The following is a 71,399-nucleotide window of genomic DNA, read 5'->3' on the forward strand; positions in this document are numbered from 1 at the left end:
TGTGAAAGAAACAGGTGATGGTCAGTAATCTTCTACCACTGATGTGGCTGGAACTGCCTCAGTGCTTAGCGCTTAGTGGGGATTTTATATGCCATTAGATGGGAGGAAAAACACAAAGAAAAAGAAAGAAGTCAAGTGGTTTTAGCAGGTCAGAGCTAAAATGGTCTCTGATGATCACCCTATGTCCCCATTTTATAGATAAGAAAGTGGAGTCCCCGAGGGGTCAAGGAGCTTGCCCTCAGGTCACCCAGTTGGTGTGCTCCTCCAAATCCTCCCATCCTATTCTATTGAGTCAGCCCATCTCTTTGGCCTCAGGTTCCTCATCTGTCAAATGTGTGTCCTGCCCCAGACCTTCTGTTTCTGCTGGGTTGGGTAAGGATCAAAGTTGGTTACATCCCTCCCTTGCTGAAAAACCTTATGTGGCTCCCCGTTGCCCTCAAATAAAGACATATGTCCCTGACATTACCCACACATCCTGTGTGATCTGGCCCCAACTTCCACCCGCTCTCCTCCTAGCATCAGATCGTATCCTGCCCCTCCTCCATCTCTGCCCTCCAGTTCCCTTGCCTCCTGGCAGTTCTACTACTCACCCTCCTTCCCACCACAGGACCTTTGTATAACCCTCTGCCAGATGGTCACTAAGCATCTGGATGCTAGAGCCAGAGCATCTACTTCAAATCCCAGGTCTGCCACTTCCCTGCTGGGTGACCTTGAGAAAGTGACTTCCTCACTCTGGGCCTCTCTCAGTTTCCTCATCTGCAAAATGGAACTGCCAAGGATAAAACGTGCCACATGGGGTTGTTGTTAATGATTAAATGAGTTACAATGTGTGCATAATAGGCACTTGGTCTCCTGGCAGTGGGAAATCTCCCTTGCTGCTTGGCCAAGATTATTTCATCTCGTGTGTGTTCATTTGACTGTGACGTCTGTCACTCTGCTAGAATGTAATCTCCAGGAGGGCAGGGTCAAGTCAGTCTTACAGCGTCATTCCCAACGCCAGGCACAGTGCCTGGTCCCTAACAGGAGCTCTAGAAAGACTGTAGATCTTGGCGAACTATGGCATGACTCTGCAACTGCATCCGTGGAAATCTGGTTGCTCCAGGTTGCATGTGTCCAACAAGCCCCAGCCACATTACCCCTGCCCCAGTCTCTTTCAAGAAAGACGATTATCTCGGTAAGGATTGTTCTGCCTCATGCCTGGGTCCCCAGGCATCCAGCTGCGGCCTCGGTCTGCCAGGCCAGTCATTTAGCATGATTGCAGCTTGTCTAATTAGATCCACCGAGATGAAAACAGAGCAGCGGCTCCTCCCATGTGCTCTCAATTAACTCAGGAGCACCCCAGCCACCGTGGCTGCCCCGCCTCCAGGTCTTCCTCATCTGGGTCGGCTGCCTTGGGGAGCAGGCGAATGCAATTATTTCCTGGCCGTGTGGCTGGAGGGAGTTGGGTGACCCAGGCCAGCCCGTCCCCTGGGCCTCTACAGGCAGAGAGAGCCCTTGGAGGAAGGGGACACGAGAAAATGGACACAAGGCCAAAGTCCCCAATTCCAACCTCTCCTTTGCTTATGCTTTCATTTATAAAAATGATTACACCCAGGTATTTAATTGATTATCCCTCTGTGGCTGTTGAAGGCAGGATCCTCTGTCCACCTTGCCATACCTTTCCAGCCATTCACCCTTCCAAGCTGACCACCTTTACCTGGTCATGCTGTCTGTACTGTTATTGAGCTGATGCTATAATGGGATGCAAACTGTAGGGCCTGTTGATGGGGAGGCAGGGGAAAGGAGTATAATTTCCATGTAGGAGGGATGTGAACCACTGGAGATCAGAGGGCAAACTGGGCTACCCATTCTCTAAGATCGCTCTTGTTCAGTCCTCTCCTGCGCTAGATAGGTCTGACCTGTGCCCGAACCAGGATATTGCAGAAATGACAATGTGTGAGTTCTAACGTAGGTCATTTTAAAAACTGCAGTTTCCACCATGTTCTCACCTGGATCATTCTTGGGGGAAGGCAGGCTACTCTGTGGCAAGGGTCTTGAAGCAATTCTGTGGAGAAGTACTGATGGCAAGGAGCTGAGATCTTCTGCCAACTGCTAGCACCAACTTGCCAGTGACATGAGTGAACCGTTTTGGAACTAAATCCTCCTGCCCCACTCAAGCCTTCAGATGACTACCAGCCCCAGCTGACATTATGACTTCAACCTCATGAGGGACCCCAATCCAGAACCACCCAGCTAAACTGCTCCTAAATTTCCAGCCCCCCCCGAAGCTGTGAGATAATAAATGTTTATCATCATTTTTAAAAGATTTTATTTATTTATTTGAGAGTGAGAAAGCATAAGGGGGGGCAGAGGAAGAGTGAGACAAGCAGACTCCCCACTGAGCAGGGAGTCTGACACGGGGCTCAGTCTCAGGACCCTGAGATCATGACCTGAGCCAAAGTCAGACACTTAACTGACTGAGCCACCCAATGGTTATCATCATTTTAAGGCTGTTTTGGGATAATTTATGGAGTAGCAATAGAGAACTAATGCAAATTTCCCAAAGCATGTAATTCATTTCTTGGAACAAACTGAGGGTTAATAAAATAAATACCTGATGTTATTATTATTATTTTTTAAATATTTTATTTATTTATTTGACACATACACAGAGAGATCACAAGTAGGCAGAGAGGCAGGCAGAGAGAGGGAGAAGCAGACTCCCAGCTGAGCAGAGAGCCCAACGTGGGGCTCGATCCCAGGACCCTGAGACCATGACCTGAGCCAAAGGCAGAGGCTTAACCCACTGAGCCACCCACGTGCCCCCTGATGTTATTATTAATAGAAAGGACTTTGCCCTTTCTATTAACACCCACAAGACTTAGCATCCTCCTCTTGCACATTACTATAAGCATCAAGAAGAAACAGGTATCATCTGCAACATTCTGCCTGGAAATCTCCTTATCTAGATCACTCACTACATACTTTATCCCATTTCCATGTTACCCCAGGGGAAGGTGTTATACTAAACTCTCTACTACTGTGTAACAAATATCCCCCTCCCTCTGGTTTATCATTTATTGACCCAGGCACTCACCCAACATCAAATCATTAACTTAACCAATATGTGTATATGTAAGATACATGGTTACAGTAATAACACAATTTTAAGACCTTGAGACACTTGCATAATTATGATGCTTACATTTTATCTGAATCTTATCTTGTTCCCTTCCCTTCTGGAACCCTAGGAAATAGGTCTTATTATTCCATTTTTCTTGTAAGGAAACTGAAGCTTGGAATCAGTTGTGTAGGGTCTCACAGCTGACAAGTGGGGGAGGTAGAATTTGAATCCAGCTCTGTTTAATTCCAGAGCTCCAGTGAATGGGTGTTCCCATTATAAGTCCCTTTTCTGGGATTTAATTTTCATTGCCTTTGTCAAAATCTGAAGTTATGTCCATTTCTTCCTGGAGATTTACTAGGAATCAAGCTTTGGCTTTCCTCTATGGATATATACATATTTTTTTCAGGCAGTGGTGAATACAGATTTGCATTTAGGAGAGGGCAGATGGCTAGGATTACTTTTTCATATGGGGCTTTCAGAACTTCTCAGAAGACCTCAATATCCCCCAGTGCTCTACTCACTAAATAGGAAAGTTGGAGTGTCCCCTTGGGAGGGTAGAACCGTAAGTTCTTAAAGCATTGGAATCATTGACTTTTGAAGGACACTGGGGGAAGAGACAAAGATCCAGGCAGGAAAACTAAATTATGGGGTCACAAATCCCCAGGAAATTGTTATTTTTTCCCTCCTTCCCCACACTCTACCATCTAACTAAGTCATAAGGTGCTTTCAAAAGCTTACTAACACCTTAGGATTTAGGGCAAGCTATATGCTTAAGGGTGGGCAGACCTTGTTCCCTGGATGTTACAGAATGTGTGCATCTCCTTGTTCTTGACCTTGGGCTAGAAATATGGGGACCTTCATAAGCTGTAGAAACACTGCTAGTTTTTGGAAAAGAAGAGGGGGAATGAAAGCCTGAAGGGTAGCCCAACAGATACGGGTCTCACCCTTAGCTGCAAATTTGAGCTGGACCTGCTCTCTCAGCTGTCCATAGTGGAGAAAGCCTGAGGCTTATGTCTGTGAGTTTTAAGAGAGAGGGATGGGTGGGGGAGCCTCTCATTAGAAACTTAGGTTTTCTCCAAGGATTTAGTTTAAAATACAACTTGCTTGCCAAGACTGAATGGTCAGATCCTCAGATCCTTGTCTTCTGCTCATCTCTCATCACCTACTATGCCCCTCAACTCACACTGCTCCAGCCACACTGGCCTCCTTACAATTTCTCAAACATGACAGGCTCTTTCTAACATCTGAGCTATTGGATTCTCTGTTTCCTCTCCCTGGAATGCACTTCTCCACACAGCCCTACAGGTGGTTCCTTCTCATCCTTCAGATGTCTGTTTGGGTGTTACCTCCTCAGAGTAGCCCTTCCCAACCACCTTGTTCAAAGTGATACGTGTTCTCCCATTATCTTTTCTTTCCCATGATAACTTTAAGGATCTTAGCAACTTTAAGGATCTGTTAGCAACTTTCGAATGCACAGTACAGTTTTATTAACTATTGTCACTATGCTGTACATCACAACCCCATGACTATTTCATAACTGAAAGTTTGTACATTTTGACCCCCTGAATTCACTCATTTCTCCTACCCCCCATCTCTGGCAATCACCAATCTATTTTCTGTATCTATGAGCTTATTTTCTTATTTGTTAAGATTTTACTTATTTCACACAGAGACACAGCAAGAGAGGGAACACAAGCAGGAGGAGTGGGAGAGGCAGAGGGAGAAGCAGGCTTCCCACCGAGCAGGGATCCCCATGTGGCGCTTGATCCCAGGACCCTAGGATCACGACCTGATCTGAAGGCAGACACTTAATGACTGAGCCACCCAGGCACCCTGTTTTTTTGTTTTGTTTTTAGGTATCATATATAAGTGAGACCACACAGTGTTTGTCATTCTCTGTAACTTAGTATTATACCCTCACTTAGTAGTATAACCTCAAGGTCCATTATGTTGTTGCAAATGACAAGATTTTATTCTTTTTAATGGCTGAATAATTATTAATTTTACTTAAACATATAAAATTTTCTTATCCACATTTTATTATCTATTCATCCACTGATGGACACTTGGTTGTTTCCATGTCTTGGCTTTTGTAAATAATGCTGCAGTGAACATGGGGGTGTATATATCTTTTCAAGTTAGTGTTTTCACTGTCTTCGATGAGCACTGAGCACTGAGCAGAAGTGTAATTGCTGGGTTATATGGTAGCTCTCTTTAATTCTTTTGAGAAACCTCCAGACTGTTTTCCACAGTGGCTAAACTAGGTTGCATTCCCACCAACAATGTAAGAGGTTCCCTTGTCTAATGCGCATGTTCTCCCATTATCTTTTGATCACATCCCCCTGTTTTATTATTTTTTTTCATGGCAATCATTACAGTCTTTATTTTTTTTACTTATTTTACTTGCTTACCTTTTTTCTTTTTCTTTTCTTTTTTTTTTTAAACCACTTACTACGTCCTACGAGAAGACAGAAGAGGGCTCTTTCAGTCCTGTTTGAGGCAGTTTCAGGACTGGAGCTATGAGAGTAGTCTCACAGATGTACATGGATGTACTTAGTTCAGGGGTTCTCAGGTAAGGATGATTTTGTCCCCTTGTGGACATCAGACAATAGCTGGAGATACTTTTTTTTCTCATAACTTGGGGGGGGGGTGGGTGGTAGAACCCAGAGATGCTTCTAAACACCCTACATTGCATAGGACGGCTATCCACAATTATCTGGCCCAAAACAACAATAGTGCCAAGGTTGGGAAACTTTGAGTTAGACTACAGTGTGAATATTACTAATATATATATCTTGGTCTTCACGGAGATACAAGTGACTTTTCCCCAGAGCAGCTGTGCTGCTTGATGCTGTCCATGGTGCTGACGTGGACTTAATGCTCCTAGCCCGGTCCCTATAGCTTGTCCAAATCCCAGACTTTCTTGATCCCATTTTGATCCCTGTTCCTGCTTTTGCCTCAGATTGTTGTACTGAGCATTATACAACATCAGAAAGGGAAGATCAAACTGAGGCCCAGAGCTCAGGTTTGCCATTGTTATAAAAGATGACCTTTCGACAGAACATCATTTACCTGCAGCTTATGAAGTGCGGGTGTCATTTACCTGGGGGCTCTCCCTGCCCAGAAAAACAGAGCCAGTGACGTTTTGCCATTTGAGGATTGTTAATGGAGTTGCCCCTGATTGAGAAGCTCTATGATGCATCTTGTCCTTAATCATGCTGACACTAGGGAAAAAAAGGACTTAGAAGATTTGCTCCTGCAGCGCTCAGGGCAGCTAGGGTGGGCAGGCCCTCGCTGGGTGCCCTGGGGTTAGACAGCCTGTCTGCCAGGGAGTTAATTGATTCTTTAGGTTAACACTGTTTTGTGTGCACAGACAAATCTGGGCATCCATTCTGCTTAGTGTGATGTCGGAGAGTTTCCTGTGAGTTCTGAAGTCCCTGGCTCTCGCTTCTGACTTCACAGAACACTGCTCTGTGAAGCCACTGATTTCTCTGTGAAACCATTGGTTCAGAAAAATGAATTCCAGGAGGCTATTTTATTGGTGGTGGTCTTCACTGAAGGCATTATTTTAAATCTATCTTGGAGGGGGCACCTGGGTGGCTAAGTCAATTGAATGTCCAACTCCTGATTTCAGTGCTGGTTATGCTCTCAGGGCTGGGAGACTGAGCTTCATGTCAGGCTCTGCACAGGGAGTATGGAGTCTGCTTAAGATTCTCTCTCTCCTTCCAACCCTCTCCCATCTCCTGTTTGTGGTCTCTGAAAAAAAAAATCCATCTGAAGGAAACTGTCACCTGGAGTGTCCTTCTACTGAGGGCCTACTAAGTATCAGTGTTAATTGCCTCTGATCTTAGCTCTGCAAGGGAACATTATTTACCCCATTTTAAAATGAAGAAACTGGGTCTCAGAGAGGCCAAGAGAATCATATAAGGTTACGCTGCCAGGAAATGGCAAGGCTATTATTTTAACTCCATTTTTCTTGTTTTTCATCCAGATTTTTATTGTTCTCAAAGTGGGGTTCCCAGAGCAGCAGCAGCAACATCACTAGGAAATGCACATTTTCAGGTGCTTCCCTACACTTACTGAATCAGAAATTCTGAGGTGGACCTGGCAGTCTGTGTTTTACAAAGCCTTCCATGTGATTTTGGTGTTTATTCAAGTTTGAGAACCTCTGATCTAGAGCTTCCTTCCTTCCTGCTACTCCTCATCAGAACTTTCTGCTAGGGACATGAGGAACTAGGAATGAGGAATAATCTGGTATTTCCTGAGGTGGGAATGTTTGATCATTCTGGACCCTTTCTTCCCAGGAGATCACTAGGTTAGCCTTAGAGCCATTGAGCTTCCTTGGTTTCCCCAAAGTGATTAGCTTCTTCTTTTTTAATTTAATTTAATTTTTTTAAAAAGATTTTATTTTTGGGGACGCCTGGGTAGCTCAGTGGGTTAAAGCCTTTGCCTTCAGCTCATGTCATGGTCCTGGGGTCCTGGGTCCGAGCCCCACATCGGGCTCTCTGCTCAGCGGGAAGCCTGCTTCCTTCTCTCTCTCTGCCTTCTTGTGATCCTCTGTCTGTCAAATAGATAAATAAAGTCTTTTAAAAAAAGATTTTATTTATTTTCTTGACAGACAGAGGATCACAAGTAGGCAGAGAGGCAGGCAGAGAGAGAGAAGGAAGCAGGCTCCCCACTGAGCAGAGAGCCTGATGTGGGGCTCGGACCCAGGACCCCGGGACCATGACCTGAGCTGAAGGCAGAGGCTTTAACCCACTGAGCCACCCAGGCGCCCCTAGCTGCTTCTTCTTCTTCTTTTTTTTTTTTTTTTAAGATTTACTTAATTTGGGGCACCTGTGTGGCTCAGTCAGTTAAGTGTCTGCCTTCCTCTCACATCATGATCTCCAGGTCCTGGGATTGAGTCCCACTTCAGGCTTCCTGCTCAGTGGGGAGTCTGCTTCTCCCTCTGCTGCTACCCCCTTGTCATGATCTCTCTCTCTCTCTCAGATAAATAAAATATTTTTAAAAAGATTTCTTTAACTACTTATTTTAGAGAGAAAGAGAGGATGAGTTGGGGGAGGAGCAGAAGGAGAGGGACAAACAGACTCCTCACTGGGCACAGAGCCTGGCACAGGACTCAGTCCCATGACCGAGATCATGACCCGACCTGAAATCAAGAGTCGGGTGCTTAACTTTCTGGGCCACCCAGGCGCCCAGAGGTGATTAGCCTCTGAACAAAAGAAGCCCATGTCTGAGCTCCCCAGTGCCTGGGAACTTACTTGTCTGACTTGCCCTCTGCTGGGACTTATTAGACTTAATATCTAATAAGTAGCTGATGGGTGGAGGAGGAATAGACCAGTCCCGGGGGCTCAGAGGGCTGGAGCCACAGGATATTTGCCCCTGATCAAAATGGCTTCTGACTTGGAAATGCTGAGAGTGTCACCTAGTACATCTCACGGTCCTGTGACATACCGCCGGGATGGGCGAGCATCCCTGGTCCTTGCAATGTTGCATAAATCAAGGAGTTTCCCACCATTTTCTGCCTCCAAAGAGCCCAGAGGCTTGGTGGTGGCAGCTCACCCCTTCCTGGGAGGGGAGGTCACCCTTTCCTAGGGTGGGGAGGAGATTGCTGGGCAGACATTCCTGTTTCTCAGGCCAGCTCTTTATCTTCCAAGATCTTTTGCAAACATGATGGTTGCAGACAGGAACTTGTAGGAGTGATGGTGATGGCAGCCCTTATGCAGGTACCTGGCCCTGGGCTAAGGGCCTTCCCTGTATTTCCTCATGGGATCCTCAGCACCATCTTATAAGGCTGGGATTATAGTCCCCAATTTATAGATGGGGAAACTGAGGCTCAGAGAAGTCAGCATGTCCAAGGTTCTACGGCTGGTAAGTGGCAGTTGAAGGCCACTCTCTGTCACCAAAGTTTGCTCTTGATCCCTAAGTAATCGATTATTTCATCCTGTTTCACAGCCAAGGGCTGCGAAAGGACCCTGCTACAATCACACAACTGGGGAGTGGCAGGTGGGGGATTTGAATCCAGGTCATTCTTTTGAAAGGAAAGTCTGTGTTTGGGGTCTGTTTGGCCTATTAGATGTGGGACTCAGTCTCAACAGCTTCATAAAGAGGTCTGAGGACAGAGCAGTGTCCTTTTTTTTTTTTTTTAAGACGTTATTTATTTATTTGGAAAAGAGAGAGAGAAAGCATGTGCCGAGGGTTGGGGTGGCAGAGGGAGAGAAAGAATCTTAAGCAGGCTCCATGCCCAGTGCAGAGCCCAACGTGGGGCTTGATCTCTTGACCCTAGGATCATGACCTGAGCTGAAATCCAGAGTCAGATGCTGAACCCACTGAGCCACCCAGGTGTCCCCTGAGCAGTGTCTTTCAGGTAAATATGTATGGCCTTGGGCAAGCCACTTTACCTGTCTGTGCCTCAGTCTCCCAATCTATGATTCCACAGTGCCATCAACCCCATGTGTTTGCTGTTATTCTCAAACCAGATAAAGACCCTGAGAGACATTTTAATAATAACAGTAGCAGAGGCTGTGTTTTCCTGAGCACTTGCTGTAGGCCAGGGATCTGCCATCTCCTCTCATCCTCATCCTATGAGACAGGCGCTTTGATTCCTTGGGATGAGCTCTGGGCCTCAGTTCTTTCATCTGTATGATGGGTGCGATGTCCTAAGTACTACATAGGATGTTTGAGTATTAAATTAGTTATTATATGTAAGTGATCGGAACAGGACCTGGAAGAAAGTAAGTACTGTGTGAGTGTCCTATCACCTTGACATCTTGTAGCCAGGGAAACTGGGGCCCAGAGAAGCGAATGTCTTGCTCAAGACCACACAGCTGAGAAGTGGCTCCCCCAGATCTTAAGCCTTGAGACTCTAGTGTCTGCTCTTTGTCCTCACTGTTTAGAGGCCCCCCCCCAACTTGGCGGCACCCCTGCTTTGGGTCCATTTGGGTCCATTGTCCTGCCCTAGCTCTATGACTTTGGCCCGTTCTCTCTGGATCCACAGAAGTACCATGCCCATTCTCTGAGCCTCCAGGGGCCTGAAAATAAACTGCAGAGCCTGAGAAATAAAAAATTAGCTTCACGCTCCCAGTGTCCAGAGGCTGTGGCGGGTGTTGAATTATTCAGGCTGTTTGGGTGTGAGCTGTTAGTTTTCTGCTGTTCTTGCCTTGACGGCCACCCTGACAGATTGATGGATGGGCCAGTAAAACACTCAGAGGCCAGAAGGAAAATTCTTAATCATAAGTCACTGACGGGAGTGAGTGTTTTTTCTGCACTGGCAGCTCCAAAGGCTCAGCCTGGTCCGAGCACTCCCTCACCTTCCCCTAATGAGGCCGGAGACCCCAGCTGCAGGATCTCCTTGGCAAACTGCTAAGGGCTTGAAGCAGAACTTTTCAGAATGGAGCTCCTCATTCATCTTATTTTATATTTTTAGAAGATATGTGTTTTACATAAAAGGCACAAAATCTTGAGTGTATGAGTTTTTACCTTTGTGAGCATGGTGTTATACGAAACCTTCATATTCTAAGTTTTCCCCCTCATCTCCCTTTCCAGCTGCTACCATCTCTGCTTCCAGATGATGCCTATCCCAACCTCCAGCACCATAGATTAGTTATGTCTCCCCCAGAGTTTCCCATCAATGGAATCCTCTAGTTGGTATCTGACTTCTTCCAGGAGCCTTCTTAATTTTTTTGAGATTTATCCGTGTTGTCACATATATTAATACTTTGTTCATTTTTATGGTTGAGTAGTATTCCATCGAATATGAATATGCCACCATTTCTTTATCCATTCCCCTGCTGATGGACATTTGGGATGTCTCCAGTCTCTGTCCAGTATAAACAGCCACTACATACGTTTGCGTACCAGTCTTCACGTGGAAGTGTTTTTATATTTCTTGGGTACATACCTAGGAGAGCGATGGCTGTGCCTTAGACAAAGTGCTTGTCTAGTTTGATGAGAAATAGACCGATATTTTCGCCAACTGGTTGTACCATTTTCACAGTTCCCAGCAGGAGTGGCTAAGAGTTCCAGTTGTCCCATGTCCTCACCAACACTTGGTATTATCAGCCTGTTCTGCTTTAGCCATTCTGGTGGGTGGAAAGTGTTGTCTCATCATGGTTTATTGGTGTGTGACTAATCCTACTGGGCATCTTTCACGTGCTCTTGGGTCCATTGTCCATCCTCCTTTGCTCTATCTTTTCCATTCCACCTGCAGCCCGTGCAACTCTGCTTCTCTGCGTGAGATTTCCTCCCAGACCTGGGACCTTGCAGGTGCAGTCTCGAGGTGTGAGAGAGTCAATACCCCAGGGGCTTCCCTCAAGCAAGGGAGATGGAATTGAATAGATAAATGACATAGCTTCTTTCGTAGTTTATATCCCTGCCCCATCTCACTTTCCCACTCCCTCCCTCACTCCCTCCCCCACTTGTTTTCTGGAACCACCTCCCAAGTAAACTGCATACACCAGTCTTTGTTTCAGAGTCCACCTTGAGGGTAGCGCAAACTAATACAGGAGACACCCCAGAGATTGGCAAGAGCAGGAAGCTGCTACCTCCCCCAGGGCTGGAAAAACACAGGGAGGGTATGTTATTATTGGCACCCAGGACCTGGGGGCACCTGACAGACATTGGAATTACAGTGGGCTTCTCCAGGGGAAACTGATGCCCCCAAGGGGTCCAACACTTTCAGACTTATACCGAAGTCAGAGGACAGGGAGAAAGGCCCTGACTTCTCGCTTTCCCCACATCTGCAAATCTCCTGCCAAAGCTCTGGTTGGTAGAATCCAGACAGAATCCAACTGACCCAGGAGCCTGGGAAACATAGCCCCTGAGACACATAGCTAAGGCAGGGAAGGAAGAGGCACTGTTGTGAGGGCAGACAGGCCCAGTGGGGAACAAGACAGCAGGAGGTTCTTCCCAGGTGCTTAAAGGTGACCCACCCTCCTCCTCCAGTGGGCAAACAGACCAGATCTGGGAACTTCCCTCTCTGCTTCTGTTCCCCCCATCCCACCTCCCAGAGGCTCTGCGGGATGCTCTGTCTCTCAGTCACTTGGATCCTGAGCGTGACAGCTGCTCCTTTGTGCCCAGGCACAGAGCATAGCCCTGAGCCCCTTCTTCCTGGGCCTCTTTGAGCTTTTGCTTTCCCCACAGTGGTGGGATGTGTAGATACCTGTTGTCTGCCAGATTAAAACCCACCCAGGTGGAAAATGGCAGGTAGAATGCCAAGCAAAAGGATTCCTTCCCACTGCAGCAGGAAGGCAGCCCTTTGAGTCAGTGCCAGAGATGCCAGGTGTCTCTGGCTGGCAAGCCCCCTCCTGACAGATGGAATTTACAGACCTCTGTGCCCTGCAAGGGAACAGTTAGACGTAGGATCCAGAGATCCAGACTGCGGCCTGCATGCTCATTTCAGTCCATCCACTAACAGGTCAGATGACCTTGGACAAATTGTATCCACGTCCCCAGCCTTTGCTTTGCCATCTGTAAAATGGGATCCTGACACTATTTTTAATGTTTTTTATAGAGTGTTGACTAGATTCATGTATGAAGAAAGAACCTGTTAACAGGACAAAGGTAAAGAACTTAGAGATTTGGCCCTTATATGTTCTCCTGCTCAGAACAGGTAATAATGAGGTGGACCAGAAAGTCTGATTTGTCTTTAGGACAGTCCCCTGGGGGGCATACTCTGAGGTGGTCCCCAGTGATTATCGACCCATTAAGTAGGTACTTAACAAATGTTTGTTAAATGCAGGATGACATCGACACCAGCCTCTTAGCACTTTTTCAATCAGATCTAAATTAATATTTGGTAGTCAAAACTCTTATGTCCTGTACTATCCCTTACCTAATCTCCTCTCCCGCCACTCCCCAAGATGCAGCTTCCACCATCCTGATGTCTGTCTGCTTGCTATCCTGCTGGGCAGTGGCTTGGCCAGCTGCTTGTGTTCCACCATCCACTCTGAGTTCTGTGACCAGTTCCGCCACACCCTCGACTTCTTCAGGTCTTGCCCAGGCCAACTCATGCCTCTGATCCACTTTATCCCATCTTTGGTGCCTGATCACTGGGCAGGATTTGGCTAAGTGGAAGGATTGAAGGGAGCATTCTAGAAAGGGGGCCCAGCATGATTGAGAGCCCAGGGGTGGGGCTAAGTCAGACCTAAACAGAGAGCGGGGAGAAGATGAACCTGATTTAGGGTAGGCTGGGGCAGGTTTCCGAACCTGTTCTGGGCTGGGCAATGCCCTCAGCTCATTGCACACAGTCTCGTTTAAGCTGCTCCTGTAGCTCTGGCAGTATCGTCATAGTAGCTAAGATCCTCGGCTCTGGAGTCAGCCAGCCTGGGCTCAGATCATAGCTCCTCCAAGTTCTGGGGAGTGACCTCTGGAGAACTTAATCTTGTGCCTCAGTGTCTCCAGAGGGGAAAAAAAGGTGATATAGTCCCTACTCACGGGGTTCTTAAACAAACTAGGAGTTAACAATATGTGGGATGTACTTAGGATAGAGCCTGCCACATAGTCGTTGCTCTATGAATGTTAGTTATCGGGTCTCTAGACTTGAGATCTGCAATATGACAGCCAACTAGCCACGTGGTGCTACTTAAATGTAAATGAACTCAAATCCAGCAAAACCCAGAATTTAGTTCTTCATCCCATTAACCACATTTCAAGTGCTCAGTAGCCAGGATTTTGGAGAGTGCAGGTGTGAAACATCTCCATCATTGAAAAGTTCCACTTGGGCTGCTGGAGAGGGATGCATAAGAAACTGTTAAGGGTGCTTAAGTCTGGGGAGGGGAACGTGGAAGATGGTGATGACAGGGGTTCAAGAAAGACTTTCCTCCTCTGTACATTTGGGACGTTTTTAAAAATCATGAGCAGGGACGCCTGGGTGGCTCAGTGGGTTAAGCCTCTGCCTTCGGCTCAAGTCATGATCTCAGAGTCCTGGGATCAAGCCTTGCATTGAGCTTTCTGCTTAGCAGGGAGCCTGCATCCCCCACTCTCTCTGCCTGCCTCTCTGCCTACTTGTGATCTCTCTCTGTCTGTCAAATAAATAAATAAAATATTTTTTAAAAATAAAAAAATAAAATCATGAGCATTTATGACTTAGCAGAACATGAAAACAAGCATGCCTTGCTTGACATTTTTATAGAGGAGAAACTGAGGCTCTGAGAAAGTCCAAGGTCATAGTGCTGGAAAGTGGAGGTGGGGGCCTAAGGCTGAAACTTTCTGCCTGACTTGTAGCTTGAGCTGTCCACCACCGGGGTTTGAATGGGAATGGGGAGCCCCAAAGGCAGAGAATGTTTCAAAGGGTTCAGGCCCTGGGCACTCCCAAGACCTACTTCCCTCATTTAGTCCTGACCAGGGACCATCTTGTACATCCCTGAGGGAAGGGTCAGTCAGTTCATGGAGCACCGATTATGGGGACTGTGGTGAAGAGTTCAGGCTCTTGTGTCAGACAGTGCTGGTTCAAGTCTGGACTCCTCCACTAAATTGCTATGGGATCTTGTGCCTCAACTTTCTCATCTGCAAAATGGGGATGATAACAGTTCCATGCTCATAGGGCTGATGCCAAGATGAAGTAAGGTGATTTGAAGGGCTTGGCTCTTGGTAGCCAATAGAGGCAACTTAATGTATTATTATTATTTTATTAAATTTTTAAAGCTGGTCTCAGAAGAAATTGACCTGCACACCCCCCACCCCTCCACTCCCCAACCCCCCGCTGAAGCATCTTCTTTTCCCACATGCCTGGGAAGGACAAATGGAGACGGGAGGAGGGAGGAAGCCTGAAATTCCTCTCAATATACAACTGTGCCTATCCCCTGGCCTGTCCCCCTTGGCCTTGCAAAGCACATGCAGGAAAACACTGCATTCTGATTACAAAAGGTGTAGCACAAGGCAGGAGTGGCCTGGACAAATATTTAATAGGGCTGTGGCACATGTCGCACAGGTGTCTCCAGATTTCCCTGACTGTCCCAAGGTGAAGAAGCAACTTTGTATTTGCCATTAATCTTGCAAGTAAATGCACAGAGGAGCCCGAGCTGGGAGTTTTCCTATTAACTGATTGTGGCCCCAGAACTTGGTTGGGAGCTCGTTAGGCAGGGCTGGGAGCTGTGGACCCACTGTGCTGGTTTTGTGGTGGTGGTGGTGATCTTGTGGCACATGCAGCCTGCTGCACCTGGCCTGGTGATGGGGGATGCTCAGGGCTCCCCACTGGCACTTGGATGGACATCCATTAACCCAAGGGAAGGGAGAAGGAGCGGCGGAGTTGGAGAAGGTGAGCTGGGGATGACCCATTAGGGTTCCAACTCCTAAGCTATCCTGGGGCCATGAAAGAGTGTGGTTATCCTTGGGCAGGGTTCAAGTCTGGGCCCCCTCCTCTCCACCCTTTTCTGAGTCTCAGGTTCTTCATCTTTGAAGTGGGGATTATAGCAATGCTTAATATGGATGTTTACCATGAGGATTATATGACCTATACTGTTATCTTTAATCTGACTAAGTGCTGCTCATAGGATGTGACCACTGGGTCCTAGAAGAATCTTTTATTCCAGTTCCAATACTATGTGCTGTATGTAGGATGGCTGAAATAGTTCCATGAATGCTCCTTCTCTCAAAAATATGTATATTCAAACACACTGAGCTGTTGCCCTTCACTGACACCCCAGGGCAGTAAAGGACTGAAGAGCAGAGTTGCTTGCGGGTAATGGGATGGAGGGTTGGAGGGGGTGGAGGGATGGAGGAAACCAGGGGGCACTGGGACCCCCACCACGGGAGTGGGAGGGGACCACTGACCTGTGCACCAGGCTTTACAGTTATATAAGACGCTCATATTCTTGGCTCAGCCGTTCACCTCCTAGGTCAAGAAGTGGACACACCAGCTCTGGCTACTTTTACGGAGGTCTGTGAGTGCGTCTCACTCTTCGCTCCGTGTCTTAGGCCATCTGCTCGGTGCCTCTTCCATCAGATATGCATCTCATGTCTCAGAACCTTCTCCAAAGCACCACTGTAGGCAATCACAGTAGAGCGACTCACTCATTTGTCCAACCAGCCAATTAAGAAACAATGAAGCACACAATCAACTAGCTAGCCAGTCATGGAACTGGCCATCTACCCAGCCAACTAACCACTCAATCAAGTAACGGAACACCAACTAACCATGAATCAACACACTAACCAACTCATCAGATAGCCAGCTAATCCACTACCCAGTAAACCAGCCAACTAACTACTCAACCATTCAGTGAGCAACTAGTAAATCACACAACCAGAACACAGAACAACTAAACAATCAAATAACCACTAATTAACAAAGCAACCAAAATATTCTGGTCTGGGGCAAATCCACACAAGCAGATTTTGTTTTGGCTGAGGGTCTGTCTGCCTCCTGTTTGGGCTTTCAGCAGCCCCTCCTGGAAGGGCCTCACCTTTGCACTATGTATCTGGGTAACCCTGACCATGCACTTCCCTTCTGGGTCCATTTCCCCATCTAACTAAGCACTGGTTTGCAAACTGGGTTCCTTGGGGCCAGGGTTCTGTGGAAGTGCCCTAGGGCTGCCTGGGGAGGCAGGATGCAGACAGGTGGGTGGGAACTGAGATAGTTACCAACTGTGTGTTCTCCTTTTATCTGTTCTGCATAATTGGGGTTTTCAATAAGGTTTTGTTTGAAGAAAGGGTTTGATGTCTTAAAAACCATTTTTTTAAAAGATTTTATTATTTATTTGAGAGAGAGAGAGAGAGAGCATGAGAGGAGAGAGGTCAGTGGGAGAAGAAGACTCCCTTCTGAGCAGGGAGCCTGATGTGGGACTCGATTTCTGGACTCTGGGATCATGACCTGAGCCGAAGGCAGTTGCTTAACCAACTGAGTCACCCAGGTGCCCTTAAAAACCATTTTTAAATATTGAAAAGCCATCACACTGGGTCATCTTTTTAGCTGTAAGGACCAATGATTTTGCCTTTATGGGAGGCATGAAGGAGACTCTAGACTCTGGGTAGAGTGCTGTGAAAACACAGAGGCGGCCTTCTGTGTCTCCTAGGACACGGGGCCCTTGACTTCTGAGTCAGGGCAGCTGGGAGCCTAAGAGGCTTAGAAGCTCTTAGAGACCCCAAGTCAGTGAGAGGACCAGTATAAGCTGCCCCCACTGCGGTTCCTCACCTCTGTCCAAGCAGAACCTGCTTCCCGTGATCGAGGTTTGGCTAGAATTTCCCAGCAGCTCCTGGCAGGGCATGGGATGCTCTTGGACATGGTCCCCACTAGAAACTGACTCCAAAGGATCTTCAGCCTGGCCTGGGGCTGCCCATCTGCCTGTTTCTTGGAGTCGCTAAAGGGAAGGGAATGCAGAGCCTGGAGGTGTGTAGGAAGACTACAGGCATCACACCGTCCCACTGGCCCTCAGAGGTGCCCGGATGTGGCATGCAGCTGGGCTCTCCTTGTGGGTGTCAGTTCCCCAAAGTCGAAAGGCAGCCAGATAGGACCCAGGATTCCCACTGCAGGAAAGAAGGCACAGTGTTGGGGCGTGAGGCCTTGGACTGAACCCCTATTCTCTACAAGACCTTGGGCAAGTCACTTCACTGTTCTGAGCCTATTTCCTTTTCTGTGTGAAATGGGGCCAGTCCATGATTACCACCAAAAAGTACAAGGTCAAGAGTAGGACGTGTTGGGGTACCTGGCTGGCCCAGTTGGTTAAGTGTCCGACCCTTGACGTCAGCTCAGCTCTTTATCTCAGGGTCATGAGTTCAAGTCCTGCATTGGGCTCCACACTGGGCATGGAGCCTACTTAAAAAAAAAAAAAGAGTAGGACACGTCCCTGTTTACTGAGATCCCCATTTTATAGATGGAAAAACTGGCCAAGTAGAGAATTTTCAAAAGAGCAGGGATTCTAATTAAGGTTTCTGAGTTGGCATCTCTTTCTTTAACCCTGGGACATCTTTTCTTCCTTCTCTCTGGAGGACGTTTTCCTTTCAGGCAAGATAGAGGCAGTCCTGACTGGGAAGGCTAAGGTCTGGTTCTCCCCAAATACCCAGGGGTGACTCCGGGGGCTGCTTCATCTCGCCACACTCCCTGTCCCCTCTGGCATGTCCCCCCACCTGAGCAGGATGCAGGGTTAAATCTCTCCCAGGACAACTTCAACATCCCCAGCCTGCCTGGGACTATCATTTAGTTAGAAGCATCACCAAGAGCTTCTGATTTATTGGTGCTGGGTCAGCTATATTCTCTAGGCAGCTTATGGTGGCACCACTAAATTTGCAGAGATTAAGAGAATGATGGGGAAGGTAAACTGGGAATCCTGGGAGGGCAGCTCCTGGGAAGTGCCCCACAGTCTTCTGTGTACACTTGGCAAGAAGCGAGCTACTTTCTGCTGCTTGGCGTGATGGAAAGCATCCCAGAAGGAGGAGATTTGCACCCAGAAGGGGAGGATGTCCGTTCCTAGAGTCACAGGCTATTCTCATGCTGGAATCCGAGAATATGTGAACTGGAGAGTCACAGAATTAGACAGGTTCTTGAGGGATCCTGCGGAGCAGCCCTCTCCATCTCCTGATGGAGAAATTAGGTCCACAGAAGTGACCTCTTCAGGGGCACTCAGCCCAAGGCTGCATCCTGACTCTTTCCAGTGCTCCTTTCATGGCACCAGGATGCCTTTTTTTTTTTTTTTAAGATTTTGATTAATTTTTTTTGCAGGGGGCGGGTAGAGCACAAACCGGGAGTGGGGTAGAGGGAGAAGAAGAAGCAGACTCCCCGCTGAGCAGGGAGCCCAATGGGGGGCTCAATCCTAGGACCCCAGGATCAAGACCTGAGCCAAAGGCAGATGCTTAACTGACTGAGCCACCCAGGCGCCCCATCCAGGTGCCCCATTCAGGAGGCCTTGTGGCTAGAGATGGAGATTAGGACTTTGCAGGGATCTTGTGTCTTCATAAGCACCCTCACTTTACAGAAAAAGAGGTCGAGATTCGGAGAGGACCCCTGACCTCCCGGCGGTCTCACAGGGATTTCATGGGGACCTCTTAGCTTTTCTCTGCTTCTCTAGCACCCACATCAGTGGTTAGAACATAACACGTCGCGTATTTGTCAAATGAATGAATGAATGGACACAAGAATGAATGTTTATTGGCAGATCTGGAAGTAGAACCATGTGACTTCAAGCCAGTGTTCGGGCTCAGCCACCAGTTTCTGCGGTTACCAAAACAGGCTGCTGAGCCTGTCCCATTTTGTGTATTTCCCACATAGTAACGAGCAGCTGGTGGGATGTGGAATTCCCACAGGTGAAAACTCTGCCTTCCAGACAGTGGGAATTTTCTTCTAGGGGCTTTACAATTCCAGAGGCAGGGAAGGGTTAAACAGTCCCCAACAGGGTTTAGCTTTGGGGAGATAACGCCATCCTCCCCTTCTAGGTACACTGCACTGCATGAGACGGTCTTCTGAGGGCTCTAACACTAAGACAGGTTCTCAGGAGACGTCTGAAACATGTCCCAGGAGGGAAGCATGAGCCACAGAGCTGGGCGAGGATTGAAGGCAACCAGATAGACAGAAGCTAGAAGCTGCAGAGTCCCGGGAGGAAGGGGAGCAGGGGCTGGGGGCTCCTTCTCCTTGCACTGAACACCATGATGAGGCTATTACCCGGGGGAGGACGCAGCCCCAGCAGGAACCATGAGCCAGTTCTTGAAATAGCACCTCAAATCAGTTGAAATCACACCATCAGATTCTAGTGGGTCTTTGTTTCAACGGGGTGGACATTTCCTGAGCGCCTGCTCCATGCCGAGCTCTGTGAAAGGCATTGTGGGAATTAAGAGAGGCAGGGCTGCATGCAATGAAGAGAATGGGCCCTGGAGCCAGACTGCCCAGGTCAGTTTGCTCGTCTATAAAGTGGGGGTAATAGTAACACCCCGTGGGGTTGTTGTGAGGATTAAATGAGGTAATACACCTAAACCACTTAGCACCATACCGGCATATAGTACATGCTCCATAAGTGCTACCAAGATGTGACTGGAGTGCATGCCTCTGGCATTATACACATGGGACCTGCAGGGGCACTCTTGCCCTAATTACAAAGGCAACCAGCCCCTGCTTGGAGGACCTACTCTCCCTTTAATATCTTCCCCTGGGGTTTCTGGAGGGCTTCAGGGACACCTCCCTCCCTTGTGTTCAGGAAGTTGTCTACCCACGTTCTCCTCCTCTGAGCTCCCCGAACAAGTCCCTGCCCACACACCGTTTAACTGTCCAGGTCATTCTTACAGTCCGGTCCCTGTTTCAGACCTCACAGATTGGCAGCCTGCTCTGCATATGTAGTTCTCAGACAGATTTTGATGGACAACATGCTGTTTCAAAAACAATTTGAGCTGGCTTCTGTAAGCCAGGAGATTTCATATTTAAAGAAATCATATTTTCAGGCATTTTCAACTTTGTTTGTTTGTTTGCTTGCTTGCTTGCTTGTTTAGAGGACGAGCTGGAGGGGCAGAGGGAGAGGGGAAGAGAATCTCAAGCCAACTCTGCTGTGCGTAGAGCTCAATCTCACCAGCCTGAGGTCACTCTCCCAAGATCACCACCTGAGCCAAAACCAAGATTTGGACGCCCCACCAACTGTGCCACCGAGGCACCCCCTTTTCAGGCAAAACAGAAAGGAAGATCTGGCACATGTTCTAGAAGTGTAGAAACAGGTCTGCCTTTCTGCTGGGCAGTGAGGGAGCAGGACTGAGGAGTCGCTACCCTATGGGGTCAGAGCACACAGTCCCCATTGGCCCCAGTTCCTTGGGCTGCCTCTACTCACCCCCAGCCTGTTCATTGGTTCTTGTGGCCAGCCTGGCCTCTGGAAGCATTCATGTCTCCTGATCTGTTCTCTTCCTGGCCCTGCTGAACAGGTCAGGGCTGTTAGCCCTTAGCATCCCCTCCCCAGAATTCACTGCCCTGAGCGTGGGCTCCAAAGACTTTCTTGCTACCAACTCCCACCCTATCCCTTGTCCTTGGAGCATAGATTTTAACACTGGCACAATTGATTTGCCAAGGATAAGTGATTAATTAGAAGCGAAGACTCGCTGCAGGAGAGCCTCCGAGGCCCTTTTGATCTCTTTGCCTCTTGAATTTTGCTGCCTTTGTTCTGGCCCCAGATGGGCGACTCCTTAGGCAGTGGGGGCGTGCAGATGGTTTGCTATTTATGACAACCACCTTCCCAGCACCCCATCTTTCATCCCAGCCCCTTCGCTTTCTTCCTGAGATTTGCTACATGCTCTAAAGGTGTGTGGTGGGTGGGAACGGGCCACTGCCCTGGGGCTTTGAAGCCTGGACAAGACACAGGTGTGTACCTGACTGGTTGCCAGGGTGTATTTTGTTCTTTCTTTATACTTTGTTATCACCTCCAGGCGATGCTTGGGACTGTCAGAGAGGTGGAGAAATGGTGGGGAGCAGCAGCCCCGGTTGAAGAGGTTTCCTGGAGAACCTTGCCATCCACAAGTGATTCTTGGTCCTGCATTGACACTGGGAGCGCATTAGAATGCAGACTCTTGTGCATCCATCCAGACCTGCTCAGATCCCCCAGGCAATTCATGGGAGCAAAGCACTTTTTATCTTTACCTGGGTTTCCATACTTTCACTGAGAGCGGGTGCAGCCTCTGATTCTCTGATTCTCAGATGGCTGTGGGATCTTAGGCTCACTATCCCCACCCCCAGCCTGCTGCCTGGCACAGAGCAGGTGCTCAGTAAGTTTTCGTAGATTTGAATCTTCCACCCGGGTTAGAGTCCCTGTGTAGTTCTCAGCCTCGGCCATACATTGCTCCGAAGAGCTTTAAATGTTGCTGATCACCGGCCCCAACCTGCTTAAGGGTTGGTTGTGGTCTTGGTGCAGCCTGGACAGGGAGGCTGAGAAGCTCCCCACAGTCCTAAGCGCAGTCCCTGACTGAGAACCTCTACATTGGTGCCTATGACAAAAGCTTACGGTCAAAAATCGGTCTTTCAAATCCCATGGGAAGCTGATGCTGGAATCCCACCCACCCTCTCCATTTTCCCTGTGTGTTGGGATCAGACAGCTGTACACCCACTGAAGAATGGAGACCCGTGCAGGCGTGCATTTAGGGACCACGACATATGAAATACATAGTTTCAAATGCAAAGATGACACTTGGAGGATGGCCCAGGGTGGCTCACTGTATGAGAGGTGCATGGGACACCTAGGTGGATGCTCCTGGCTTTTTACCTCCTTTTCTTCTCCCACCCCCTCTGGTTAATTCCTCTTCTTTAGCTCCGAACTTGATGGCCCCTTCCTCCAGGAAGCTTTCTCTGACCAGCCCTAGGGAGGCAGGTTGCTTTGTTAGAAGTTTTCAAAGAACTGTGCTCTTCCCAGAGCCCAGTTGCCAGGCACTCATGAGCTTGGGCATGATGTCTGGCGCCCCCTTCTGGCCCGGAGGCTCGCCAGAGTACATTGTATTTCCAGTGCACGGAACTGTACTCAATAAAATAAACATCGTGAGGAATGTTTGAACGAGTGAGTGGATAAATATATGCAATTCTGCATTCACATCTGTCTGAGGGCTCGACAGTTGGGGAAAGGTTCTTCTTTTCCATACATCTTCTATGTAGACTTGGTTTATCCAATTACCGTGAGGTGTTCTGTCAACCCTGTAGTGTGCACTGAGGCACAGCTGTATTTCTTAGGTCTGTAATCTTCCAATAATTAGACCTTCAGGCATGTATGTCTTGCGGTTCAAATATGTTTCAGTTATATCTCTGTTGCTAAAGTAACTGCATACGTAAACCCTCAAAAATGTGCTTTAATAGTGATGGTCTACTGTGAATGTGTGCTATTTAGGTAACTTGCAATATATTTCCAGGACAATATAATTACATGGCTGGGTTATTTTTAATTTCACTGGGCATCATTTCTCAAGGTTTGGTCATTTCAGCTCCACTTTTTTTTTTTTTTTGGTCCTGCTTGTATACCACCTCTATGGTATCATGAATTTAATATTTTTCTGGAAATCTACTCATTAAAAATGTCAGTAAATGGACTCCTTAACTATCAGTAAGTGTAGCTCAAAAAGAAAATCTACATGACCACAGTAAATAGGAAACCAGCTTTCACTTTCCTCAAATAGAATATACCCACCAAGCACCACTCCCAATAAACAATGAAAATAAACAATGTTATTAAATATTAGCCAGATACTGTTAGCTGGATACCAAGGCTCTGAGCCTGATGCTTGCTCTTTCTTTGTTATAAAGGAAGCTCTGCAAGTATTGGAAAATGTGGTAAAGATCTGTTAGTACCAAATTGAGACCTTTTCTTGGGTATAATTAGATGGATTGGGAAAAAAATTGAAAAGAGAATAATTTTCTCATGTTGTGACTCATTACATATTTAGTGTCTTGTCCATATTAAAGGGTATTGCTTCTCACAAATTCATTTGTATGAACTCAAAGTTTGCTCTTATAAAGTCAATGTCAAGTTTAATGTTTCAGTATCAAATTTACAACAACTAATTTTGTTTTTCTCCAGTTCTTTCTTACAGACAAATCAAAAAGGGTAGAAACTGGGTGGACCTTGAGGTCTTTTGTTGTATATAAACTGTAAGGTTAAGAACCACTGACCAGCTCCTGGGTGGCTCAGTGGGTTAAGCCTCTGTCTTTAGCTTCGGTCATGATCTCAGGGTCCTGGGATCGAGCCCCACGTTGGGCTCTCTGCTCAGCGGGGAGCCTGCTTCCCTCTCTCTCTCTGCCTCTCTGCCTATTGTGATCTCTCTATTTCTGTCAAATAAACGAAATCTTAAAAAAAAAAAAAAACCACTGACAAATCACAGGTGACTTGGAAGAGTCACTAATGGGGTTTGGAATCCCAATTTTACCACCTGTTTGTTCTGTGACCTTGGGCACCTACTTCTCTTAGTCTGTAATTTCTCAGCTGTAAAACGTGAATAATGGCATCAGCCTTAAAGTACTGATGTGTAGCTTATAAAAAAGTAACATAGGGGCTCCTGGGTGGTTCAGTGGGTTAAGCATCTGCCTTCGGCTCACATCAGGATCCCGGGGTCCTGGGATCGAGCCCCACATTGAGCTCCCTGCTCAGTGGGGGGCCTGCTTCTCCCTCTCCCTCTGCCACTCACCCCTGCTCATGCGTGCTCTCTACCTCTCAAATAAATAAAATCTAAAAAAAAAAAAAAAGTAGTGTATGTGAATTACCCTGTCAAACAGGATAGGTGGTCTGTAATTAGTAATTATTGTTGATCCTGTAGGCTCCGAGAAAGCGGGATGTATCTTACTTGTACCACAGCGTGAGTGGTTGGTCCCTGGTCAATGTTCAATAAATATCCTCACACTTGACCAGGTTCAAGGGTACAGAGGGTGCGGAATGCTGTTTGCTCACGCTGTCTTGTTCAGAAAGTCTTCTCTGATTAGGGAGATTGAAAAGTGTCATGTGTCAATTCAGACATTACTTTTGGGGGCAGAATGGCTCTTGAGATCCTGGGGGCTGGGACTGTGATGGGCAGTCAGTAGGAAGAGCTGTAGACTGTCTGTTACATGAACGGTAGAAACAAAGGCAGCACATGTGAGATTACAGAATCATAAACCATCAAAATAGAAGGACCGAGTGCCCTCATTTCAGAGGGGGAGGCAAAGGCCTGAGAAAGAAGGTGATTTGACTAAGGTCATCCTGCTGGCTGGGAGCAAAACAGAAGTTTGAACCCATGTCTCTTGATGCCCACCCAGTCCAGAGCTCTGTCCCCCACGTCATATCCAGTCCTTATCTGCTATTGTCACATAGTGATGAACTGCTTGTCTTTCTTCCTGCTATTTTGCAAAGCCTCTGGCCTCATCACCCCTCTGGGAATAAATCTACCTTCTCCGCCAACACCCGTAGAAAGCAGGGGATGCTGGGAGCCTCCGTGAGCGAACGTGTCCTTCCATTTAGGGCCCAGCTGCAATCCCAGGGGCGTGAGTGTGCTCACACCACAGGGAGGGCTGTGCTAAGTCATCTCCAGAAAAACATTGCCTGATATTTTCCCTCCTGGGCCTCCTCTGCTGGACCAAAAAATGTTTACTCTTCAATATTATGCAACATTCTTTAAAAATATGGAAAAGGAAAAAAAGTACCAAGAAGTTAAAAAAAAAATCACAATCCCACAACCTAAAGATAACCACTGATAATCTCTTGGCATATATCCCTTTGGTCTTTTTCTCTGCTGTATATGTAATTTCCTCTCCTTTCCCCCACCCCCTGGTAGACTCATATCCTGCAAACAGAGCTTTGTACCTGCTTACCACTGTATTATGTCCACTTACTATTAGGTTACGGCCATTTCCCCAAGTTAGTAAATATTTTTTTCTTTTTTTCCTAGAGCATCAACTTAATTCATGGGTTTGGAGAAAATAAATCTTTTTATATTAAAATTAACATGGTCATATTTTGAAATGGAAGGCAGAATGTGCCTGACTTGTGTAACTAAAGCTTGAAGCTCCAAGAAAAATGTGGCTCGTGGCTTAGGCTCCACGCTAGACCCTCAAAATTACGCAGTCATATTTTGTCATTTGGTGAGTGAGAAGTATTTGTAAAAGTCTAAGATATTTTAAAAATATGATATTCATTGGGCATCATTTATTTTGTATGTATATATGTTATATATAACACATATGACAGTATGTATACACAGTGTATGGAACATATTACATATATCTATACTTAATATATACATATATTTATGTTATATAATGTGCTTATATATGATATGCTTAACATATAACATTTATTTTATAATAGTATATATAAAATAGCTTTACTGACATATAATTTACACCATACAATTCACCCATTTAAAGCTGTGCATTTCCTGGCTTTTACTATGTTCTCAAAAGTGTACGACTATCACCACAACCAATTTTAGAGCATTTCCTTCGCCTCAAAAATAAATCCTGTACGCATTAGCAGCCAGCCACTCTTCATTTCCCTCCAGCCCCAACCACGAATCTGCTTTCTGTCTCTGTAGATTTGCTGCTTCTGGATCTTGCAAATAAATGGAATTACACAATATGTGGTCTTTTGTGTCTGGCTTCTCTCACTTAGCATCACGTTTTCAAAGCTCATCCTCATTGTACTGCTTGTGAGTACCTCATCTCTTTCAAGACTTTATTTATTTATTTATTTATTTATTTATTTATTTATTTGAGAGAGAGAAAGAGCACAAGCAGGGTGAGCAGCAGAGGAAGAGGGAGAAGCACACTCCCTGCTGAGCAAGGAGCCTGATGCAGAACTCGATCCCAGGATCCCGAGATCATGACCTGAGCCAAAGGTAGACACTTAACCGACTGAGCCACCCAGGCACCCTTCTTTTCTTTTGTATAGCCGAACAATCTGTTATGTGACTGTACCAAATTTTGTTTATTCTCCTCCTCGGCCGTTATGGGTAATAGTGCCGTAAACATTGGCTTATGGACATGGATTTTCACGTCTCTCGGGTGTGTTCTCAGAGCGGAGTGTTGGGTCATATGGTAACTCTGCTTGCTTCTTTTGAGGAACCGCCAGGCTATTTTTCCAGCATGGCTGTGTCATTGTATGTTCCCACCAGCCATGTCTGAGGGTTCCCATTGCTCCACATCCTCTCCAACTCGTGCTATTGTAGCCGTCCTAGTGGGTGTGAAGTGTGGATCTCACTGTGGTTTTGATTTGCATTTCCCTAATGACTAATAATGTTGAGCATCTTTTCACATGCTTATTGGTCATGTGTATACCTTCTTTGGAGAAATGTCTGTTTAGGTCATTTGCCTGCTTTTAAAAATTTTTTTTATCTTTATTTTTTAAAGATTTATTTATTTATTTGAGAGAGAGAGTGTGTGAGAGAGAGAGTACAAGGAGGGGGAAGGGCAGAGGGTATGGGAGAAGAGAATCCTCCAGCTAACTCCCTGTTGAGTGCGGAGCCCAACATGGAGCTTGATCCTGGGACCCTGAGATCATGAACTGAGCTGAAATTGAGAATCAGACGCTTAACCAGCTGACCCACCCCACCCAGGCACCCCTCATCTGCCCACTTTTTTTTTAATCATTTGTCCACTTTTAAATCAGTTATTGAATTGCTTTTTTATAGTGAGTTACAAAAGTTCTTTTTATATTCTAGACACAATCCTCTCATCAGATATGTGACTTGCAAATCTTTTCTCCCATTCTGTGGGTTGTCTTTTCACTTTCTTGATGATACCCTTTGAAGCACAAAAGTTTTTAAATGTTTATGAAGTTTCAAGACTGTCTTCCAGAAATGATTTTATGATATGATTTAATATTTCATCTGAGCGTGCCATGATTTTCTTACCTAATACCTGTTGTTGAACCCTCGAATTGTTTCAGCTTCTTTGCTATTATCCATCATGTGAAGCTATATATCTGTAGAAATAAATCTTTGTGCACAATTCTTATGGTCTCCTTAAGACAGACTTCCAGAAGTGTAATTACTCTGCACAAGGTGTGAATGCTTTTACGACTCTTGGGCTGTTTGCTTTCCAAAACTCTCCTGCCCCCACATGCCCTCCCCTATACTGCATTTAAGTGCCTGTTCACTGTGTCCTCTGGTGCTATTATTTACAAAGGAAAACACCTTTACTAAAGTCGCTGAATGTCACTGAATTGTGGGATGCGTGGGTTTTCTAGCCAGGTCTGGGCTCCACTGTGCTTGTCTGGGGAGAGAATTTTAAGGTCCATGAAGGGGAAGTACAGGTAGAAGGAATCCCAGAATATCTTCCAGGAAAGGCGGTTTTGGTCCTTCTGGGTTACAGACAACAGCTGTCTGGAAGAAGAAAACCTCCCCTCCATGCAGTTCCTTGGGGAGGCTGCTTCAGTGCCAACGGCAAGAAAAGCCTCTGCTGGCCAGTGTGGACACCCTCCAGGGTCAGTGGCTGCTCATTCTTGTTTGTACCATCCACATACCACTCCCTTCCTGCTGACAAAAAAAGAATCCATTTGAATTATCCCCAAATCCCAAATCCCAAATGAGGGTGTTTCGGCCATCCAAGAAATCTGATCATCAGGCAGCTTGGCAGTTTGTGGTTTCAAACAGTCGTTCCATAATCGATTCATCCAGCAAACCTTTCTCCAGAACCTATCATGCACCCACCGTTGCAATAGGCATTAGGGACGCAGCTAGGGATCAGATTTGGGGTCTCATGTTTACAAACCATTTGAGGTTCTGGAAATCTTTTGAAAATCTAATGAAAACGTCGGACACCCTCCCTAGAAAACCTTGTGCACTCACACGGATAATGTTACGTGTTTACAGCCTCCTCACAGACCCACAGACTGTCAGTGGATTTCCTGAGGGCGGGGGGCTCAGAAGCATTGTTATATTCTAATAAATGAAAGAAAGATGTCATTCTTACGTTCGTGTTGTTACAATTACGTAACACCTTGAAGCTCGACTCAACAGGATTTCCTTCCTCCCACCGCAGCGTTTGTAGACTTAGACGTTTGCGCATCACTTCCTGTGTGTGGGCTGTTTGAAGATTCGCAGCTTCAGCAGAAAGTCGGATAGGCCTGGTCCTAGCCCTCACAGAGCCTGCAGTCTAGGGAGGAAGTCCTGTCTTCACCTGATCTGGCCTAGCCTGGGGACGCCAGCTGGATCTCAGCAGGGCATGCGTCCTCTGGCTGTCCCTGGCAGCGTGCTGGGAAGAAACAAGAGCCAATGAGCTGAAGAGACAAAGCAGGGGGCGTGGCATCTGGGTGCCCGGATGTCACCAGTCTTGGTGACCTCCAGTAAAGATAGGGACTGCAGTTGGCTGAGTCCAGCCTGGTCTTCTAGGTGACATCAAGGCCCCATTTGGGTTTTGGGAACCAATACTCCTAGAATAGTGGAAACCATGGGACGAAGCCCGGGAGCATGGCCACGGGGATCCTTAGGATCTGGGAGATCTACAAATACCTTTCTGTGCCGGGTTGTATACCCCACAACCAGAATCCCATCAGGCCAAGAGGCAGGCCAGATTCTCCTGCCGAAGTAGGGAGAGGACCAGACAGGAAGACATCTTTCTGTGGTGAATAATTCACAGGTTTCCTTTGCTGAATTCCCAATTCTTGCCTCACCCCGCCTCCCTCCATGGCCTTTCTCTTACCCCAACACCACACACATCACACGAAAGGAATGTGAAGTGTCCTGCACCGGGAAGCAGCCAGCTGCTCAGCGTGGGTGCCTAAGTAGCACCAAGAGAAAGCTTATCAATGAAGCCTCAGCGTCTGGGGCCCTGAAGCGGGACTGTCCGAGAACTGGCCAGCCCAGGGAACCGGAGGAGGGCACGGATTTGGATGCAGGCCAGCTTTTGTAGTGTTTACGTTCCTGCGCTTGTGGACTTCTCATGGGTCCACCGGCGTCTCTGGGAAACCAAGGAAAGCTACATCCCCCCCTCTCTGTACACTAGGATCGCCAATCATATAAGGAAGCTTTGGGACCATTGGAGCTCAACTGTGGGTTGCTAGGGCTTCCTGGAAAGCAAATCTTAATTTGTATGGTCTCCTGAGAGAGATGAAATGTCTCTGTACTGCAATTATTGCCATGAAAGGTCGAGATGATAAAAATCAGGAAACTTTTTCTTAAACTGCCAGATAGTCAATATTTTTGGCTTTGTGAGCCATACAGTGGCTCATCAAAACTCCTCAGCCCTGCCCTTGTAGCAAGAAAGCAGTCATAGCCAGTAGGTAAATGAATGGGCATGGCTGTATTCCAATAAAACTTTATTTACAAAAACAAGCAGTGGGCCAGATTTGGCTCATGGGCTATAGTTTCCTGACCCCTCATAATAATAACAGCCAGAGTTTAGGAACACTGACCATGAGCCGGGAGCTGAGCTATGTGTTTGTATTATTATATGATATTATAAATGTTTGTATTATATCCCCATTTTACAGATGAGAAATCAGCATTAATGACGTTTTGTAACTTGTTCAAGGTCACTCAGCTGGTAATTGATGGAACCTGGATTTTGATTTCATTCCTTTGATTGTATAAGGTGGTCACCAAAAGTGTTATGAAGGACTGGGGTAAGGAGATGATGATCAACCTTTATTAAGATTCTGCTCTGGGCCAGGGACTATGAGAAGTCCTCATATGAGTTAATACCAGTCATCCCCACCATAACTCACAGTTACTAATAATACCCATGAGAGGGAGCTGAGGCACAGAGAGGTTAAGGTGCTTGCCTTAGGTCACACAGCTGGTGACTGGTGAGGCAGGATTCAAACCCACACTGTGCTCTCAATTCCCGCCCCCCCCCCCCCGCCCCACCACCGCCACCTCCAGTTGCCATGTTGAACCCCATGGGCTGCGGTAATATCTCTTTTATCATCCGATAGGACGTCCCCAATTAGAAAGCAGGCCTGGGTCAGACTTCTGGCCCCCCATTTGTTTGTTGTTTACCCCTTTAGCCCCTGGGTCATGGTGTGGTCCTAGGAGAGAGTCTTGTTTAGCTGGGGTTTACTGGCTGGTTAGATAGTTACAGAGCTGGTCTGAGCGCCCCAGCTGGGCTCCTGTAAGGTGGGGCTGTTCTGAAGAGGCCCATGGAATGGGAGTGTGTGGAGGAGCACAGGAAGGGTGGCCCATGTGGTGATCAGAAATGCCAGGGGCACCAGGGTGCCTGGAGGACATGTTAGTTGAGGGGGATCTGCAGCCTGGAACCCTTGGGCGTCACCCACCCTCGCCTGAGGCCATGACCCCCGAGGCTACTTTCTCTCCTCAGGAGCAGCTGACTGAGTTCTGGGCTTGCCCCTGAGTCAGAGGCCCCGGCAGGAAAATAAACTTTCTGTACTAAGGGGAGGAGGGAGCAGCTCACTTTTCAAAAATAGGAGAGGCAGCTCTGTTGCTATGACGAATTTCTTGTGTTGCTCCGTGTTTTTGAAATTTTCTACATTTTTTTTATGACCCACATAAAAAGGTACATACAGCCTCCTTATAAAAATACATGGAAAAATCTCCATCTTATGCCTGATCTGAGGGAGATTCAAGGAGCTTTGGGGCCAAGAGAGCTTGTCATAAAGGCTTTGAAGGCTCTGGGATCTCTGACGTTTTGGGGACCCCCACCCCACACATTGTGGCAAACCTCAAAATGTCCCTACAGATCCCATTACAGGTGTGCCTTTCTTATAAAAATATCTGAAAAGGCTTTAAAAGAATTCATACAATCAGGGTTTTTTTTTTTTTTTTTTCCCGAAGAATAAATTATTCAGCATGTTCTTGTGATTTGGGCTTTTCTATTTCTAAACACACAGGCGCTGTGGACTAGCAGCTGACTCACTAGTGTACTATAGATCGTTCACCAGACATTTATTAATGTTGAGTTTTTAGCTGCCGTTCGGGGTTCTGGGGTCGGTTTGCTTGCAATTTCAGGTTCCGCATATCTCCAGACACCTTTGACAAGCTTGTGGACTTCCGGTCCTGGGCCTCAGTTTTCCTGTATGCAAAATGGGAGCAGTTTAGGAAGAGGCGAGCAGAAAGGAAGGGGGACGTGGAGGACGAGGATTTTAGAGGAAATGGAACAAGATAGCAAAAATCAGTGACTTTGGGCGAAGGTGCAAGGAGTTCCTTGCCCTATTGTTGCTGCCTTTCTCCGAGTTTAAAATGGTAACAAAATGAAAAAAGAAAAAGTTCCCCCTCCCATTGCAGGTGGTGGTGATGGTGGGCCAGGAGTCGTCAGTGGATTGATGGGAAGCTTGCAAAGCCTGGAAGGGCAGCAGGGTCTTAAGGGGTGTGGCTCTGTGCCCCCCCCCCACACCCATCCTCTCTAGCTGAGCAGGTGCTTTTTCATATGCCTTCATATTTGGGGGATCTCTACAGATCCTTCTGGAAGAAAGGTGTCTTCTAAGAAGAAAGCTAGAGACCTGTGGCCATGGAATCTAAAGACTGAGTCCATTGATCTTGGAGGCCTATCATTTTTCTAACAGCAGAGACTAAAGAAGCCAAGTCCCTGGTTGTAAACTGGCAGGTGGAGCAGGAGCAGGAGGTGGGCAGTGGGAGGAGAAAGAGGGCGGTGGAAGAAGTGGCCCAGATGGCGAATTGTGTCTTCGTACAGCCGCCTTGCAAGCCAGCACTCGGCACTCGCCAGCTGCTGCTCTCTGAGCTTTACCAGCATGCATGCTAATCCTGACAATACCCTGTCAGGAAGGTACTATTACTATCCTCATGTTACATAGGAAGAAACAGGGACTCAGAGAGGTGAAGTTGCTTTCTCGAGGTCACACAGCCCAGGGGGTGGCAGAGCTTGGATGCCCATCTGGGCACCTGGTTAGTGTGGCTTAACTTACTCCATGTTAACAACACAGCTAGAACAGGGACTTTGGTGACTGAAGCAGGGCTAGAGCCAGGAGACTGGGTGGGGGGTGATGGCTTTCAGAAATGACCCACCGAGCTGTGGCAACACTAGGTATTAAGCGCTGACTCTGAGCCTTGTGTCATATACACACATGCATCATCTCAGAGAATCCTGCAAAGCAGCTCTGCAAGGTTGAAATCAGCATCTTCATTTTGCAGAAAGAGTAAGAAAGGCCCAGAGAGGGCAAGTATCTTACTCCAGGTCACACAGCAAGAAAGTGGCAGGGCTGGCATTCAAACCCAGGTTTTTCTGACCTTGAAAGTCTGTGTTCTTTTTTTTTTTAAGATTTTATTTATTTATTTAAGAGAGAGAGAGAGAGAGCATGCACGAGCCATGAAAAATGGGCAGAGGGAGAGAGAGAAGTAGACTCCCTGCCTAGCAGGGAGCCCAATACAGGGCTCTATCCCAGGAACCCGGGATCATGATCTGAGCTGAAGGCAGATGCAGAAGTCTGTGTTGTTGTTCCTTTTAAGATTTTTGTTATTTATTCAACAGAGAGAGATCACAAGCAGGCAGGCAGAGAAAGAGGAGGAAGCAGGCTCCCTGCTGAGCAGAGATCCCAATTCAGGGCTCGATCCCAGGACCCTGAGATCATGACCTGAGCCAAAGGCAGATGCCTAACCTACTGAGCTCCCAGGTGCTCCAAAAGAAAAAGAAGCCTGTGTTCTTGACCATTAGGCTGGACTGCCCTAAAATGCAATGGCTTTGGTGCTTCTGATCTGTTTCCAGGAGTCCACGGGAAGGGAGGTGCAGGTGTGAAGCCTGGCTCAATTCATCAAAAATTTCCCATGTGGGTCAGGCCCAGTGCTGGTAGCTGGTACAACAGCAGTCCATGGGTGGAGACAGATGTATACCTGATAAAAGGAAGAGGCAGTGTGATTTGAGAAAGGATGAATGTGTTGGCCAGATACAGACCCTCCTGGCAGGTCAACCTTCCCAGTAGGAGGGGAGAGATGGGGTGCGCCTGGAAGGCTGACTGGAGGAGAGGACATCCGCATTTGAAAGATGACCAGGTCACTGTGGCTGGAGGCAGGGTGGCCAGACAGGGTATTTCTGGCAGAGAGGACAGCTCTAGCACAGGTGCAGAGATTTGAAACCACATGATGGATGGGGTCAGAGTAGAAGGAAGGGAAGGGGTGAGCCATGCAGCTGGAGGGATGGGCAGGGCGAGGCCACTGTATGTGTGTGCGTGCGTGTGTGTGTGCGTGCGTGTGTGTGTGTGTGTCTGTGTGTGTGTGTGAATAGCAGGAATGGAGGAGTACTCTGGGAACTGAGAGAACTGGCTGTTTAGGACTTGCTGTGTGGCTTTGAGCAGCTGCTAACCCTCTCTGAGCCTCTGTTCTACTGCCTGGAACATGGAAGTTTTCCCAGACCTGGGGAATGGCCAGCTTGGGTTTGAGAAGGGGCCTCAAACATGCTCCCAGCTCCTCCCATCCCCATCCTGAAGCAATGGGCTGGAACAACCCTGCTGGTGACCCCACTCCTCTCAGGCATCCAGAGTGGTCTCCCTTCACCCCTGCAGATCTCTCTGTCCCACTGGGAGGAGCTGGGCTAGGTGGGCAGATTCCTGCTCATAGGGGAGAAATGGGCCTCATCCACCCCCCACCCCACCTCCCCCAGGAAGCCCCCTCCCCTGTTAGGGCTTCCTCACTCCTGGTCACACACACCCCTCAACACTCCCTCTCAGTGCTGTTAACCCTTCCCAGCCTGGACCGGAGCCCAGGGGCTGGATTCTTGCCAAGCAGACAAAATTGGCTGAGCTGCCAGCACCCTCCTACCTCCTCCTCCTTCTCAGTTCCCAAAAGTCAGCTTCTCACTTCTGTACTCTTTCCCTCTGCCTCAGATGGTGTCCAGGAGCCCAAGGAATCCTCCTTCCTCCTCCCTCCCTGAGCCCCATCTACACGACCTACCATTACCTGAACATATACCGCACAGACAGACATCATGTTCCCAATAACATTCTTGGCTGCGGGAGTTACCAATGTCTGATGACGCTTGGCACAGCGTTCCACTCTCCCATCTTGGTAACCCTGCAGGCCTCCCTGTGGTGAAGAGCCAGAACTTGGCCGTCGGGAAGAAGTCTTTGGGAACGTGGCCCAGCTGGTCCGAGAAGGCTGGTCATCCATCTGCTCATTCATTTAACAAATATTTATAGAACAGGTACTATGGACCTAGCAGCAGTCCCAGCCCCTGGAGCTTTACGTGTGGATATGGGGACGGATGGTATATTCACAATACGAATGATCGTGGCATTACAAATGAGGTCGGTGCTATAGTGTGGGACAGGATGTCACGAGAATGAATGACAGGGACACTGACCTCGCTTGGGAGTGCAGAGAAAATGACATTTCAATCAATGGGAAGATTTGGGTCCTCCAGTCCTCTTTCAGCTTTGCCATCCCTTTCATTTTTTTTCTTTTCTGGGAGATGAGGTTAGGTACTAGGGACCTGAGCAGTGGTGTGGCCTTGAACAAAATGGAACATCGGGTTGGTGGCTCTAGTAGTGCCCCAGGGATGGCTAGAGGGCCTGCATTGGGCAATGCCAGCCTTTTAATGCCCAGTAGAACAGCAAAGTGATCTGACATTCATTGAGTGCTGTGCGCCAGACTGTTCCAGGCCTGTTGTATGTATCAATTCCTTTCATCTTTCCAACAACGGTCTGAGGTAGGTCTTTCATTACTCTTTTGTGCAGAGGAGAAAGAAAGTCTCTCTCTGAGACTCAGAGAGGTTAATAAAATTGTGCAAGGTCACCTAGCTAGCAGGTGAAGCGGGGACTCGAACCCAGAACTGTCTGCCACCAAAGTCAGTGTTCTGGTCTCTAGAACAGCCCTTGCGTTAATGTCCTCCTGCTCCTCTACAAATGACCACAAACACTGTGGCTTAAAACCGTACGTATTTACACTCCCTCAATTCTGGAGCTGGGAAGTCCAAAATGAGACTGAAGGGGATAACACCAGGATGTGGTCTGTAGGGCTGGTTCCTGCTGGAGGCTTCAGGGAAAAGCCGCTCCTTGTATTTTCCAGGGGTGGAGGCTGCTTGTCTTCCTAGGCTCGTGGCCACATCACTGAGCTGTCTGCTTCCTTCCTCATCTTACTGCCTTCTCCCCCCTTTGATTCCTTGCCTTCCCCTTCTGAGGACCCTTGAGCTACCCTGGGCTCCCCTGGGTAATCCAGGATAATCTCCCCCATCTCAAAAGGCACAGTTTCGTCACATCCACAACTTAATCCCACAAGTACTGAACGAACCAGAGATGAAAAATGACTTGCCCAAGGCCACACAGCCAGTCAGCGGCTGAGACAGAGCTCCCATTCCAGTGCGGTCTGTCCACATCTTAAGCAAAGTCTTAAGTAAGCACAGTGTGGGTTTATAGGGAACCCTTCATGTCACAGAAAGTATCTTCCCCAGCTTCCTGTGGTTTGAGAGCCTCTCTGGTAAACCTAGTTTCGCAACTGATAACCAGGGAGAACAAGGAAACCATTTGCTTTAACTAGAGTGTTGGGCATCAGTGAGCACTAAAAATCAACCAGAAAGAGATACCAAGGGGTGTGGGAGTTAAGGTATAAGTTTATCTACACTAGGATTGGTCAATCCATGGGACAGGATGAAGCAGAGCTGGCACTGGCCCCCCAGTCCCCTAGGCCAATGGATGGACTTTTGTTGGAGAACTGAGTGGGATGAAAGAGGCAAAGCCCCTCCTTTAGGTCCAAGGTAGGCATTGCTCATGGGTCACGGTGTTCTTTCCAGCCCCACCTGGATGTGGTCTCAGATTTCCTTTAACACAGAGCTCTAGGATTCCTGAACCAACCAACTAGATTTGTTTATAAGAGAAATCTCAATCCGCCATCTTGGAACTACACAGCATTTTTGAGGGAATAAACAGAGTCTTCTTTGCCACCACCTATCTTGTGGGTCTCGGTACCCCAATGGTCGGCCTCGGGTTTCAGAATCCTATTTGAAAACAACAACAAACAACTCCCCCACAACCATCCACAACCCTCTTTATTCCAAGGAAGATAAAGGCAGACTTCTCAGCCACATTCAGTATGGTGACCGAAGACCTGTGGCTTCTGACTGGCAGGGGCATCAGGACCCTTGCTGTTCCTCCCTGTGGGCCCAAGTGGGGCTGTGTACGCTGACCCTTACTTTGGGCATCCAGGCCCCCCACTCTCTTAGACTGCCCAGCCAATAAACCCAAACCTCATTACAGCCTTGTGTTGGCTTTGGAGACTGGGGGTGGGGTGGGGGTGGGGCTCCAAGAGACCTGCATTAACAGGATCCAACATCCCCTGAAGGAGGAAGAGGAAATTTCCATAAATCCATCCAGACGCTGAATTCCCTGGCGAGGCTCCCCTTCCAGGATATCCTGAGTGTGCCAGATCTTCCTCAGAGGTGACCTCCCCGTCTCCTCTCCCTCCTCCCCTCCCTTCTCCCCTCCCTCCTCCTCCACTTCCTCCTCCTCCCCTTCTCCCCTCCTGTCTCTTCCCCTCCTCCTCTCTCCCTGCTCTTCCCCTCCCCCTTTATTTCTTCCCCTTCCCCATCTCTGTCTCTTCCCCTCCTGTACTTCCTCCTACCCCCCCAACTCCTCCTTCCTCTCTTTCCTCTCCCTACTCCAGTCCCCCTCAGTCCCCAGCAGATTAAGGAAACCGGCTCAGAGAGGTGGGAGGACTTGCCTCAGTCACACAGCTCACAGTGGTGGAAACAGGGATTCGGTCTCATCTGCTCTGTCTAATGTCAGAGCCCCCAGCTCTTGACCGTGGACTCACAAGGTAACTTGTTCCAGGATCCAGGATTTATTCCTTGTGGGAATGTCTGTATCAGTGGTTGTCAAACTTGAATGAGTGTGAGAATTCCCTGGTGACTTTTGAACACACAGCTCCCTGGGTCCCACCTGCAGAGGTCCTGGTTCCCAAGGTCTGTGGACAGAACTGGCTCGAGAGCTTGAATTTCTAGCAAGCTTCCCAGCAAGGTGTTTCCCCTTCTCTCTCTCTGCCTGCCTCTCTGCCTACTTGTGATCTCTGTCAAATAAATAAATAAAATCTTAAAAAAAAAAAAGAGCAAGAGACCCTCTCTTCCATCCTTTCTCCATTTTCCCTTCTCCCCCCACCCTTCTCTGTCTTTCCTGCTCCGTCTCTCCCCCTCCCTCCCTCTCTCTCTCTCCCCTTCTTCCCTCCCCATTTTCCTCCCCTTCTCTTTTCCTTTCTACACAAGTTAGTTTTGGCAGTCTTAGCTTTGGAATGAGCCAGACCTGGGTTCAGCCGGGCCTCTGTCTGCCAGCCCCACCTGGGTGCCCTCAGCCAAAGAACAACTCCCCACAGCCCCAACACCCTCAACTGTAGAACAGGTGAACGGCAGGTCCTCCAGAATGGGGGGAGGGTCATGTGACCCATGGAACCGCCCCCACCCCAGCCCTAGGGCGGGGCCATGCACACAGTGGGCCCCTGTTAGTTTATCAGTCTGGAGGCCAAGGGCTGGGCTCTGGACCCAGACAGACTGGGTGGAATCCCAGCTCTCACGCCTATGCGCTGTGTGGCCCACGGCAAGTGACTTAACCTTTCTGGGTCCCCATTTCCTCGCTGATACCACAAGGGCAGAAATAACACCGCCTTAGCAGAAATAGTACCTCCTGAGAATGAAGGAGCAAGTGGCGGGCCAGTACCCTGTCTGGGTGTGCACTCTTGTGTTTATTCTGCTGATGATGCAATCATGCGAGCCAGCACCGAGCTTCGAGGCGCCGGGGCCAGACGGAATACGGCTCCTTCCCCAGCTGAGTTTCCAGGGTAAGGGAGACAGAGTCTGGAAGGGGAAGGGATGCCCCTGCTGCTGTGGTTGTAGGGGTACACCAGGGGAGCCGAGAGCAGGACCCCAGTGGGGGGGGAAGGCTTCTGGGGAGGTGGTCCCTAAGTTGAAACTTGAAACTAGTGAGTCGGCCCCTCTGAACAATAAAACGTATGTTCATAGGAATTTTGGATAAGAAAATAATCGGACAAGTGTGAAGTGGGGCATTTATTATAGTCAAAGAGTTGAAAAGAACCTAACCAGTCACCCAGAAAGTGTCAATTCAAGAAACCTATATAAATAGTAAACTGCATGGGGGGAGGGGGTGAGTTAAATAAATAAATAAATAAACAAACCAGTACATTAATTCAATGAAATAATTAACAGGATAAGTTGTGTACACACACACACACACACACACACACATCCCTATCACTGAATGAAGGAGTTTACAGTTTGGAACATGGAGCATGACTGAGCCATTTTCCACCTAGATGTAGCATATATGTGTGTGTGTGTGTTCATACCGAAGTGTTAATGATATTTCTCTCTGGGGAGCAGGGCTTGGAATGAAAGCAGGATTTATATTTAAACAACACAGGGCCTGAACGTAGTTAAAGGTTTTGATGTGTTTTGTCAGACAGCTCTCCAGAAATGGTCTATCAAGGTGTATTGCAACTATGCAGATTTTTTGCTTCCCGGTGACATTTACGAAAACCAGACATTATGAAACATTTTCATCTTTGTTCATTTGACACTATGAAAACCCAAAAAACAAAAAAACCAAACCCATTGCTGTTTTAATTTGAAAAAAACAAAAATTAAAATAAGGAAAGGGGAGCACAACTAGGGGGCCAGGAAGGGCATTCCGGTGGAGAGAGCTGGCCCAGGCTGGTGGGATATCCGGCAGCTCCCGAGACCCTTATAGGGAGCGGCTGCCCTTCCCACAGCTGCCTGGGGCTCGCATGTGCTCCTGGTTTGCACTCAGATGGTGGGCACTGCTCCTAGCTGGGCTCCGCCTGCCAGAGGGGTGGGTCATTCCCAGTGGGCCTTGCCACCGGCCACCCAAACACCACCCACAATCCCGGTCCCCGCTGGCATGGCCGCCAGCCTCCTCTGGAGGCCCCCACTCCACGCAGCTGGCCGCCCCCGCCTCGGCCCGCCCAGTTTCCTGCCCCTCCCTCCCTCCCTCTCTCTCACTCTCTCTTGCTCTCTCCTCCCTCCAGCTGTTCCTCTGGCAGAGTTCTGTCCCATTCAGGCTAGTGAGGAGCTCGGGACAGCACGAGGTCTCCTGGAGAGCCTCCTGAAGGCTGAGGCGATTTTGGGCTGGGTGGGGGGCATCCCGTGGCCGAGAGAAAGAAGCTGGACCACATAGGTCCCCTACACGGCCTCCAGTGGCCTGAAGTCCAGGGGAGCCCTTGGGAAGACCCAGGCGGAGACCAGCCACAAGGTAGCACGCTTGCCTTTGACACTGTCTGGAGGGGCCAGCCAAGGGGAGAGTCATAGAGAGAGGAGGTTCTGCTTAGCATTTAATGTTTGTCAAAATGAAAACCTGTTTTTTCAGATTTCCGAAGTCATGCATGCTAATTGTAAAAAACAGCAGGGTCACCCTATTTTTAAAAGCGGTGAGCTCTGTGTTTTCCTTCATGAATGTTCACAGCTACGAGGCAGGTGTTGCCCTCTCACAGGTGTCCTCATTTTACAGGTGGGTGAACCAGGGCCCAGAGAGGGAAAGGCAGTGGCTCAGAGCGGCAAGACGGTAAGTGGGGGATGGTGGGGCAAGGAGTAGTGAGGGGAGGTTGAGATTGGAACAAAGCCGGTGTTACCGGCACAGACCACTGCCTCCGTACAGAGACTTCGAAGGACAGCCTCATCCAGAGGTGGCCCTTCAGGGGGCTCTCTCCGTCGCTCCCACACTTGCTCACTCACTAATTCATCTTGAGAGCCTACTAGATGGCGCAGACACAGCTAAGGATGTAGGTGTGGGCTCGCACACACATGTCCAACATCTGATTTGGCAACCTCCCTTGTCTTGCACAGGGGCTGTGCACTCCCATTTGTATTCCTCCAGGATGCATTTTAATGGCTGCATGGAAAGGCGTCTTGGGATTTATGTAACCGCTTCTCATCGTGGTTGCTTCCTTCTTTTTTTTTTTTTGTTTTGTTTTGTTTCTTTTTTCCATGATTACAAGCGGTGCTCTTTCGTGTACATCATCTTTGCATGTCTGGTCTCTGGATACTTTTCCAAAGTATCCCTGATACTCTTTGAAGGTGAGCCAAAGGTGTGCCTGTTTTTAAGGTTTGTGAAGCTTCTAACCGCTTCCCTCTACATTTCGTTATTAACGCTGGTCACCCGCTGTAAGTTACTTGTCCATTTTTCTTTTACGAGCCTATGGTTCAAGTCCGCTCCCATGTTTTTCTCTGTCAGTGTGTTTATCTTCGGCTGATTTTTAAGAGTTCTTTGTATATGGACGATGGGAACCCTTTGGCAGTGCTATCTGTTGAGCACACCTGCCCTCCCCTCTGCTCTGGCTGGCACTTGGGCACTGTGCTACTGTTGAAACGAGTACGCCGGAAAGGCTCGCCTCGAGCAAAGTTAAGAACAACATATCATAATCCAGTAACCACTGCTCGCTACAAGTCTGATCCCTCAGACCAGCCTGTGGTTCCGACAGGCCAGCGAGGAGGGGGTCAGGTTTTGGGTCTGTCTTCTTTTTCTAGCAAGAGGCCTGATCCTGCCCTCCCTTTTGGCAGCCCCTACTTCCTTTCAAAGAGCGATCTCACCTGTGGTTCTCGCCGTCTCTCCTTTCTCCAGTGTCCGATGGTGGGAGGGGGGATGCTTGGTGCCTTCTCAAGAAAGAAGGCTTAGCTTAAACCAGGGATGCTCAGACGGTGGGGTGTCAGGCACTGAGAAGCCCACAGGAAGAGTTCCTTCGTGGTACCAAGGACTTTTTCTGGACTCTGCCAAAACTTCAGGGAATAGGTAAACTTGACTTTGGGCAAATCACTCCTCTCTCTGGCTTGACCCTTTCTGGGAGGTCCCTCTCTCCGTGCCTAGTCTTGTCTGTCTCTCCTGCCGGCCTGGGGCTCCTTGAGGCCAGACTTGGGATACTTACACTCCTCTCTATATCCTCTGGGTGCTCGGTAAATGTTCTTGAATAAGTGAAGTAAATAGGCCTCAGTTTTGCCATCTGTAAAATGGGACTGGAAGATCAGACAACGTCTCATCCCTCAGGTGTTTCCTTAATTAAATCTTCCTGGTTGGCAAACCACTTTACTGCCATGCTTTTCTTGAATCCTCACTGTGGCTGCGTGATAAAGATATTATTAACATGTCCATTTTACAGATGAGGAGACTGAGCCCTGGGGAGGGGTTCTGATGTTAGACCTCCACGAAAGACACTAGAACATTGTGGCTGCAGCATGAGTTTGTTTGGGTAAGTTTGAACCCCATCAGCCTCCTGCCAGCTGAGTGACATGAACAAGTTATCTGTATGCTCCAGTCTCCTCATCTGTAAGACAGGGATATCATAAAGACTACATGAGATCACACACGTGGAACAGTTAGCAGAGGGGTCATCACGTCGTAAGGAGCTCTAGCAATGTAGGCCAGGAGTCTTTGATCATTTCTACACCATACCTGCTGTCCATACTTTCAACACCCATCTGAGCCAAATAGAAATTATTATTAATTTCTTTACCAGTGGAGTATTAATGCCTAGATACCCATCAGGTTACAAAAAAATCCCTTAAAGCCTGTTTCACTCACTCTGAGGTACCCTGCACGAGCATGGTTATTACTGCCCATAATGATTTCCATTTTCCAGGCTACAAAGTAGACTTGGGGCTTCTCAAAGTGTGGTCATGGGAATGCTGGCATCGGAACGATTATGAATAATCGTGGATATCTCCTAAAGCTTCAGTTTGGGCAGTCAAGAGTCTCCACGCGAGGCGTGGGAGTCTGCACGTGGCACCAGTTTCCCAGATGATTCGGATGTACCCCAAAACTTGAGGGCTACTGAGCTAGAGGATGTGAACATCTTTTCTGTTTGCCTTTTGTCCAGGTTTCTGGGTTGTTTATTGCACGCTGAGGTTGAATTTTTTTCCCTTTCTAAGCAAATATCTATGCACTTCTGTGAGCCTGTGTGTCTGTCCTGTGTCAGCAGTTGAGGCCAGGAGGCCTGGTGCAGAAGTGAAACTTTATCTTGTAGCACCATAGACAGTCGGAGCGTGCTAGCCGGCACCCAGTGTGTGGGCTTTGAAATTATTTTAAGAAACAGAAATCTTTCCTGCAATGAAGACATAGGGAGGACGGCAGTTGGAATGCAGATACAAGGCATGTTATTCTAGTTGAAACAGAGGTGGAGGACTCCAGGCTGTGTTCATGGAACCTCACTCTTGGAGCTTGGTGGGGCAGGTTGAAAATGGCATATCTATTCCAGACTGATCAGAGACCAAAATTCTGGAGCTTTGCAGAATTTGATTCATGATCTTATGCAAGGTATTTTCACTCCATGGCCATAATCATCTCATGTGTGAACAAGGAGGTTGAAGGTTGTATTAGTCAGGTAGTAGCTGCAGTAACAAATAGTCCCAAACAAGTATAACAGCTCAGAAAAACAGATGTTTATGAGAAGGCAGGTGTTTCTGCATGAGGGAAGGTCCTCTTGCATGCTTGTCCCTACTGTCCCCTTGGACATCACACCTGATGAAAGAAAGCATGGAGGTGTGTGGCATATTTGCTTCTTCACTGCCCTCTGCCACATGGGAGAACTAGTCATATGACCAGTGTAGTCACAAAGGAGGCTGGGAAATGGAGTTCTTGGCAGGGTGGTTCTATCCCAGTGCCTGCTGTATGCTGTGGAAGGGGAGGATGGATTTTTGTGGACAGCTAGTTGTCTCTGCCACAAATGTGGTATCTTTGGGTGTCTCCCATTCTCTGATTTTCAGTCTAGATTTTCACTAACATGGTGCTAACAAGGTGATGTTGGACCCACAAACACTTTCCTATCCTAAAGATAATCCCCATCATCAGATGTACTGAGTAAATGCCCATGGTCCAGACCCATCAACGTGGGTTTCCCTGGAACTTAGGCAACTACTATTCTCTTTCCATCCTGGAATACACAAAACAATTCTATTGAGCACAGCACACTTCCTGAGCCCAAGGCTTTCATATCCAGTATCGCCCTACAGACTGACCCGGAAAGGCTCCATGATTATCCTCCCCATTTTAGAGATGAAGAGATTGAGGATCAGAGAGGTAAAGGGACTTGCCTAAGGTCACATACCTCATAAGCAAAAGAACTGGAATTTGAACTCAGATAATCCTAGTCCTGTCCTGAGGTGGCATCGCATGTTGGATGTGTATGTGCAAGTCCGTATGTGTGCATGTGTATGCGTGCTCCCATGTGCATGTGTGTGGTTAGGGTAGGGGGTCTCCTTGGGCTGCATCCCCCAGGGCTGGGCATGAGGAAGTAGAAGTGTAAGGAATTCTCCATATCGTGAGCATGGGCTGTGCTGGCCGGTCATAAGGCAGCTGGGTGGTTGTCCTGGCCTGGGAGATCTCAGTGTATCTAAGTGTCACAGTCACTGACCAGAAAAAAGGGAAGGGGATGGTGCGTGAGGACACAGACTGAGGGTGTCTGGATGGGACTGAGGCCTCAAGTGGGCCACACACATAGTGGGTGGTGGGAAAAATTTCTTGCGTGAATAAGCCTACGGAGAAGTAGAAGCTGGACCAATGTGAGAACCTTAAATGAATCGGGCCCAATCTCTGGTCTGAAGGCCCTTCGGGGGAAAGAGGGAGGCAAATCAGTAACAACTGACTTTTCTTCATTCACCCAACAAACATTTATTAGTACCTACTATGTGTCTGACACCCCTCAAAGCAGAACGAAGAAAAAGACACTCTTCCTGCTTCAGTGGAACTTTGGAGAGGCTGCGGGCTGTTTATGGTTGCCCCCACTTTAGACAGGAGGAAGGTGAGGCCCTGATTGGTTCAGTGACATTCCCGAGGTCACTTGGTGGGAGTAGGACCTGGGCTCCTAGTTCTCAGTCCAGAACGCATCTTTGTTCCCTTGGCCGGGACTGGGATGCAGGGAAGGTGCCCTCTGGGTTGATAGTCACTTTGTGCTGCCTATGGATGGTCATCAGGACAGGTTGGTTTTAGGCAAAATTAGGAAACCTTTTAACTTACTTCTCTTTTGGAATTTCTGTAGTTTTGCAGTGATGGGCACAAGAGAATCCAGAAAGTAGAATTTCTTGCCCGGCTGGGTGGAAGGGAGAGGTGGTCATTCTACCTGGTGCAGTCCAAGAAGGGAAGAACGAGTGGTCACAGAATCCACAGCCACTTGCTCTAGAGTTTAGAGCCCATCTCTGCTCCCTAACATCCTGTCACCTCTGTGTCCTCCTCTGTAAGACGGGTGTACTTCAAACACCTCCTTTATGGCATCATGGGGGATCACATGAGTTAATATACGTAAAGCACAGCATGGCGCACGGTCAGCTTAATGAAGACCTTTCTATTGTTTACTAGGAAAGCAGGCATGGAAATTTGCCTTTGCACACCTGGGTCCCTATGGGAGTCTGGCACCTTGTGGTCTTGGGTCCCCAGGTGGCAAAAGGTCATTTGGGTGCATCTCCTGGCTTCATGCTTTGCCCCTTGGAGAAGCCCTGGGCTGGGGGTAGTGGGGGAGGCTTAGGCCTTGTTCCGCAACCCCCCCCCCCGCCCCGCCCCGTCAAAAGCCACTCTGCAAGCTTGGAAGTACCAGCAGCTGACTCAGCAGGGGGAGTCAGCGACTACGCAGGCAACATGTCAGAATCAGTTCTGCTTTCTTGAGGTTCATGACTCGGATCCTCTGATCCCAGCCCTGGGGACAGCTCTTATGTAAGGAGATGGTTGGGTAAGGCAACTGGGGCAAGAGACCATGGCTAGTGTCTTCAGGTTTTCCGCTGGGAGCCTGGGCCCAGAAGGACAGGAGAGCTGGGTTTGGCACCAGCCACCTGGGTGAGCTTGGGGCAGCCTCAGGTGCTTGCTGTCTCAGCGTTGCGGAGAGTCCGTCTGCAGTGCTCAGGAAATGATCATGGTGGCAATAAAAGACAGGGGGACGTACAACATGCACCCATCCCTTGTTACCTGGATTTGTTGGAACAGCTGTCAGCATCTATGAATTCCTGAGTATGCGAGGAAGAGCTCAGGGAGCCAGTGTAGGAGTTCAGTCACTGCTGTTGTAACAAGCACCATAGGTGTAGTGGCTCAAAACCAGGCCCATGTCTCAGCTTAATGTTCTGGAGGTCGGAAGGCCCAAACTGGGCTGGAAGCAAGGTGTTGGCAGGACTGGGTTCCTTTCAGAGGCTCTAGAGGACAATCTACCCCATCCCCACCTTTTCCAGCCTCAAAAGGCTGCTAGATCCACAGTGCGTTTCTTCATCTCCAAAGCCAGCGGCAGTGGGTTGAGTCCTTCTTACGTGGGGTTGCTCTGACTCTCCTGGCCCCCTCTTTCATTGAAAAGGACCTGTGTGAGGACTTTGGGCCACCTGGATAATCTGGGATAATCTCTCGATTCTCAAGATCCTTGACTCAATCCCAGCTGCAAAGTCTCCTTTTAACACATCAGGTAACATATTCTCAGGTTCCAGGGGTGAGGACACGGCATCTTTGATGGAGGGAGGAATTATTCTGCCCACCACAGTGGGGGACATCTCGAACACTGTTCTGGGTCTGTTTCCTGAACTGGGAAATTGAGAGTTCAATTTGGTGGTCGCTGCTGCAGTGACAGCTGGCTCAGTGAGGCACGGACCAGTCAGAACAGATGTGGGTGTGAACCACCCATGAGGCTGTACTGGGGTGTGTGGGTGACCGTCAAGCCCGACCGAGGCCCCGGGCTTTGGCCTCATTCAGCCTGGATTCAAATTCCAGCTCTACTTACAAATCCTGTGGCTCTGAGCCAGTAAGTTTTTCATCTGTGAAATGGGATGGCAAGCTGTAAGTCTGGGTAGTGGTTAGGAAGAAGTGAAGGTGTCCACATCTCGTGTGGAGCGTGGTGTCTGGAACCTGGTAAAGGACTCAATGTGAACTAGTGATCCTTCTGGTGGTTGGGCCTCTACGTCTGGCCCTGGTGATTTCTAGACGGAGAACCCTTCTGTTTCTGCCCTGTGCTGGGGGGGGGGGAGATGTAGCCTGACTCCTGGGCTGCAGGTACCCTCAAAGAAAGAGGGTTCATTGTTGGGAATGTGTATGCCAACTCATGCTTAAGTTTGGGGGTGGTGGTACCAGATGCCCAGCCAGGCTTGTGTTCAACTAGAAGTTTCTCAGGCTCTGACGTGGCTCCAGGGAGGGGCCATCTTACCCCTTCTGCTGTAAGACCCTACAGCTCCCTGTCCTGCTGTTCTACCCATGGGGCTCAGTTTCCTCCAAGTCTGTGTCTTTTTGAGTTTCTCTTTCTATTTCTGGCTCTGCTCCTAATTGTGCCACACTCTCTGTGTTGTCTGCTGGAACAACCCAAGAGGGCCCACTGGATTCGTGGAGTCCTAGTGGGATCCTGATTTCTCTCTGATGGGTTAATCTGGTAGGCCCAAGACAAATCTCTAATTGACAAGGAATCGAATTGACATCGATCTGACATTGTCTAGTCCAGGGATGGAGCTCCACACTCCTCACTCATGAGCCACGGCAGACATGGATCTGTTTCAGTTATTTATTTCTGTGATTCAGATCACTCCAAAATATGAAATGGCTTCAAATGACTTCTTTATTCACCGTTCTGTAGCTGGGCTGAGTTCTTCAGCGATGACCCATGTCCATTCCTTGGGGTCTCTGTCGGGTCACTCATGGGCTGTGATCAGCCGGGAGCTTGACTGGGGTGAGGCTCCTTAAGATGGCTTCATGTCCTGCGGGGACGCGTGCTGCCTCTCCCCACATGGCACCACTTCTTGGACTTCTCTCCCTGGGGGCTCAGGACTCTGGGAGAGTGAAAGCCAAAGCTGCCAGGCATCCTGAGATCTAGGCTTGGGGTTGGCAAGCATCACTTCTGCCACACTTCGTTGGTCACAGCACATCACCAGCCCAGCCCAGACTCAAAGGGAAAAGCAGTAGGGTTCACGTCTTGATGGAGGAACAAAGTGCATCTATGGGAAGGGGGTGATGTTAGGGCCCATTGGTGATAATGAGCTATCAACCAGATTTGACCGTAAAATTTGGTGGATGACGATGGTCATCTGAGATGATCATGTATCATTCCTGACTGCCTTAGTCTGTTGGGGCTGCTCTCACAAAATACCAGAGACCAGGGCCTTGTAAATGTCAGACACTGATGGTTCATAGTCCTGGAGACTGGAAGTTCAAGGGTCAGGGTGCTGACGTGGTCAGGTTCTTCTGGGCTACAGATGGCTGACCTCTCACTGTGTCTTCACACAGTGGAGGGGGTGAGGGAGCTCTCTGGGGTCTATTTTATAAGAGCACTGATCCCACTCATTAGAGCTCTACCCTCATGACCTCATCGCCTCCCAAAGACCCCACCTCTGAATACTGTCACACTGAGGGTTAGGACATCAACTTACGATTTGGGGTGTGGGGAAGGGGCAGAGGGGACACAGACATTCAGACCAGAGGCCTGAGTGTGAGTTAGTCCCCCCTTTCACTGCTCAGATGGAGAAATAAGCTCGAGAAAGGGAGAAGGACTTGTCTAAAGGGGCCCTTGAAGGTAGTGAGAGAACCAGGATAGAGCTTCTGTCCCCCCCCCCAGCATTTATTGAGCACCTACTGTGTGCCAGGAACATGGCATCCAGGGAGAGACCAGCCCTGCCCTCAGGGGGCTCCCAGTCACTTGGGAAGACAGGTATGTAAACAGAGTGGGGTCCCTCCAGCCGGAAGGTTGGCTTTCATGGCGGGGTGCACAGCGCCAATTGCTCCTGGGTCATGATCACCCATGATATTTCAATCCATCATCCATTCACAACAGTAGCTGAACCCTGGTCATTTGATTAAAAGCACATTGTTGGTGGTTTTTTAGTTTTTCTGTTTTTGTTTTGTTTTATTTTGTTTTTACAGATTTTATTTATCTATTTGCAAGAGAGCAAATGAATGGGGGGAGGTGCAGAGGAAGAGGGACAGGCAGACTCCATGCTGAGCATGGATCCCAACTTGGGGCTCAATCCCACAACCTGAGCCAATACGGAGAGTTGAGTGCTCAACCAGCTGAGCCATCCAGGCCCCCTGAAAGCATATCGTTAAATACACTCAATGCGCCCAGTACTATAGGGGCAAAGAGCTTTGCTGGGGGTGCCTTTGCTGGGGAAGTCTGGAAATAGCACCTTGAGAAAAAAGTACAGATTTGAGCAGGCTCCAAGGATGAGTTGGCTTTCGATGAGACCTCTAGTTGGCTGGAGCAGAAGCTGGCCAGAAATAAAAGATATTTCAGGTAGGGAAAGCAGCATGAAGAGAGATTTGGAAACTTCATGAGCCTGGGGTGTCTGGTGTGGTGGGCGGAAGCAGGGAGTGGCCAGGGGGAGCCTGGACACTCTGCGGGGTCTTGAAGATCCCACCCAATTTTCTGGGTGGTCCACGGCTGCTAGTATTCACCAGAACAGCATCCTGTTGTCCCGAGGCTCACTCTTTCCAAACTCTGTGCTTAAGCTCAAACGTTTAAACAATTGAAGATTCCAGACAACCCCAAGCTAATTGAGTTTGAGCTTCCAACTTGGCAGAGGGCATGTTGGTTTGTGGCTCTATCTCTTGGGTTGTCTGGTCCAGAAACCAGCTTGGAAAAGAGAATATTTCTTTGCATTGGTGGCTTTTGTGACAGAATGATGGGTCCGCTCTCCTCCTGTGCCTGGGACTTGCTGACGGATGGAAACGCGGAGCTTGGGGCTAAAGAAAGTTGATTTAGGCTGGCACCCGTGGTCAGCCTGGGATTGTTTACTGTGGGGAGACTTTGCCAATGCTCCATTGGAGCCAGACTGAGCCGGGCTGGGAGCCGAAGGGCCCACCGGCCTCCCAGAGGCAGGGGAGGTAGAGCTGACTGACGTTGAGAGAGTCTTTGGGGGAGTGAAGTTCTCGCTGACTCGTCTCACAGGGGACCCCTTCAGCTGTCAGGGATTTGGGTCATGAAGAAAAAGGACGTTCCTTGAGTCAGAATGGGACATCCGTCTGGTGCATAGAAGGAGAAACTCGGCCAGTTCACAGACCTGTTTTGAAACCCGTTTCTGCTTGCTGGCTGTGAAACGCAGACAAGATCACTTAACTGCTCTGTGCCTCAGTTTCCCCCACTGTAAACTGGGGATCACCAGGGTGTTACATGGCTTACATGAGATCATGTATGGCCCAGAGGTGGGACTGAAAAGCACTGTGGCCTCTGCATGAGGGGGCCGGTCTCCAGTGGCTCAGAATGGTGATGGGGGAGTAGGGACCAGAAGTCCCGAGCCAGGAGGGGCTGAGAAATGCCAAGTGTGGACCATGCCAGGGTAATGTTAGGCCCCACACTTTCCCCTCCATTTCCTGCCTTGGCCCCCAAACATGGCAGGAGTGGGTGGGGACCTTGAATCGCCAGCCTCTCTTCTCTTGGGGAATGCTGGGCCTGCCTGGCCTCAATGGACCTTTCTTTTTCTGATCCTTCCCCCGCTCCATTTCCTCCTGTGAAAAACCCCAGCCATGAAGGAAATCTGGAACAGGGCTCTGGGGAAGGGCAGGGCAGCTTCCTGGAGCCTGGCTGGGCGATGGCTCTCACCTCACCCTCACCAATTCCTGGCAGGCCTGGTGGTGAGGGCCCTGGTCAGGCTGGGGTCCCGGGCCTCCTCCCTGTCCAGCCTGGCTGGCCCCGGCTCCACAGTTTCTGTTTGCTCCACGTTCTCGGGCCTCTCCCAGCGCTGGCATCTCATGTTTCCCGGGAAGCCATAACACCCAAAGTTCTTCCTTCTCAGAGCTTCTTGTGTTATGTCCCTTGCCCCAGGGGACAGCTAGCTTCCACTGGCTGAGTCCCTGCTGGGCTTCTGCCCCATCCCACTTCCTGTCTTTCAGATTGTCTTCTGGGGCCAGTAGGCACCCCCTAGCCTGTATGCGGCATACTTTCCTATCCAGGATGAGGCTCAGAGAGAGAGGTCAGTTGCCTAAGGTCACACAGGAGACGGGCCCCTGACACCTCCTTCTCTACCTGCCCCTACACCTAATTGTATCCCACATGGCTCTTCTTGTTTTCCTGGCCCCTTTGTCCAGAGTCTACCTACCCTCCTCCTTTGTGGCTTCTGGGCCTTTCTGCCTTAAGTCTGCCTCACATCCTCCCTATTCCAACTAGGGCTATCTCTTATTCTCTTATCTCTTTTTCCTTTTTTTTTTTTTTTAAAATCAAATGCCCCGTTCTGTCAGAAGCCCATTCTCATCCAGGTGTCCAGTTGAAAACCAAAGCAATCCAACTCATTCACACTGAGGTATTTACAAGTAATGACAGCTCACCAGAGTGGGGGTTTGTGAGCAAGGTGGCTTGAGTCAGCGGAGAAAGTCTGTGGTGGTGGACATCCAGGCACTGTAGACACAAGGCTAAGGGAGCTTTTGGCCAGGGATTCCCAGGCAAGCCAGCAGCAGCTCTGTCTTCTTCCAGAGATCCGAGGACAGGCAGTTACAGAATCAATTTCATAGAAGTGTATATTTCCAACTTCCTCACACCTTCGCCAGAGAGGGCTTCTCTGTCCCTCCTTTTTCTTGTAGATAGAGTGGCCAGAATTGAGCCTCCCCCCCCACCCCTGTGACGAAGCTGCACTTTAGCAGCGTGGGAGGCCATGGGGACCAGTGTCGCAATCTGGGCACACCCCATGTCTACAGGGTCCGCCCTTCTGCCACTTTCTCCCAGAGCCTGGGGGCAGAGGTACTTGCCACAGCCATGTCCGATCCTAGGTGAGGAGCCTGGTGCCCCTGTCACCCTTCACTGAACTAAGAAAACTGTCCCCCAATGCGGGCATTGGCGGGGAGCCTGGAGGCTGGGCAGGTGTGGGGAGAAGCCCTTCTGGTCCAGGTACGTCTGGAGAGGCAGGGGGCATGGCCAATGGTATTTCCAGAATCCTACTCACTGCCTGGTTTCACAGTCCCTGACTTCCTAGCTATGAGACCTTGCTTTCCTTGTCTATAAAATGGGGGAGAGGTTGACACTGCCTCATAGGGATTTGGGATTGGGGAGATAGATGTAGGGGAGGGCATGTTTTATGTTTTATATATTTTTTTCCCTTTAATATTTGCCACCATCAGCTGTTCAAAGGAAGAATGTGGAATGGGGCGTCCACACATAGCGTGCGTGCAGCTCCGGGGCCCAGTGATCAATAAATGCCCAGTGTTTGCGATTTTGCCACTAGCGGTCCAGTCCAGTCTGTATCCCTAGCGATGAGGTGCCTTTGGGAAGAAGCTCTGCTCCTTTCTGCTTTCTTGCTGCGAGGGTTTGAGCAAGTTGCTTCACCTTGTTGAGAGCCATGTTCTCGAAGACTTGAGGTGCATTGAGAGGGTGGTTGAGAGGGCACAGGGGTGAAGTTGAAAGTGCTCCTGGCTCCAAGGCAGTGATAGGCTTCTGGAACCATTTGAAACTGTCTCTCTGGGCATCATCTGGCTCCTCCAGGGGTGGGCGGCGGTGGGGGAGGGGTGCTGCTGGCTGGTTTCTCCCTTCCATGTCATATGGAAATGCTGCAGGCATCTTGGGACATTCACATTCCTGAGGGGGCTCTAAGACTCGAGGATCCTGGGCTCTGTCCCCGGACATGGGGTACAGAGCCAGGCCACTGTGAGGAGCTGGGACAAAGGCGGGCTGGCCCTTGTCTTCTCAGTGTACTTCCCTGCCCTATGACCGCTTGCCTCCTTCTCACTCTCCCTCCTCCCCCCTCCCTCCCCTCTTCTCTCCTCCGTTCCCTTATCTTCCCAAGCCAGTGCTCTAAGTTCCAGAGGCTGAGTGGACATCTTTGGGCAAAAGCAAGCACTTTCCTTGAGGTGAGGGAGGGTCTCTGAGGCTCTGGGTACCAGCTGGGCTCTCTGACTTCTGTCTGGGAGCTAGCTGAGATAAGATGCCAGGAAAAAAAGAAGCAGGCCTCAGTGGTCCAGGAAATTTGTCGCAGGCACCCCACAGCCCTGCGCACATTGTGGGCACTGCACAGGTGCTAGTGAGGGGGGATGGACCAGCGAGCCCCAACAGTGGAGGGGCACGCTTCGGGAACCATAGTCTGGAGCATTGCCTCAAGACCCCTTCCTTTCTTAGCAAAAACCGAACACTCACTAAAGTTATTTTGAGGTTGTGTGCCTATTTTTAAAACATAAAATTATTTTGAGGGTGCTTTGTTTAAACAAACAAACAAAAAGGCATGGAAATTTTGCATTCAGTGCCGTAATATTCTCCTGCATTTAAAGACAGAAATTGTGACACTCAGAAATCTTTGGGTCAGCTCCATAGAGGGGACCTTCATCTGTGTTCTGGTTTCCTGTCTCTATGGCTCATTCAGAGAAATTTGGGGTAGAAAATGCATGGATCATCAGGTTTGAGGGGGACAGTGACAGACAACTGACTCTTCTTCCCCACCCACCCCCCCATCTCTCCACTGTGTATTGAGGAAATAGGCACAGAGAAGTTAAGCGACTTGCTCAGAGTCACACAGCTGGTAAGCAGCAGAGCTAGAGTTTGAAGCCAGATAGCGTTCGCCCTAACACTTCAAGAGATGCTAGCCCTTGGGTGAGTCCCTGTTCCCCTTTCCCTGCTGCATCTATGGCTGAGCAGCTGGGGCAGTTTCCTGGACATCTGAGATCCACTTCCTTCCACTGCATCGCCTCTGGTCACAATCAGCTCCCAGACCTAAGAACCACAAAGAACCCAGCTAGTGCCTGGGGCTGCAAAGATGCTCCCCTCGGAGACAGGGATAGTTTTGCCCAAAGATGCAAACTTTAGTATTCCCCAGCTTGAGTCCTGGACCTCTGGCCTGGGCTGGGTCTCTCTAGAGGAAACAGCCTGTGTGCCTTTCTTCTGAGGCAATGGCCAGCCTCTTTCTCCAGGTGGTTTGGCTTCTGCCCAGTGTCCGGCCCTTGGCTCTTTGACTGCTATCTGTGAGCCAACTGTGAGTTGGCAGGTTTCTGAGAACTCATTTCCAGAAGAGGAAACTGAGGCCCAAACATGATGTCTGAGAAAGAAGCCTGGTGTCCGGTCCTATCTCTCCAGCTGTGTTGGCACATGTGTTCAGGTGGGACTGATGCCCTGAGTCTTCCCTGCTGGGCAGAGGGCTTAGGGTCTCCTGGAAGAGCCACATGCTCGTGACTTGGAGAGGGAAAGATATTTGTGCAGGTTCAAGGGAAATTAGGAGCAGAGTGGGACTGGAAGCCATGTCTCCCACCTCCCTCAGCACCTTTTTTGTGCCTCAATTTCCCCCACAGGAACATTCAAGGCTCAGGGTTTGGATGGGACAGAGAGAGCTGCTCTTGGGGTCTCTGTTTCTCCTGCCTATATATCCCCCTTGACCACCTGTATGTGGTCAAGTTTTTACTAGTCTGCAGAGAAACAGAGAGAGAGCATACAGACAACAGAATGAGTTTTTTCCTAAAGTAAGATGTTTTCAGCTGAGAAAGAGGTCTTTTTCCCACTGATTTTCGTTGGCATTAAGATCCCGTGTTTTTTTTTTTTTTTTTCTGAAATGGTGGGGGCGGTAAAGGACAATTTTAATATTGCAACATTCTTACTTGGCATAGAAAGATGGGGGCTCTAGGCCAGTTTCGGAACTGGGAAACGTAACTGGGTTCATGAAACCCCAAAGTTTGGAGTTCACTGAACTTAACACAGGATCTTGGGCTCCTTTGAGCTCAGGGAGGGTCAGGTAGGCAGAGATGTGGCTGAGGTCACATGATTGGAAAGTACTGAGAGACTGGGCCCTGGGCATGGAGGGGAAGGTTCCAGCAGCTAAAGCCAGAGCCAGACTGCAGAGCAGGGACTGTACCTGGCACATAGTAGTTGCTCATGATTACCACGTGAGTGCTCAGCACACAACTCAGAGTCAGGGCAGTGGCAGGGAAACAGAGGACTGGGTTCTGAGTTGGATAGCTGTTGTAGGTAGGGATTCCCCAAAGCAGAGCCTGAGGCAAGGATTTAGGTGAATGTGAGGTATTGAGTAAGTTCTGTAAGGCAGGGTTGAAATTCAGGGAGGTGAGTGAGGCAGGGTCACCCAAGTTCAAACTTGGAGTCCATCTTTGTTTAAAATTGTGATATTTTGCTCATCATGCATTTTGTGCATTAGTTTCAATTTTTAAAAAATATGGAACTAGGCATGCCTGGGTGGCTTAGTCTGTTAAGCGTCTGATCTTTGGTTTTGGCTTGGATCCTGATCTCGGGATTATGAGATGGAGCCTGGCATCTGGTTCTGAGCTGAGCTGGGTGTGGAGCCTTCCTGAGATTTTCTCTCTCCTCCCACTTTGCCCCCCACCCCTCCCCCACTTGCATGCACTCTCTCTCCAAATCAATTAATTAATTAAAAAAATATGGAACTTAGTATTAAGATAATAAGATAATATAATTAACATAATGCTAGAATATGGAATTTGATTAATTAATTAAAAATATGGAACTAGGAGGTGCCTGGGTGGCTCAGTGGGTTAAGCCTCTGCCTTTGGCTCAGGTCATGATCTCAGGGTCCTGGGATTGAGTCCCGAGTCAGGCTCTCTGCTCAGCAGGGAGCCTGCTTCCCCTCCTCTCTCTCTGCCTGCCTCTCTGCCTACTTGATCTCTCTCTCTCTGTGAAATAAATAAATAAAATCTTTTTAAAAAAATATGGAACTAAAATATTATTTCTTCTGATTAGTGTATTTTGGAGCACAATCTTTTTTTTTTTTTTAAAGATTTTATTTATTTATCAGAGGGGGGGGGAGAGAACGAGCACAGGCAGACAGAATGGCAGGCAGAGGCAGAGGGAGAAGCAGGCTCCCGGCTGAGCAAGGAGCACGATGTGGGACTCCATCCCAGGACGCTGGGATCATGACCTGAGCCGAAGGCAGCTGCTTAACCAACTGAGCCACCCAGGCGTCCCTGGAGCACAATCTTTATGCCTTCAAGGACAGAGCAGAGGAGGAACTCCGTAAAGAGGCAGTCTCAGGCAGAGACTAGCCTCAGCCTGGTCCCACGGGGAGCTCTGGAGCCTGAATTGTACTCCGTCTGTTGGGGAGAGGCAGCCCCTGCTTAGCTCAGGGCCCTTCTCAGGAGAGGGGGCCAGCTGTCTGGTACTCTATAGCTGTGGGATGGGTGCCCTCAGTGAGGAAAGGGGATCTGAGCTGGGCCCCAACATCTACCACGACGCTCTGTTTTTCTTTGAGAGATGGCAGTAAAACATTTGAATCATTTATAAGTGCTTTTGGCTGTTGGACTGTGTTTCTTTGCCTAGGAGGGTGCTGAGGCTTTCAGGACCCAGCTTCTATTCCTGTTATAGAATGGAGGAATGTATGAATGTTCTGGAGCAGGGAGGGCATTCTGGGTTGGGGAAGGGAAGGGGGAGGGAGCTGGTGTGGATATGGGCATGGCCCAGGGAGTTGAGCTCATTTCAGCTGCCAGCTCCTTTCCTGGGAGGGTGGGAGCAGGAGGAGAGGAAAACCCAAGTGGGTTAGGTGTCTGTGATTCTGGCCAGGGAGGGAAAAGCAGAGAGAGGAGGAAGAGGAAAGGAGGAAGGAGAGGGCTTTGCCCCCCAGTAAGCAGGCATGTAGTGAGGGTGATGGGAGGTGCCCTGCCTTTTCCTAAACTGGGAAGCTGAGGAGTGTTAAGCCCCTGAGGCCTGGGATATTTAGTCCTGAGTCCCAGAGCCCTGGAGACGGCTGGGCTTCTTGGTGGAACTCAGGATAAATACCACCAACCAAGTGTGACGTGCGTCCCAGGGCTCAGGGAGAGAGCACGGGGTTGGTTCCCTGACCACACCTTCCCTCCGGGGTTTTAGGGTGACACCAGGGTCCATATGTTCTTGCTCAAATTCTGCTTCTGCTACACACTGTACTGGTGTGTACACCGTCAGAGCTTTAAATCCAAACTCCGTCTGTAATCACCTACTCCATACTGTAGCTGTGGGACCTTGGCAAGTTGCTTGGCCCCTCTGTTCCCTCAACTGTGAGATGGGGTGAGAGTCAGGGCTGTGGGGAGGCTGGAACAAAGTAAAGGATCGGAAGGATCCCAAGGGCTGACAGTGATGGTTCTCAGGGCAGGCTCATGGTTCCTCACTGTGGGGGCCCTTGGAAACCTGCACCAGTTTCTTGGTTCTTGGCAGATGGATGAGGAAGCAAGGAGCAGGGAGACAAAGGCCCCTCTGTCTGCCACCTGGGGCCCTCCCTCTGGGAGGTGAGTTGGGAAGAAGTAAGAGCCCCGCGGAGGAGATGAGGACTCCTGCCTGGAAGTGGGATGGGCACCATGCTGTCTGCCAGGATTTGTTCATCATGAGCAATGGGTGGAAAATTATCTTGGATTCTTTCCTGAGGGGACAGGAAGGCTAGGGCCATCCATGGAGAGGAGAGGTTTCTCTACACCAGGAATGTGATCACTGATTTATTTTAAAACAGAATTAAAGTGGAAAACTTTCAGTTGATCATGGTTTGGGGCTGCTCATGGCTGCCCAGCCAGGCCCAGAATATGACTCCTCAGCAGCTCAGGCTCCAGCCTTTGACATGGAGAAGCTCTGGAAAAAGTGCCAGTTGGCCTGTCACTGCCCAGTTCTCTGGGGAGCCTTCCCCCTCCAGCCTGACTGGCTTCTTTTCTGGGAACCCACAGGGTCCAGATTTACCCTTTGGAGTTGGCAAGAGGGTTTTGGGCACGAATCTGTCTCCCTTCAGAGATAGCTTCATATACCTGCAGAATCCATTCCTGATCCCTGATCCCCACGCGGCCCTGTATGTGATTGCTTTCTTCCTCTGATAAATCTGGGAACTGAGAACCAGAAGCTGGAATAGCTGGGACAGTCAGAATAAAAACCAAGAATGCCTGACTTCCTGTGACACCTCATACCACAGATGTGGCTTGGGCTCTCTGGGGACTGACAGTCTAACTGGCTCCGAAGCATTTTCTTGACAGATTAAAACACAACATAGCCACTGCAAAGGGAGGCCTGAAGTCTTGTTTGCTCATTGTGAAAGACAAGGGCTTGAGAGCCCCAGATGGTATTAGGAATTAGTAGGAAATGATACACACAAAGCATGTTGATTATATTTTAACACATATACAATAATGAATTATAGTAGTAAGAGACTAGAAACAAGTCAAGTGCTCAACCTGGGGAGATTGGATCAGTAAATGGTGGTTTAAAAAATTAATTAAAAAATGTGTGTGTGTGTGTGTGTGTGTGTGTGTGTGTTTGTGTGTGTGTGTGTGTGTGTCTATATCCCAAAATGAATACTATGCAGCCATCAAAAAGGACAGGTACTTTTTCTACATACTGATGGGACATGATCTCCAAGATGTATTGTTAGGTAAGAAAGGCAATTTGCAAAGTAGCATGTGTAATATACTACCTTTCATGCAAAATGGAGAGAAATAGAATATACGTTTGTGTTTACCCACAGAAATCCTGGAAGGGGATATGAGAAGCAAATGCTGATAGTTACAGAGGGGACTGAGTAGATGGTGGCACGGTGGGAGCAAGGATTTGCATTCTAACTTTTTAATAATTTTAGATGGTTTTGAACATCACCAATCAGATGGGAGTTGTATTACCTAGTCAAAAAATTAAGTTACAAAACCAAGTGAGAATCAAAGGCCCAGTAGACTAATAAAAAGAGTTATTATGAAGTATTATCTAACCTGTAATGACTTTTGCCACCCTTATCCCTTGACTGTCGCGTGAACACATTTGAGGTCTTAAATCTAGCTTGACCTGACTCTGGTTTCCTCAGTGTCCCAGGAGAACATCCCTTCTGGCCCACTTTGAACCTAGCGAGGGTCCTATTTGGGTTTATGCTGGGCCCATGCTTCCCTCTAGCGTCCACGTCATCTTGGTGGCCCCCTTGGCCATGGGTGGTCGACTCAAGAGACTTGCTTGTCTCGTTCCAAGAAAACCTTTGAACTCTTAAACTCTTGGTGAAATGTTTGTTTATAGGAAAAAATGTGTCCTTGTGGGCTCTCCCTGATGCTAATATCCAATGGACAGAGACTCTCTAGAGAAGATAATGACTGAAAACCCATGTATCATTTGAGAAAACAACCTGATAGGGCTGCTAGCCAGTCTTTTCTCTGCCAGGACCTCCCCAAACACCGCTCCCACCCCACCACCCAACAGCCCGGGTGTTAAGTGATGCTTGCCGTTTCCTGTTAAAATGAGCCAAAGACATGAATGTGGCTCCACTGCATCTTCTTCTTCTTTTTTTTTTTTTTAAAGATTTTATTTATTTATTTGTCAGAGAGAAATCACAAGTAGTCGGAGAGGCAGGCAGAGAGAGAGAGAGGGAAGCAGGCTCCCTGCTGAGCAGAGAGCCCGATGCGGGACTCGATCCCAGGACCCTGAGATCATGACCTGAGCTGAAGGCAGCGGCTTAACCCACTGAGCCACCCAGGCGCCCCTCCACTGCATCTTCTGATCAGTGTGTGGTCCCCCGTTGCCCAGTGGCTCCAGCTTTCCTTCCCAGACCTGAGGCCCCTCACGTTTCCATAGGGCTCACACCTTGCTCCTAGCTCTGTGGTCTTTGGGAATCTTGGAAATAACCTAAGGCTGCCCTCTATTCTCCAAGCTGCTTTGGATCACCCCCAGAAGGATGGCTGTTCGTGGGGCCCCTCCTTGGCCCACTCCGGTTTGAGTCCATAAGGCCTTCCTGAACCTTCTCAGGAGTCAGGCAGAAAGGTGGCTTTCAGCCTTTCCCCCTTCTGTCTGACTCTGAATCTGTATTTCCTTTGTCTTAGTCTTTCTTCCCTGCTCTCACCTTTTAGGTGCTTCCCTTACCCTCTCTGTCGACTCTCTGTCTCCCCATTCCACCTCTTGCTGTCCCCCTCCTCCCGTCCTCCCTGTTCCGCTGTATCCTCTTTCCTCTGTGAGGGACTTGGCTGCCCCGCCCTCTTCCCATCTCCTTCTGTGTCCACCTCGGTGTCTTCCCCTGCTCCCACACCCCCCTGCCCCAGCCCAGATCGTCGGGCCCACCCAACCCCTACCCTGCTGGGCTTGCTGGACTCTTCCAGGGGGGGCACCCCTCCAGATGGGCAGGGCCAGCTTCAAGGGTGGGTCACCAGGGCAGCCGCATGGGGCTCAGAAGGGCCTGAGCTTGGTTTGACACCTCGGAATTGCCGTCTTGAAACTCTTAGTATTTTTTGAATAAGCCGCCTGCTTGCTCACTTTGCATGGGGCCCCACAACGTAAGCAGCCTGCTCTGCTGAGGGGCGTGGACTTCCTGGGAGGGTCCAGGTTCTGGGCATGCTGCTGCCCCTCCCGCCCGCTAGTAACCACATCTGGACGTGTGCCAGCTTCCGAGGGGCTCCTACTATCAGCTGTCCTGCAACAACAGAAGGTAATTGCCAGATTCATTCCCATTTTACAGATGAGAGAAGCGAAGGCTCAGAGAGGCCAAAGTTCCTTGCCCCAGGGTCCAGAGCGAGAGCCTGCCTCTCAAATCCAGGCTTTCAGGCTGAGGCTGCAGACTCTCCGGCAGGCGCTCTTGTGTCTCTGAGCCAAGCCTCACTCTTTGCCTCTGTGAAATGGAGGAGGTGGGAGTAGCTGCCCCAGAGCAGAGCCAGGGGGCACCTAAACCTTGAATATTCTGGACAAGGTGCCTGGCATGTACCTTTTTACACAGTTGCCCCAGCCTCTCTGTACCTATTTTCTCGTCTGCCAAGTGGGGGTCATGGGAATGTGAGGACCCAGATCAGTGCTCAGCACAGGGTCCAGCACGGGTGGGCAGGCAGGGCCTGCACTCAGAAGCTTCTGGCCACTCTCCCTCTGGGGCAGAGGATGGGGTGATTTGTGAGTAGGAAAGCCATATTGTCCAGACCTGGGGCACTGTGAGAGGAAAAGCAGCACTCTTAATAAGCATGTTGAGATAAGAGCCCCAGGCCAGGATATAGGGTCACTACGTAGGCACTGTGAGCATCTTGGGCCTGGTAACAGGAAAGCAAGCATTGGGGAGGGAGCAGAACCACACCCCAGGCCTGCCTCCAGCAGGTAGGGACTGGGGCTGGGGTCTAGCATTTGCCACAGAATGGTGTGCCACTTGCTCTGGCTCATAACATCAAGACATCTGTTCAGGGAGAAGCAGGATCAGGGAGGGCACCTCAAAGACCACACAGTTCAGGCCCGCTCCCAGATATTCTAGAAATGTCTGCCAAGGAAACCGGCAATGCGTAAACCGGGTCTAAACACTCCTGCCCGGGCCCAGCTGAGAAAATGGGCTCTTAAGGAACTGCCCTTTGGGGTCAGGCTACCAGCACGGAGGGAGGGCGCTGTATTTAAGCCACAAACATCTGGATTCCTGTCCTAAAACGAGCAGAACCTTGAGCCTGTGTCCACAGTCAGGGCATCGGTGAGGACAGTGATCACCACACACCTTGTCCTTTTTGAAGGCACCTCCGGAGAAAAGTCCTTCTGCCCCCTGGTCCCAGGAAGGCCTCCCATTCCCCGGAGTGGGTTTGTTTTTAGCCGGAGGCACGTGACCACTGGGACCAGTTTTCGTTTCCTAGACTAGGAGTCTGGGAGTCCGCGGCGTGGCCCACCCAAGCTAAGCATGTAGGACATTACTTATCGTCTGCATTTTTCCCCTCAGCCCTGGCTCAGCTTTCTGTCTCCACCCACGTTCCCTTCCTCCTTACACTCTCACTTTTAATTTATGATCCCTTGTATATGTGAGTCTTTTGAGATTTTTTTTTTCCCCTCCCTTCTGGACCAAGTCAAAACATAAGCAAACACACAGACAAACCTGCAAGCAAAAACATCCTGTAGCACTCTTCCTTCTGCCTGGACAGAGAACATCCCAGCCGGTGAGAGCCAGAAGGCAAGGGGTTAAGAATGTTGCAGAGGAAGTGCTGGCCCACGTTAAAAGTGAGGAAGTGACCCTCATTTGGGGGCAGGGGTGGGAAAGAGGTGGCCAGCTTATCCCGTGTGACTCTAGGGGGGCTTAACCAGGCTTGAGGCGAGTATGACAGGTTGCTCCGGGTTCAGTTTAGTCCAAAAAGGAAGAACTTTCTAATGACTTGATGGGTTTTTCTGGAAGTTTCTGCTGGGGAGGGGCTGGGAGGGGGGAAAGAAAGAGGAGTGACCTGCCCTAGAATATGGCAGAACCCAGGGTGAGTTTATTTTGGATTCTTTTATTTCTGAGTATTGACCCGGGGGCCCAGGGGATTCCTGAGGGGCGGCCCCAGGGGCAGGCTCCCCTCATTTCCAGCCAGGCAGCGAGACTGGCTGTGGGCACCCCTGCACGATGTCACCTGTGTACTGGTTCCTTGGGCGCAAAGACTTGTGTCTCGTCCCCGCGTGAGGTGAACTCTGCCAGACACGATTCTTTGCACACCTTCCTCTCTGCGGCATTCCCACACCTAGCCTGGCGCCTGGCCCACCGCAGAGATTTGTCACAGTAATCGAATGAAGAAAACAGCTTCTGGTGGCAGAGCTAGAATTCCAACTCGGTATTATCTGCCTCCAGAAATAGCTCTCTGTAAACATAACAGCCAGGGGCATGTGAGTTGGGGCCAGGATCGTTACCTACGGAGGCTGCCCGATCCATCCTGGTTTGCCTGGAATGTTCTGGAAGCACTGCCTCACAGGACACCCCCAAACTGGATGGCTGATCTCCTATACACCCTGTGCTGGGGATCCCATGTAGTTTTTACAAGGACCAACCTTGCAGATGAGGCGATGGCCCTGTGGCCCGAGGTGGCATGGCAGGCGTGGGGCTGGGCCGGCCTGAGCATCTGGCTTTGCTGCTGCCTGGTGAGGCTTACGCTGTAACCGGAGCGGGGCAGACTCCTCCATCCTAAAGCCTCTCCAGCAACGGCTTTGGAGATCCTGGAATTTCCTTTGGGCTCCAATCAGCTGTTTTTTCCGTTGAGGGTGGAGGGGCAGTTTTCCCAGCAAGACCCTTCCTTAGGGCAAGGCTGGAGTGTTGCCTTGGGAAAGGTGACGGCGCAGTGACGGGGTCGAGGGGGAGGGCAGCCTGTTCCTCCTCCCCCCATGCCTGGGAACAGGGTGGGATCTCAGGCTCCCCTGTCCCAGTTGCTGGCAGCAGCGCCTGCCCTTTTGTCAGCCGCCTGGGCTGGAGCCAGGGAATTCTAAGGGGCCAGAACCTGCCTAGATGCCCCGGGGCCCCTGTGCCCAGGGCCAGCAGCCTGGGCAGGGTGCAACTGCGCAGCTCACGGCTCCAGGATCTCTCAGGGCTCCACCTGGCTGAACGGGCCTCTGCAGCCCCTGCCTGTCCAGGAGCCTGGTGAGTGGCGACTATTTTCCAGAGTTGGGTGAGTCTAGTCACCAAGGGCTCTTGGAGGTGGGGTTGGGGAATGTGTGAGACGCGGTGGCCCTGCCAGCCCTGGGCCCGGGTGGGGGTCAGGAGGCATAAGGACACAGGGCTCTGTGCCCAGGGATCTCTAGCAGGCAAGTCACAGAATATCAGGTACAGTCACAGCGACCGCAGGTAGGGCCCCCGTGTCAAGGCAGACCCAAGTTTAAATCCCATCTCTGCCCCTTCCTGGCTCTGGGATCTTAGGCGAGTGGTCTTGCTTCTTTGTGTCTCAGTTTTCCACATCTGCAAGATGGGACTGCAAAAGCCCACATGGGTGCATTGATCTGAGAAGAGGTACTGGGTGCACAGTGGACACCCAAGACGTGGGAGTTAATGTCTCATGCGAGCCTTTTGGTTTCTGCTACTCTCAGCTCAGAGCTGTGCTCCAAGACCCCAAGACGGGAGAGGGCTTCTGAGTCGGTGCATAGAAGCTTGCTAGTGAGATGTGAGGGAAGTCTGACAGACAAGAAAGGCTCATCACAGCCTTACAGTAGAAGGGCCGTCTTCCCCTCCGGATGCTTGGACATGCTGTGACAGGACAGACGGATATTTCAACCAGCCTCATGGATTGCTGCTGGGATCTGTTAGAACAGACCCAAGTTCCAGGCGTGGCTGGTGATCCTGATCCTGTGCCTTCCAGAGTCCCAGTTTCAGCACCTGTTAGGTGGGGATGGTAAACCCCCCATCTTTGGGGGCCTTGTCTGGAGGCTGGGAGATAAGGAAGGCCAGACCGAGCCAGACGCCTGGCTGTCCCAGCAGGAGCATTTGCTTTCTTCTCGCTACCACTGCTGGCTGCTCTGCCTGGGTTCCTAACAGAGTGCCCAGTGGGACTGGGGGGAGCAGAGGGAACGAGACAGGGCCTCCCCAGGCAGAGGAATCTGCCCGGGTAAGGGCCCCAGAGGTCTCGTACACTGTGCTAGGAGGCACTGGGCTCCTGGTGCACAAGGGAGCAGGTGGGATTAGAAGGACTTGGACTCTGCGGTCCTTCACTCCTCAGCCCGGGTAGCCCTCCTTGACCCAGGGCCCTGCAGCCCTGTGCTGGGTCAGTGACCCGAGGTTGCTGACATTACCCAGGCTGGCCAAGGGGAACAGATACCAGTGCTCACATTCAGGGGGCCTCTCTTCCTCTCTTTGTGGCTTTTCTGCATCTGGGCTCCTGCCCTGTGCTGCTTTTCCCCGCCTCAGCCTCTCCTCCCTGGAGCTTTGTAAGCACACAGCGCTCCCCACAACTGGAACTCCACCCTCTCCCGGGGTCCCACCTCCCTGCTGCAGCTCCACTGTCCCCTCAGCCCCCTCTAGGATGCAAACCCTCAGCTAGAACCACTCCCTCCCTCTTCCCTGCTCCTGCCATGTCCCCTACAGATGTCTGCCACAACCCTGTAAGTCCCCATTCTAATCCCACTTCTGCAGTTTCCTGGCTGGGCAGCCTCGGGCAAGCTACTTAACCTCAGTGAGTTTCTCCTCCTTCATCTGTAAATGGGGCTAATAATAAAATAATAGTTCTAACCTCCCGAGACTGACATAGAGACTGAGCTAGTAACATGAAAATGCCACACACATAAGAAGCTTTCAAATTTATTTAACACATTTTTTTTTTATGGAGTGCACACCGTGTGTCACTTATGACTTAAGGGGCTGGGGTGCAGCCGTGGCCAGAACAGGCCACAGGGGCCACAGCCTCTGCCCTCAGTAAATGTCAGCTCTGACTCGGGCATCTATTTGCATGACTGCTTTTCCCAGCTCCCCGCAGCTGGGTGGACACGGATGGGGGGGTGTGGGGTGGGGTGGGGGTGGGGAGGGATGTTGTCTAATTCATCTGTGTGTCAGATTCCCAGCTCAAGGCCTGGTCTTGCTTGCTTGTGAAGGGAAGCCCTTCACAAGCCCTCTGGGCTTCCCTTGACATTCCTGATTTCCCTGGAGAGTTGATTGCACCTGAAGGGGAGCCCCTTCTTTCAGCAGTGGGACATTGTAGGGCCAGGCAAGCAAGTCTGTGAGGCTCTAGGTCTCTCTCGGTCTCAAGCTGCTGCCATTTTGGATGATTCCAGCACTGTAGCAGTGAGGTCCCTCCTCAACGTTGAGATATCAGAGCTGGAACAGCGCGTGTGAGGCAGGGTTCTCTTGGTGGCAGGGGACAGGACCCCAACTCAAACTGGCTAAAGCAGGAAGGGAAATACATCAGTTTTTGGGGAATTCATCTGTCCAGCAAGTGTTTCAGGCATGTTTGGTCTCTCTCCATCTTGGAGGTCTGCTTCCTTCCATATTGGTCTTGTTTTCTGGTGGAATTTGCCCAAGGGGTGACAAGAGTCTCACGGAAGGCTCTCACTGGCCCACTTCAGGCCCCTGTGCCCAATTCCTGAAACAGTCATTGGTGGCCAGGGGATGGGGTATTCTCATTGGCCAGGCTTGGAGCAGGGGGCGGGTTTATCTCCTTCCAAGCCCCTCAGCCTGAGGAGGCAGAGGGAGGGCTGGCTTTCCACAAAGAAGAGATGGTCGGGTCACTCCCCAGAGGGACCCAGGAATGGGCACCACCGGGGGGCAAGTAGAAGTCCAGAAGCTGTCTCTGGATTCCAGGGGCTCCTCATCAAAATCTTAGGGTTTGCTAAGCTAAGGTTTGCTGAAGGTTACCAGGAAGGGGTACTTCTAGAGAGAAAGGCAGCATTTCTTCTGTTAGGGGAGTGATTTATATTTGATTCCTTTCTGGGACCATACACCAGGAAGGAGGAAGGGAGCAGACGTTGCTGGCCCCCTACCCTGTGCCACACACTGCTAAGCTCTGCGTGCTTCACGACACCAGAAACAAGCACGGGTTGTAGAAGGAAACTCCAGAGTGGTGAGCAGGGAGGAATAGAGTGGATGCCCACATTTCAATCCTGGTTCTGCCCCTTCCTAACTGCGTGGCCCCAGGCAGATTGCTTGACCTCTCTGTGCCTCAGCTTCTTCATCTTGAAATGGGAGCAGTAATACCCTCTGTGCCGTTACTGTCTAGATTGCATGAGCTTATGTGTTGAAGTATTTAGAACGACATCTGGTGCATTGCAAACTTCCAGTGAATGTTGGTCATTGTTTTAGTCTGTCTTGGTGGCTATAACGAAAATATAAACTAGGTGGCTTATAAACCACAGAAATTGATTTCTCACTGTTCTGGAGGCTGGGAAGTCCAAGTTCAGGGTGCCGCCAGATGTGGTGGCTGGTGAGGCCCTGCCGCCTGCTTCATCGATGGCTGTCTCCTCGCTGACCATGGAACTGGGACTCTCTCTGTGGGGTCTCTTATGGAAACACTCATCCCATTCATGGGGCTCCACCCTCAAGACCTCATCACTTCCCAAAGGCTCCACTTTCTCATACCCTCACATTAGGAATGAGGCTCCAACATGTGAATTTTGCAGGAGGACAGAGTTCACGCCACTCATTATCGTTACTACTTTTATGGCAATTAATTGGGGGGAAGGGAATAGAAAGTGCAACTCTTATGGTGGAATTCAAGACATAGCAGCGGGGGTTTACCAGATGTCAGTTTGGTGTGGGGGAGGATGCCTTTCTGGAATCCAAAAACCAGACCCAGAACGCTGCTCCTTTGGCTGCATCCATACTCATCTCCTGGGGGTCTCCACACATACCTGCCTCACACCCCTGTCTTAGATGTGCGTATTTATTTTGTGAGTTGCTGGTTCTGGCTGCCCCTTGGCATTACTCATCCCCATCCCCCATGCTGAAAGGCCCCAGGTCAGTGAGACTGAGAGATGAGGAATCAGCATTATCATGGCGACCAGATTGCATCCATGGCTTCAGGGGCTCTGGGAGCAGATGAGTCTCAGTCCCCGGGACTGGCCAGTGTGGACCCCTCTCTGTGACCTGGCTTCTTCCATGAAGCCTCATCTGGGTATCTCTGGTCCCCACTTGTCTGCCCATCTAAGACCTTTCTTAGAGCATTGGCTGTTGCCATGGAAACAACTCTTGAGGCAAAACTGCCCACATGGGCTGAGGAAAAGGAAATAGGGAGATTACCAGATTCCCCCACTCTCTGAGGGGACCCCAATTCCTAGAGCCTCCAAAGATTGCTACTTCTGACTGGACTTGGAACTAGCAGAAGGATCCTTACCCAGCTCACAGGGCCCTTTGCCTGTCTCCTGCCTCCAGCCTCCCCTCCTCCAGCACAGCCCCCATATCAGTTGTATGAGTTAGAACTGGGGTCATTTGAGAAAAATGGACACCCCTCTGCTCAAAAATCATCCATGGCTCCCTATTGCCCCCAGGGAAACGTTGCTGCTTTGCAGGGTCTTCTTCGCATAGCCCTCCCTCCTGCCATCCCACTCCACACGCACTCCCACCACGCTTGATCAAGCCTCTGTGCCTTTGCACACAGTTCTGTCTGCACAGATGCCTCCCTCCTTCTGTGGCTCCACTTAGCAAAGGCTTTGCACCCTCCAAGGCTCAAGCCAAATGTCACCTCCACCAAGAAGCTTCCTCTGATTTCCCCAACCAACTTGCCTTTGATTGGTACAGAGCCAGGGTCAAAAACTTGGCTGCTAATGGCCAGGAAGGGGACACAATGAGTAATGTTGGGACTATGTTGTCACTTCTGCAAAGAGATATGCACCCTCCCATTACAGCTAGAAGTGAGAATGACTTGACCCATCTTTCTCACCAGATCTCTCTGATCTCTATACCAGCAGGACCCAGGGCAAACTCTGTGGTGAACTGCCACTGGCTCATAGCCACAGAATCAAGAAGGTATTAGGGAGGGGTGGAGATGGCAGAGAACCCCATCCTGTTTGTGATGCAGCCCAATATGGCCAGTTCACTGGAAGTCTGGACTTTAGATGCTCTGAGGAGCATCAACCATGCCCCTGTGCCCACCTCCCCTACATGAGGGCAGAGACTGGGCCATCTCACACCCACAGCTTCTAACAAGGAGTGTGGCACTTAGAAGGTGTTTACTAGCAGCCTTTTGAATCAATGTTTGAATGCACAGATCTGTGCCATTTCCTGAACCTGTCAAACCTGCTCCTGCCACAGGGCCTTTGCACTTACTATTTGTACTGCCTTCAATCAGATAGTCACATGTCTCCCTCTTCTTATATTCAAGTTTCTGCTCAAAGGTCACCTTCTCAGAGAGGTCTTCTTTGAGCACTCAACCTAAAAATAATACCCTCTCCCCCATCTCTATGCACCATACCTCTTTTTTTCTCTTTATAAGATTTTATTTATTTATTTGACAGAGAGAGAGACAGCGGGAGAGGGAACACATGCAGGGGAGGCAAGAGAGGGAGAAGCAGGCTCTCTGCTGAGCAGGGAGCCCGATGTGGGACTCGGTCCCAGAACCCTGGGATTGTGACCTGAGCCAAAGGCAGGCACTTAACGACTGAGCCTCCCAGGCTCTCCACCCCATTCCCCGTTATAGTTTTTCTGTAGCACATCCCACCACCTGCCACTGTAATCATTTTATTTTTCCATCATTTACATAGTGTTTCCGGTGAGCCAGGCCTGCTTCTAAAACACTGACAATGTAAACTCATTTAATCCTTAGAACAACCCTGTGAGGGTGGAGCTGCATCCCTGCTAGTTTTCAGATGAGGGAGCTGAAGCACAGAGAGGTATGGTGACATGCCCGAGGACACACAGCTGGTGATTGGCAGAGCAGGGATTCAAACCCAGGCTCTCTGGCTCCAGGGGTGATGGCCTTCTTCATCGTGCCTTTGTTTATCTGTTTGTTCCCATCTCCCCCCGCCCTGGAGAATGCCAGCCCCCTCAGTTCCCAGATCCAGGCTTGGAGCCTAATAGATGTTTAATAAATATTTCTTGGAAGGTTAGAGCAAAGGAAACAGGAGAATCTGAGAACTGGAGGGAAGAATCTCCGGCCTTCAGAGCTCTCTGTTAGCCCAATGTCAAGGCCATCTTGCCGGAACTTTCTCAGCCTCCCGGAGGGTTTGAGTCAGCCTGTCTGGGAGAGGCCCCAACCCAGCCTCTCTCACCCTCCCTCACCCTCCAATAGGGTCTCTGTTTTCTGACCTCTCCCAGGCCAAGGTGCCAAACCACACTTCTGGAACCCCAGGCCCATGCTGAGCACACTTCCTCCTGTGACAGGGCCACGGAGGAGAACGTTCCAGGCCGGAGGCAGGAAGTCTCAGAAACAAGGTGACCTGGAGTGAACAGGGCTGTTGGGCAGCCAGGGAGGGGCCCAGCAGGGCTGTTCTCCACCAGATGTGCTGGAAGCCTCAGCGTGGCTCAGGGGACAAGCAAACAGGACACAAGGAAAAGGCTGGAAAGGGGCCCAGGCTCCAGCGCTGAAGCCTGTCAGTGACCCAAGCATAGCCAGCACTCCCCGACGTTTGACCCTGTTCGGAGGGCTTCCAGAGAAGGCGCGTGCCCTCCCAACTTCTCCTTGGACCCTCAAATAGCAGGTCTGCCAAGGTAGCAGTGGGAATGCAGTTCCCAGGTTTTACCTTGCCCGTGGTGTTTGTAAGTCCTTGTGGTTGTGATAAGCACTCTGCCCGCAGCTTCGCCAGCCTCGTTTCACTGAATGCTCACAGCTCCTGGAGGCAGATGCCAGGGATGAGGCTCAGAGAGGTGAAGCAACTCGTACCAGATCACACAGCCTGCAAGGGCCAGAGCTGGGATCCAATCCTAGCTCTAAGTGGGTTGGAACCAGGTTCCAGGAAAGACCACAAGAGAAGCCAGATTCTACCCATTGCTCACTTGTCGGGGTAACCTGGGGAAAGATCATGAAACTTGTTTGAATTTCAGTTTTCCCATCTGTCAAATGGGAATAAGGGGAACTCAGCATCACGTGAGACCCTGCAAGGGCTGACTGTGTTGCTAGGTGCATCCCGTCGGGCCTTCTCCTTGATCTTCACAGCCTGCAGGGTGATCTCCATGCCCCAGAAGCAGAAATGGGGGGTTAGAGATGTGGGGAACGGGTCCAAGACCTCACAGCCTGGGGCTGGCTCTGGGTGACGCTGTGCAGCTCTGTGTGGACCGATGCAGGACAATAGCTTGGGTTCAGCGGAGAGATTTCACCAAGTGCAAAACCTCCTCGTGGAGGATGTGGGGACGCAGGATGGGGGAAGAGACTGAGCTGAGGGTGGCGATGGCAGTGGCCAGGGCAGCTGTCTGATCCCGCAGGAGGAGGCTCAGAGGAACCGCTGCCTGCGGCCTGGCTCCCATCCCTCCTCTGCCCCCAGGCACATTCCAGGCTGGTTTTCAAGTTCCGTTGGTTTCTAGAAGTGCGGCTCTTTGCTTCAGTTCAGAATCTGCTGGCTGGATTCAGCCAAGCTTTCTCTTCACCCGGGGACAGGGATGCTGCTGGTTCTCCCAGATAAGCACCGTCTGAATTTTCTCCACAAATGTTTGCTGAGCACCTGCTGGGTTGTGGGGGGCACTGTGTCCACCCATGTTATTGCTTCATGACCCGCTCCTGAGAACTCTAGGAGGGAGGTTGTACCATCAGCCCCATTTTACAGATGGGAACACTGAACCTTGGAAAAGAGATCATTTGTACCTAGTTGCTTAATTAGGAAGGGCCTTTGAACTTGGTGGGTAGCTTGGAAGAGGGGATGGGCCTGAGACCACCTTGTCACAGTCAAGAAGGACCCCAGACTTCCTCAGAGGTTGGGGAAGGGGAGGCTTCTAATCAACCTTCAACCCCTGGGCCAGAAATCTTAGAACTGCAAGGAGTCCCAAGAGATGATTTTACTCAGACTCCCTGATTTTCTGAAAGGAAGGTTTTACCTTTTTTTTTTTTTTTTTTAAGATTTATTTATTTATTTGAGAGAGAGAGAAAAAACGTGGTAGGGAGGGGCAGAGGGACAGGGAGAGAGAGAGTCTTAAGCAGACTTCATGCTGAGCCGAGCCAGACACAGGGTTCGATCCCGCAACCCTGAGATCAGGGCCTGAACCGAAGCGAGAAGTCAGACGCTTAACCGATTGTCCCACCCAGGCACCCCTGAAAGGAAGGCTTTAATATTACCATTTTATAAGCAACCCAACCACGTGTGGCCCCTCAGAGAGGGAAAGTGATTTGCTCGGGGTCACACTGCATGGAGCTGAGCCACACTGTCTTTTTACCAGCACAAGACAGACCCGTGCCCCATTCGACTACAGCATTTTTTTTAACCCTGGAAGGGAGACTTTGACACCATCTACTCCAACCTCCTTGTTGCACAGATGGGGAAACCAAGGCCCCCAGAGTGTCAGGGGTTTATTTAAGGACATGTGCCAAGCAAAACCAGTAGAAGTATAAAGACCTTTGCCTCTCAGTAGCCCTGTGATCCCGGGTAAGACTCAAGCTTGCTAGGCCTCTGCTTCAACTCTAAAAGGGTCATAATAATGCCCACCATCCCACAGGGTTTGTGTGAGGGGGCGTACGTAAGGTGCTTCTCAGCATCCTGGCACCCGTAGTAGGTGCTCGGTAAAATATCATTATTTTGATGTTGATTATTAATACTATTTAAACTTGACACTCTGGGCTCCTGGGCTCCTTACAGGGGTGGTCTGTCTGGTCTCATACCCGGCCTGGGGCTCTGGTGTGAGTTTCAGGAGCTACAAAGAAGGAGGGAGGGACCAGAGCCTGGAGGCTGAAAACAAGAGCTCCAGAAGCAGGAGCCAGGGGCTCAGCTTGCTTGTTCCTGTCTCCCACGTAGGTTGGGGCCCTGCTGATGGAGAAGGTTCCTTTGGCTGCCAGTTCCCAGGGGTCTCGGGAGGCAGGGGAGAAGCCACACCTGGGGGCAGTATCAGATTCACTCTGGCCTTCAGAGCTGAAGGGGCTGTGCTGGCTTGGACTTGGGGCAGGGGCTGTGATGA

At 49.7% G+C, this 71,399-nt stretch overlaps 1 long non-coding RNA gene across 1 annotated transcript; it reads left to right on the top strand.

The window, feature by feature from the left end:
* Positions 1–39,361: 39,361 nt before the first annotated feature.
* On the top strand, positions 39,362–45,129 carry LOC309848429. The gene is made up of 3 exons (XR_014303039.1): positions 39,362–39,618; positions 39,874–39,927; positions 41,516–45,129. It is a non-coding gene; the product is annotated as an uncharacterized lncRNA (long non-coding RNA).
* The last annotated feature ends 26,270 nt before the right edge of the window (positions 45,130–71,399 follow it).

This window comes from Mustela nivalis, assembly GCF_964662115.1.
Source record: "Mustela nivalis genome assembly, chromosome: 14".
Taxonomy (NCBI): domain Eukaryota; kingdom Metazoa; phylum Chordata; class Mammalia; order Carnivora; family Mustelidae; genus Mustela; species Mustela nivalis.